Source organism: Thermobia domestica, chromosome 12 (genome assembly GCF_964235325.1).
Source record: "Thermobia domestica chromosome 12, izTheDome1.hap1.1, whole genome shotgun sequence".
Lineage (NCBI taxonomy): Eukaryota > Metazoa > Arthropoda > Insecta > Zygentoma > Lepismatidae > Thermobia > Thermobia domestica.
Window position 1 is genome coordinate 49,363,949 of NC_137465.1, and position 72,089 is coordinate 49,436,037.

Genomic DNA, 72,089 nt, shown 5'->3' on the forward strand with positions numbered 1-72,089 from the left:
TGGGGTAGATTGAAACGTGTATCAACCAACCCTGTGTGGTGATGAAAGATATTTTGAATGTATTTTGTTGTCTTATAGTTAATATTGTTTATTTTCAGGAGTTTTGACATATTTCCATCTTCCAGTTTGGTACTGTAGGCCTATATTTATTGATTGAAGCTTCATTTCACTTCATGTCAACCAGCACTTCCTTACCCTCTTCCTCAACTCACCCCTTTCCAAAAGCTTCCGATTTACCACGTCTCTTTTCTTGTCTAAGCATTATTTTCTCCACTTCATTTCGTTGCCTGAACACGTAATGATAACAAAGGGGGGACTTCCAAGGGGCGTGCGTTGAGACAGAGGACAATGTTTCTTGCATTCCCTAAGCAGCAGAAGATTTTGAAAGAAATAAATGTCAAGCGGAAGGGTATTATTTTTTAAAGGTAAGATGGAGTCTGGAACGGTGAAATGATTTTCTATTGTAATATAGGTACAGTCGGTGAGAACTATCTTGACAGTGACGTCAGCGCTCTCAGTTGCAAGCCTACCAACTTACGCTATTCACAAATAGTGCTTAGATGGCACACTGAACGCTTCATACGTCACCTCGTAACTGCAATTTAAAATAATGCTGGTAGGAAACTGGGGAGAATTTGGATAGCAATGTATTTGTATTTATATAATACTAGTATATGCGTGAATTGGTATGACAAAGAAAGAAAAAATAAGATTACGCTAATAATTATTAGAATATTTTAAAATGTACACAAGAAATTATAATAATAAACGTAGAAATATTTTACTCTTAACTTTAGTCTATGATTCGTGAGCACCCGAGATCGTCTGAATAGTCGCTATAACTTCCAGGTCCGTCTTCCCGATCACTATCTGTTAAAGTACTATCGGGTTCTGAATGGCTTCCAACACTCACAATTAAATTGTCAACCTCTCCGTCCATAAGACAGTCCTTTTCCCAGTAAAACTATTCCCATCTACGCGAGTTTTCAACAGCCTTCCCAGGCTCGTATCCAGGGGGTTCGAGGAGCCACCTCCTAAATTTTTGCTGCCCCCCTAAAATTTTCACGGCAGGCTTGCAAATGAACTATAATATGGTTGGATCGCGCTCCCCCTAACTTCAGCCGGCAGGTCTAGGGGGGTCTAGAATCTATATACATTTGTTTTTATTATTATTTTTTGTATATTTGGTCTTGCTTTACAGGGGGTTACGACGGGTTGTCCTGTATTTAGACTTTTCTTCTTCTCTTTCACAATTCGCCACACGGATCTCTCACTGACACATGTTGCTCGGGAGGTTTTACGAAGATTGTCAGATTTATTATTGTTTGCAGCAAAAAAAGTTGTAAACATTACAAACAATGTCTCTTGAATCACTATGCAACGGCTTGACCTTCTTTATGGTACTATCACCCATTCTTATACACAAAATTTCTTGTTCTTGTGTCCTATCGGTAAATGTTATACTCTTCGAAGCTATTCACTAAGCCCCAACTCTGTTTCCGCGACCACGAAACACCTTCACATATCATCCTCTAGTTCAAGGACCGTGATAGGTAAAGACATGGGAGTTTCTTTAAAATAAACGTTGGACTTCCCTTCCCATTTCGTCCACAGCATGTTTGTGTCTATCTTCAAAAAATGAAAGTTTGTAGCATGTTGAAATCTGAATGTTGTTAGAACAGAATAAAGCGTAAATGGCTATCATTTAAAATTATTTCCCACATAATATAAAATTCAAATATAAAATTACCATATTCTTCATGAAAGTTATATAAATATAATAGCAAAAAATGTAGCATTTGTGTCTCCTCGAACTCCAGTTATCGTTATACAAAGATGACAAGTATATTTGTTAGAAACGAATCTCCCATATTCGGTTCATTTCCTTTCGCTTTCCTGTTGTAGATAACGGAGCTTGCTTTTAAGTTGGTATTTGAGTTCGCGCATTTTCTCTTTCCTGGGATTGGAGGTTGAATTGAACGAAGCGTCTGCTTTAACCAGTGGAATGGCATTTAAGCAATAGCGATGTACACGTCACTGCCAGGATAATTCTCGGGCACTGTAGGAGGAAGACTACTGTTATTTTTGAAAAAATACTCAATGATGAAAGGTGGGAAAGTAAAATGGGAAGTGGATGGGGAGAAATAAACATATCCAAACAAAAATTTATTCTTTAGTTTACGTCATTACGCCTATAATATGCTACCGCAATAAGTGCAGATTGCAATATGTTATCTTTACCTCAAAATTTGTTGTAGTCTATTCTCTGTGCGACTAGTTTGTTGGACTAACATATTCCATTTTAAAAAAGGATTAAAGCACCATTCACAGGGCCTCACCGGAGGAGAGTTTATTAGCAGAAATGTATTATGAAAGGAGCTTAACCACTTAGGCTATAGGCCTCTGGTGTAAACTGCAGTTAAAAATTATGATTAGACTATTAATTTCTAGATGTTTATTTACTAGGTCTAACCTAGCCTATTGTGTACTGATGGACAGACATACGTGAGTCAATATTTCTTATTTTTCAGTAATGGTGCGTACTTACCAAAACAAGAGTAACGAACCAACTACTCCAGCAGATATTATTTGCAATTAGATAGGGCTGCGAAGGATGAGAGGCAAGTCAAAGATTGGAGCAGCCGAAGATTACTCAATACCGATTAATACTTTGGGTAGCCACTGCAAAAAATTGACAGGACATGAGAATGTAAGTATGCCTCCCACAAAGGATGTTTTTTTCTGAATATAGGATATGTAAAAAAAAAAAAAAAAAAACATAGATTGATCTCCCACGCACAAGCGAAGAAACTTGAAATGCACTTGAAATAATAAAACAGTATTTTTGTAGCTTTTGAATTGTTCGACTTTAAATTCAACAAATACTTTATATCTTATGAAATTTTGATATTTTGGTGATAGTCAATCGCAACCCTATTTCTATACAGGTTTCAAAACATTAATTTATTTGATCCTTATTACGGCAACCCAAAAGCATAAAAAGCATAACAGGAATTTACATATATGGTTGGTACCTTGAACATGGTTGTGGTTGTCTAAGGGTCGGGAAGAAACTAATTTTAAAAGTATAATAAAGCATAATTTTAGAAAATAAAGCATAAGACATAATTTAAAATACAGAACACAATTCTTGGAAAATTCTATTAGAACAATTCTTGGAAAATTCTGTTTAAGTGCAAGTTTAGCATACTGTATTCATATTTTTTGAAACCAAGTGTTATTGCACGTAGTTTGTGAACATCTTAAGTGAGTTACGTTCTCCGGTAAAAAATTATGCGTACAGAAATTGTATATATGATGGTTCGAAATGCAGAAAAAGTGCACAAGAACTCAACACTATATTGTTATGTTTAGCTCTTGAACTCAAGCACTTTCTGTACTTTTTGGTGGCAACTTGTACTTTCTGTATATATGCACTCTTATGGCGTACACAAGTGATAAACTGACTCGAGTAAACCATATCTCTTTAGAGTGCATTAAGTAGAAAGTGCATTAAATATGAAAGAAACTGGATATATAAGGTGTTAATAAATAAGTCAGGATATTTAGAATATTTAATGCATAATAAATATTATACATTATACATGGTTAATGTAAAACAATGATTGAAATTAACAATAAAGCATAATTTGGAAAACTTAAAGCATACTTAAATAAACATAAAGCATAATGTGGGTTACTCTACTCATTATCGATGAATTTAAGGTATACATGTCTTCTGAAAGTGTACATATGTGTTGTTTAAGCCAACAAGAGTTTTCTGAACAACTAAATTGTAAATCTTACATTTCTTGCTTAATGCTAGCAGTAAGATGTAGCTTGGAAATACATTATGTCAAGAAAGTACCTGGAATTGGTCATTAAAACACAAAATATAAATTATTCATCCAAATTTACTGTTTGGCAATTTTTCTATTGGTTAATTTCGGAGGTCTACCATCATGCCAAATTTCATCATTCTAATTCTGCCGAAAATGCCTAAACATTTTGAGGTGTATAAGATGTCTCTTATAAATAACATTAGGAAGATTTTTCAGTTCCCCATAAAACCTCTCTATGGTTGAAAACTTTTACTTTTGGTAATTTACTTTGGTAACGCTAAGGGAAACATAGAAGCGTATCGTATTTCAAGTTTTTATTCCAATTACTAGTACCTAAAACATGAGGTCACAAGTCCCCCCCCCCCCAGAAAAAAGCTCATTTAAATAACATGGAGAATTTCTTCATGCCCCTTTAGACCCCCTAAAACTAAAAATATTAACTTTTGGCAGCTTTTCTGTGGGTTATTATTTGAAAGCTACAATCATCCTAAATTTCAATTTTTTACGTCAACCGGAAGTACCCCTTTCCTTTATGTCAATTCATGTAGTTTTATATATAGTTAGGATAGATGTAAAGCAACCTTGTGAACATATTAACTTCCGATTAGATTTCAATGACACTTCTCTGATACATTAAGTGCCTTAATGCCACGGTCCAGTTAGACGATGGATGTCGTGGGTGCAATGGGGAGCCAACCGCCTTACCATACAAACGTGGCAATGATCATGGAGCTAGAAATATGGAACAAACGCCACTCGCAAGCTTTTTCACAACTGAAGACAAACGAAAACTGACCTAATTGATGCACCATGCGTAATATTTGAGGTCTCATATGAACCATATCCAAACATTTAAATTTTGTCGGGCTACGACCATCGTCACGTAGTGCTTTCTTCGCGTTTGTACCATGTCCTCACTTTTTTCTCCGTGTAATGTCAGTTATGATTTTTCTCAATAGTTTATTCACATACAGAATTACTTTGTGGCCTAGGTACCAATTTTTAGCACTTTGCCCTCGTGAGATATTACGTCCCAAAAATTGCATCAAAATCACAAACTTCAACTTTCGGACCCCCATAAATCTACGGTACCAGTAGTATCATAGCTGTGGATATTTCTGCAGACTCTTTACATGAAATAGAATTTAGCACAAAATTTATGAACCCGTCCCCACTTTAATCCATTACAAAATACAAACCTTTAATAGTGTAATTTTCTGTACTTTTTCTGGTGACTTCATGTATTGGTTTGTAACTCTGCATATTTATTTAGAAACAAGAGTGTATGTTCTCCGTCTGCCTCGGTTCCTCCTCTAAAGATTCGTTTTTGTTTGGTGTTCGTCTGATTCGTATGTCCTGAGCAACTGTAGTTTTCGTAAACATTTGCAAATGCAACAATTGTTACTTCACCGACAACAAAGATGGCCGCCATTCAGGAACACTTCTACATATGAATATGTGGGTATCAGGTCAGATGCTCAAGTATGTTTTGCCCAACCATTAAAGTGTGGGACATTTCCTCAAGTATCTTATCTGGCTATTGATCATGAACTGGAAATCCATTACAGGCGCGAAAATCTTGGCTAATGGCCAGAACGGGGGGTTGAGATTTTCATATACGATAAAATATATGCAGGGTTGCCACAAATTAGATATCATATTTTCCATATTACGAAGGCGAAACACTGTATCTGAGCGATTCAAGGTACAAACTGGATTTCTTTCATTGCTTAAAAGACTTAAGAAAAAGAGAATAATTAATTACAGACGATACACAGTATGTACGAATTCTTCAACAAATCACATTAATTCCTCAGGTTATGTACAGTATAATTCAAATGAGCTGTATTGAAGGAAATTATATTAAATATTCCATTGTTTGAAGCAAAATGTTTTATGCGTAGAGTATAACAACGATTAAGAATAGTGTTGGCCAAGAGACGAGATTTAAGGCTGTTTCGTGTTGAAAAGGAGGCTTCAAAGTGTTGTCTTTAAACATGAGTTTTTGGAAGAGTTCGGTGTCATCTCGAAAATTCTCTCTCAACATTATGTAGGGTAACACTAATTCCATAATCTATATAGTACTATTATTATATAAAAGAATGGAAGTGATTCGCTCATCATCGCCTAGATCATACTTCTTTAGGTAAAAATAAACGTGAAATTTTGACAGAATATTCCTCAGGTGTACTCCACTAGTGCACAAAGAAATGAAAGAAAGTGCTTATGGTATCGCGAGCACACAATATTCGATATTGTGTTGTCATGTTTGGATTTGTTTTACAAATCAGGGCTATATAAGAGATTGTTCCTGTTACATAGAGAGGCAAATATCAAGAAATATAACAGCCGTTTATTATAACACGATTAATTGCCACATTTTGATTTATGAAAAATACGGGAAGATGTTTTGTATGAAAAGGTAAACAGCAAGAAGTATAACATATACGTAATATCATTATATAGTAAATTTTATATCCACGATATGTCTTTAATTGACATTTACCCATTTTTAGTTCTCACCTATAAAAAAGAAAAAAAGTGAACATCACCGGCTAGCACCACAGTATAAATGCCCTAAATGTGTAACTTTCGTCAAGGGGAAGATTTAAGTTTGTTTGTGTACCAGTTTTAAACAATTTAAAATAGGATTCTTGAATTTCATTTATGCACAATTATTCTTGCTGTTTACTTTGAAAATGATTACCATATGTTAATAGAGAACAGCAGTTTACTTTTTTTTAAGAATATGCTGACAATATGAAAGTATAAAGACGTGACACGTAACATGTTGACCTCACTAGCGTGCGCAGGACATTGGGAATGTGGGTGCCAGATCTAAAGTACCACCATATGGAATGTCGTCCTCCCCCCTTTCCCCTAAGAAAAGATAGCGTCATTGCACCCGACGTTGCGTCGGCGACGCACGGCACACATGCAGACGGGAAATAATTTAGACGTAATCTCTTCTCAGTTTGTAATAATTCTACATAAACAAGTTTGTCTAATGGGGGTGCCAAGGCACCCATGGCACCCACGTTGCGCACACCTATGGTTGACCTATCTCCAAATTCTGTTTTCTTCTCCAGCGCGAAATAAATTAACTAATCTTGTGCCCAGTGATAATGCAATATTTGTTTCGAGGGCGGAGGAAGGTGATTTTGAAAAAAAAAAATCACTATTACCAAAAACTGTTTTACACAATGGAGTATCATTGTATCATATTTTGTGCACTCGAGGTTTCTCATTTATGTCATGATCGCACAGAGGCCTTTATTTGTGCACTCCCGGCCTACGGCCTATCCCTTTTATTACGGAGGCAAGAGATAAGAAAGGATTTTTGGAGCATGTATTCCAAGGGAAATGAAGAGGTTTTTAAAGTTGTTTTTTTTTTAAGTATCTCACACATTCACGAAATTAGAGAGATGAAACTCAGCATATAAACTCTTTTTTTTATAATAAGTGAATACGTATTTTTTAGCGCTTTCAAAAATGCCGCTTGTAACGGAGACATGTCTATAATATTCAAACTTCTTTTCCTTTCTTCAGAGGCTGTCGAATGTGAAGATTCGCTTAAGTTGGGGATGTGGAATTCAGTACATAGATTTTTAATTAAAAATAAGGGAACACATGTTTCAAGAGCAAAAAGAAGGTCATATTTATTATATTGAAAATTCCTTTTATTTATACATAAAGTGCCGAGTGTGACAATTTAAATTTCCGGTATTATATTTATTACACCTTATCTTCCTGTAAGGAAAATGGAAACTTCTCCCACTGTATGTATAATCAGAATACGATAAAATATGTATTTAATATCTAGCCTTCGGTTGTCTGGGGACTTCGCCCAGAAACTGCCGTGTTTCCTCGGCCTACGGCCTCATATTTCATACACCTGCAAGCATGTCGATTTTCAGTTCAAACATCAAGTTTCATGTTTCTAACTTTCGGGATCCCTAGATATGAATGTATTATTATAATCCGTAAATAGGATTACGTAATATTTTATCATTTAATATTGAATATGGAAGTTGTAGTATGACTCTTTCAATTCCGGTTTGAGTAGAAATATTAGTGTTGAAATGGAATATAGGTTATTCTTGGGACACTTAATTGATTAAAGGAAATTGCTTCTCGCTATCTATTACCATTTTTAATTTATAGTGATCAACATTATAACCGGAAGAAAGTATTTTCTACTTCCGGTTATTCTAGGGTGTTAAGGATGAAGATGAATGTTGTCCTTGAAACGTTTAATCGATTACGAAAACAGGTTTTCGCTATATAGTGATCAACGTTAAAACAAGATGTGCCTAATTTCTACAACTTGCGGTTTCACTAGGATGAAGATGAAAGTTGTCCTTGAAATTTGTAATCGATTTCCGAAAACCGTTTACCTCTATTTCTGTTTTTCCTCTACAATGATAAATGTGGAAACCGGAAATGGCTAATTTCTACTACTTCCGGTAAGCAAATCACCTCCATCAACGAACTCTCTCGAGATAATCACTCTATCTATCTATGGCAAAAAAAAAAACAGAATTTAAAAATTCCCATTCTTCAAAAGTTATCGTGTGGAGTAACGGACGTATGTACTAACATTGTAATCTTATAAGTACCACTACGTGATCCTGATAATTGTAATACTTCGACTAGCTAGGTGTTTCACCCTCAGACTCCTGCATTTGTTCAGCCTACTGTCTCCCACCTCATAAACCTACAAGTTCACCGAATTTCAGTTCAAATACTACCTTTCATTTCTCTAACCGTCCTGAATGCTGAAATACGCTGATTTTAAGTACCAGGGGACTTTGCCCCCAAAACTTGCGTTCAATCGGCCTACGGGTTCACATCCCATGAACCTATATAGTGCCAAATTTTAGTTTAAATACCAAGTTTCATGCCTCTAATCTTCAGGGATCCAAAAATATGAACATCTTTTTGTAATTGTGATTCTCACCTTTTTTCTTTCCTTCTAAGCCAGATGTAAAAAAATACGTATAGAGTGACATCTTATTATAATAATTGCATTCCCAACCTTTCCCCGCACTATTTTTCTTCCTCTTTTTACTAAAATATAAGATGTTTCTAACCTTCAAAGATTCGAAATATCGATATATAATAATTGCAAACCCCCACTTCTTTTTCTCTTTCCATTTCTTTTCTTACCCTTTTAGTAAAATATCAGAAAACGTTGAAAAAAACGTATCACATTATTTTAAATGAGAAATCTCCATACCAAATTTCAAATCTGTAACTTTAAGGAATTCGAAGATATGGCCATCTTATTAAATTAATTTCCATCCCTATTTCTCCCCCTTCCCCGTCGAATTTCAAAAAATTCTTTTTTAGTAGTACCTATGTCACAAATCTTACATACTCTCCAAATTTCAAGTTTATAGTTTCAGCAGTTTGGACCGTGGGTTGATCAGTCAATCACTCAACAAGTGACTTCAACTTTCGCCTATTCAAGATTCGCCTAATAACCTAGGCAATGGAATTTACAGATACTAACTCAAGAGCAAGTGTAGGCGAATCTTGAATTCAAGATTCGCCTTTTAAGATTTGCCTAATGCGAAATTTTGTTTGTAGGACTGACAAGAAATGACATAAAAATTTATAGTTTTTAAATTATATATATATATATATATATATATATATATATATATATATATATATATATATATATATATATATATATATATATATATGAGAAGTTTAATTAAGTGCAAACTTTTTAGTCCAGTATCTAGGGGTCTGAACTCGAAAAAAATTAGTAACTTAATTAAATTTGCAGGGCAGCTTCTTTCCATCAAGTATAGGCATATTCTGGAAGTCCGCTTTAAGCTTCACCAAATATGGCTGCCATACCTAATTTAGCCACCTTCGTCTATAGAAAAATGATGCTTTCCTTGATTTCTTACCTTACGTTCAATTCTACGATTTTGAAAGTTATAACAAAATATTTTGGAAGTAAACTTTCATTTCGTTTGATAAATAATACATCTCTGTAGGTTAGGTAGTTATGAAGTTCCAAATGATAGAGTAGGCTTGTGTCTATTTCTTTCAAGAGTAGTTTTCTGATATTTTAAAATTCTTTCATAAAGAAGGCAGATTGCATCATCCAGTCAAAATGTATAAATACATGAAATTACAGGAGGAAGTATGGGTGATGTGATACTGTTTTCACATTAATTTTCAGGAAGTGACACGACTTTTTCTCTGTTCCAGAAAGGGAAGAAGACTTGTTAGAAATTACTTGGGAAATAGTTAATTGCAATAAGTTGTGAGTATATTCAACAAATGTACTTCGAATCCGAAATAACATTTCAAATTACACTTTTGTGCATCGTATGCTGAAAACGCACTGGCTTTGTATCTATATTTCGTATACAGAAGATTTATTTCACACCAGTCACTCATTCCTCAGCTTTTACCTATAAGAGCAAGTTCGAGCAGACGACACGTATTGAAGGTGTACCATCAGGAGAAAACTTGACTAGAGCAAGATATTCCAGCAATTGATTGTAGATCGAAGGAGTAAATGAAGAATACTACTCAATTACTTGTTTGGACACACCAGCACCAAATATTTTTTTTTCTGAAGCTTGTGTATTGCAAGTGTAATACTCTCATGTACTTAATCCAACTATTATGTTAGTAATCTTCGAGATTGTACATGTCGGCGTTTTATTCAGACATGTTGGCGTTACATTAGTGTTGAACTACCCTCGAATTATACGTTACTTTTATTAATTATCGAAGTTCCTTCTTTCTTTTTCTTTTTAATTTTTCAGTGTGATAGGTAACTTTCCTGTTCTGAAAGAAGCGGAGTTTATTATATGAAACCAAAATTACTAAAATAGAAAAATGGATTGACCCATATTATTAATATCATGGATTGCACTTATAAGAGGATATCACTATCAGTGATATGAAAAACAAACAAAAACTCACAAGATACATGCTTGGTTTGGAATTTTCAACTACATAATTTTCGCGGCAATTCTCTTTCGCCTCAGGCTCTTCTAAACGACGTTAGAGCCCTGTTTTGCAGAAATGTTTAGAAATCGCTCAACTCACTTGACACAATAGTTTGTGAATACTTATACAATCACTATAGTTAAATGAAATCTTTAAGTTTTACGGCCCGCGGTTATGTCGGTTAGGCTAAAGGAGACGGTGATGGTGAGTAATGAATTAAATGGTGGAATGAAGAAAGTGGGAGGAAACGAAAAAAAACGAGAAAACCCACGCACACGGTGTTTGTCCACCACAAAGTTAACTTGTCGGGGGCTTGAATCGAACCCGAGACCCCAAGGTGAGCACTCTACCACTGAGCCACCGCGGCCCCGATCACAATTGTTGTTTTGGATAGAACCCCCTTCATGATCTTGTGGAAAGTATCACGAAACTTGGATTTTTTAATTTCCGTGGAGAATATAATCAATTATAAAAAGTACGTAAATTAGGTATGTATTTCTATGAAAATTTATTTTACGAGTCTTCTGTGGTTCTACCAATTCATTTGTTTTATTATTTTTCAAAATTCTCGTATCACTTAAAAACAAGAGTTATTTTCAAATTTCTCATCAGTACTGTTTATTACTTATAAAACGTTCTTTATTGTAACAGGCTTGGGGAGATATTTCTCATGGCCCACTAGTACTGCGGGTTCAACTCTATTATGAAGTGTTAAATTTAGATGCCCAACTACTCAATAATGAACAACATTGACTACATTATTAAATAGTACTTTGTAACCACAAACAATTCCAAAATTATAAAATTCATTTTAATTTTTTTGCAAAATTTTGAAAAAAAAAATAGAAAGTGCGAACGCAACGAACAAACTTTATTTTTTGGTTTGTCATAGTGTGGAGTTTGTTATTAGTATTTACTGTTTAGAAATAAATATCAAATAGGTATAAATGATTTGTTTACAAAGGAATTATAACAACAAAACTCCTGAGTGCTATACGAACAATTGTTCTCTTTATTTTCAGCTAACTTAAAAAGTTCGTTACTGAATTCTCTGTCTACAAGTGTGTGTGTGTGTGTGTGTGTGTGTGTGTGTGCGTGTGTGTGTGCCTGTGTTATTTTCGATTTTTTTTCAATTTTCAGCCCTCCATTAGATACATCAAAAAGTATCTAAAAGGAGTGATGTTTTTTTTTTTTTGCGTCATTCTTCCCGTTTCCGAGATATTGGCCAAAAAGTAGTTCCAATTTCGGGAGATTTAAGGATCCATATCCCTGGAGCCGTAAGTCATAGAGAGATAAAATTTTGCAATATTTTGCGAGCAATAGAAGGAGGTCCGGATAAGAAGATTTACTTTTACATGTAGGAACAATCACAGTTATCCTTCCCGCTCCATCTCTATTTTTTTAAAATTCATTCTGGTAATGTTCTTGGATCATTCTCAACTTCTTTAACATTGTAATGTAAATATTCTCTAGTCACGTTAATAAATCTAATAATTGTTATGTTTGAACATAATTTGTAGTTGTTTTCTACACTCCCAAAACAGGATTATGTAATTTGTCAATATTCTTTATTTAAGCCCTTACCTCAAGCGCTGCATGTTCAAATAATTCCACGATTTCCAGTTTCGACATTAATCACCATAGAAAAAGAACAATAATAAATAACAACAATAACTCTTTAACAATTGATTCAATATTTCAAGGTAGCATACTACCATCACTCATAACATTATTTCGAAACCAGAAACGGAAGTGGTGAAAAGCTAATAATACTTCCGATTTCAATACTTATTTTCATAGACCAAAGACTGTAAGAGATTTCGGGATTCTTTTTTTTTATGACTCACATTCAGCGCCCTCAAGGATGACTTATGTCTCAATTTTTTTCTGGCTGTTGAAACCAGAACTGGTACAAACCTATGATTTTACTATTATTTATTTATTTATTTATTTATTATTTCTTTTAGTTATAACACTGATCTCCTGTGTGCGAGGGTTTCCTCGGGGTTCTCCCGTTTCCTTCCACTTTCTTCTTTCCAGTATTTCACTCATTTCCCATAATCACCGTCTAATTTAACTTAGCCGGCATAATCGTGGGACGTAAAACTCAAAAATTTCATTTTTTCAACACTGATCCCATAATGGATGAAACTGAAATATGTAGCGATAAGTAATTCCTTGATATGAATTTAGCACTGTAAGAATATGTTTCACCTCTGAGTTTAAATTATTATTGCAAATAAAAGTGATAAACATCATTTAGCACTTCAGGTTTCAATATGAACTCATTGCGTACCAGTGACATTCATGTATTGCTTGAAAATACAGGGTTATTCAAAAACTATATATTTATTTCTTCAAATATTGATTTCAAATATTTATTTCTTCCAAACTATAAAAGATAGAAACATGACTCGAACGTTACTTGATTAAGAAACGTTTACAATTTATTGTTATTAATTATGGTGTGCATTCAATATGAGCACCGTGTGTTACACGACAAATGTCAAAACGGTGGCTCATTTCTTGCCACACACGAATCAGCTGGTCTCTAGTTATTGAATTCACAGCTTCAAGAATTCTATGTCGTAGACCTTCAAGAGTGTCAGCCATAGGAGGGATAAAAACACTGTCTTTTACGTAACCCCATACATAAAAATCACACAGAGTGAGATCTGGAGACCTGGGAGGCCACCCGCGATAAAGTTGATCTTCTGCTCCTCCTCTTTTAATCGAACGTCCTGGAATGGTATCATTCAAGTAACGTTGAACGTGGTTAAAGAAATGAGGCGGGGCACCATCTTGCATGAAGATTAAGTCATCTGAATCATTTTCAAGTTAGGGAAATAACCGATTTTGAAGCATGTCTAGATAGGTTAATCCTGTCACAGTTTTCTCCAAGAAGAAATTCCCATAAACTTTGGTTACAGATATCGCACAAAAAACGTTCATCTTTGGTGAATCTCTTTCATGTTGAATACCTGCCGCAGGATTTTCACTTGCCCAAATTCTAACTTTATGGCGATTAACTTTACGAGAAAGATGAAAAGTGGATTCATTGGAAAAAATTAATCGTTGAGCAAAATTGTCTTCTTCCATATCATCTAACATGCTAATGCAAAATTCGTACCTTTTGTTGTGGTCGACAGAACCAGGTTTCAGGTTTGTGTGGTTTTTTATTAAATTGACGGCGAAATGCTCGCTGAACTGCAACGTATTAATCCTGGAGATGCTGAAAGTGTTAGTGGGTGCAGGGCACGTGTTAGTTCTACTATTTCTCTTTAGGTGACAGCACCTTACTGACAGAAAAGACCGAAACAAATGTGTTGTGTCAGTAGATGGTAGGCCTAAGGGAGCATTCACTTTTAAACACACATATGTTTGTTTTACCTTGATCCAAACTTTCAGGAAATATATACACCACCTCTACTCTGTGGGTTCAGGTTCAAGTAAATCTCGGGTTAGATTAAATCTAATAAATATTTTCCGTCATAAAAATTTTAATAAATATTTCTCGTCATAGAAATTTTAAAATGTTGTGGCCAATCCTAAAATTTCACCATATCTCATTGATTACTAAGAGCCAATCCTAAAATGCCATCATATCTCTCTGATTACTAAAGACTAATCCCATAATGTCCTAACATGTTCGTCGCCTTTTAATCAAGTTTTCTCGGTGTGAACACAGGAAATATTATTAAAGTTTAATTTTATAATGTAATTATAAAATAGCAGAATTTCATTAAGGGCAGCAGAACGTGGCGGAATTTTAACATCACAATAGCGACTTTTCGAGGTGGGGACCTGGCAAAACTGCCACAGCAGTATGAGAACATCCTTGATAAGCATGATATAATTCATTATGTAGGAGTAACAGTACCAGTTAAAGATTGGAAAATAGAAGCAAGAAAGGTACAAAAGAAGCCAGACAACTAGTATTTCAAATTCAACCCATCGAAACGAATCATTTTGAAGCAAAATCAAAAGAAATCTTGTGTTACTACGTAGTCGAAGAAGAAGAAGATGATAATAGCATGAAAGTAGCATATTTTGTTCTGGCTTCGAAGATATATATACAGGGTGCGTCAAAATTCACTATTGTAATAGACAAAATGGCATTTAGATTTCAGAAAAATAAAATAAAATACAACACTTTAACGTAAGTTCTGTTTGATATTGTTTGGGAAAATAATGTAAAAAGCCACTTTTAATAAGGTTTAACATTAGATTCTGAAACTTGAGATAGTTTCAATATTGCAAATGACTGTGTAATTTAATTTTGACAACTCAGTAAAGTATTTTTTCAACTTTACATTTTATTATTGATATCCTATAATGTCATAAATTATTGGTTTTCCCTGTTTTTATTGTTAAATCGTACTTAGTTTAAAAACCGCTTTGAAGCAAAAGTATAAATTTAGTTCTGGTTTTCAATACTAGCCAAGTTCTGTTAATATCAAACCCCGCCACATCCGAATTTCTTACATATATTTTCCTTATATTTTAAATTGTTATTATTGGATTGTGTTCATATTTCGTCACTATGACAAAATACAATTAACAACATGTTTGGTAAATAAAAAATATATTTGTATTTACAAAGGTTTGGTTGTGACAGTTTTTTTTTTTTCACTTTTTCCACAAAAGTGTGTAAGAGGATTTTGCGAGGTTTGATTCTTGGCGCCTCATATATACTTATGCGAATCCATGACCATATAAAAATTCTTAGCAATAAGGTAGCGATGTATGACAAAGATTAATGGAAATGTACATGATTTAATACATAAAACGTGTGCCTAAGTAAAATACAAAATTAGTATTTGATTACCGACTGAATAGCTACTCAATACTAACTTGTTTACTGTTAGGTAAAATATACAAGTGAAAAATCAATTACAGTTTAACATTTCACGAATTTTAGGGTACAGCCATATTTGATCTGTACAGTACTATATAAAAATAATTATATAATTATGTTCAATGTATTACATATAAATTAATTTGCAGGCAAATAATAAAGACAGATATTTTGTGCAAATAACGAAATACTTTTAATTTGCTCTTGTAATAATCCAGTCCATTACAAATACTGGTTGAAGAATTGTATATTTAGTGTAATTTTGCTTTAAAAATCTCATATTGTTTTAAAACGCCTATATTGTCGAATTGACATGATACGTTTATTTTCTGTGTTAAATCTAATTATGTTTATAAAGATTCTATTATGGTTACATATTTAGACAACTTGATATAATAGAATGTGTATTCAATATTTATTAAAAATAGCAACAAGTTCAACTAATTATGGACATTTAGGAGAAAAAGAATTGCTTTTCTATCAGCACATACCCTTTCACAAAACTTTTATCTGTGAAATTTCATCTCTTTCACAATCTTCTTCCGAATTACTTTTCTTACTTCTAATAGTCCTCCTCCATCAGATTTTCCTTGTACCTAAATGTTATTCATAAAGGCTAGTCTGTATTTTATGTAGGTGATTAATGACCATTGAGGTGGATCACCATCCGGAAGTCAGTACATATTTTAGCTCATTCCCTTAATTACTGCGCAATGAAACGTCACATATTATACATATTGTACTATAAGATAGAGTTACGTTTCAGCTACAACACAAGACACTGATTCATTTGGTTATGTCTTCTGATATCGTAAAAGGTAACAAATAAAAGAAAATATTGGATTCGTTTCATAATGAGTACACAAGACGGCACTTGCTGTTAGATCTTACTAGCACTGTTCAGTTCCATTAAATGTTTATTTGTATGTGTAAAGTATTTTAGAGTGAAGATCTTATTACGAAATAGATATATTGTTTGACTGTTTTTCGTGTTATGTTTCTCGTTTTATTTAAATTTTAATTTACATTTAAGGAAATAGATTTTGAAAAGAAACTTGCGCAGAACGCCATAATGCGTTGTTTCCAAATTTGTACGTTTATTATGGTAGTCACAATAAGAAAATTTCTGAATTAAAGCGTAGCAGCTCGAGAAGAGGAACTTAGCTTTGAATTGCTGTAAGGGTCGAAAACTAATTTCTCCAATAAGTATCCAAGCAGAATTCCATCATTACTTCCTTTTTATCTGAAATCAGTAAACATTCAACACTATTTGACAACGCCGCACTATTCTAGCAGCGTTTAGTATAGCACCGAGAACACCCAGTGATCCACCTTAAACACTGCTTTTCAATCTCACTTGTTTCACTAATGTTTTATTTCACTCTACAAATAACATAATTGATCAAAGGTTGTTGACGTACAGTTTCAACTGAGTAACTGTTCATCGACCAATTACATTGTTAGTAACCAATATGATGTAATGAGGCCCGTGCTGGGCCACCAGAATACCGGGATATGTCCCAGTGCGCCCTCTGAAACATCACGTTATAAATAAAGGTACAAGTTTCTTATAATAATTTCTTACAGTTGTTATTGGTAAAGAAAACCGTGATAAGTATAGTGCACTCTTTACATAAGACGCCCTTGCGAAACCATATCAAAGATAAACGGTTTTATTTATTCTTCTGTATAGTACAGTTCTGTACAATAAATACATACTGTTACTGTTGATAAAGAACCCGTGAAGTGTACAGTGCGCCCCGAGAAACATCACATTATAGATTAGTGGTTTTAGTTGTTCTTCTGTATACCAGTTCTACATAGTAAATTCATGTAGTCGATGTTAAGGCATCTGTGAAGGTTACAGTGCGCCCTTATTTATAAGAGGCGGTCTGCTAAATATCACATTATATATTTTTTTAATTCTTGTGTATACGAGTTTTGTATAGTAAATTCATGCAGTGGATGTTGGTAAAGAATATGTGAAGGGTACACTGCGCATTTTAAAACGCGTCCTGAGAAATAGCACATTATAAACATTAAAAATATTCTTCTGAGTACCAGTTTTGTATTAATAATAATAATAATAATAATAATAATAATAATAATAATAATAATAATAATAATAATAATAATAAAGAATTTTATTGTCGTTAAGCTATACATAGCAATAGACAACATCAAAATGTGATACAACATTGGTACGTAAGTATAAATAAATAATGATCTATAACTAAATTAGTGATGAAATGACATTACAGAATAAATTACAATAACAATATGCATTTTAAATATAAGCTCAACACGAGATTATAAAATACGTTACACTTCTATTGAACAATTAAAATACTCCTGTAAAGAATGAAAGGCCGTTGCAACTAACCAATGTATTACTTGCTTTTAAATCAATCTATATGTTCATCTTTTAGTCATGCAGTCAACTTATTATACAGTTTTATTCTAATTGTCTCATAACTATTTAATGATTTGGACAGTCGTTGATTTGGGACATTTAAGAATTTACTGCTTCTAGTATTATACGAGTGGATGTCTTGCCTGAGTTGTAAATTTTGGTGATTACTTTTTATATAGAGGAGTACTGTGTAAATGTATATATTGATTATTGTCATAATTTTAAGATTGATAAACAAAGGTCTGCAATGAGCTAGTTTGTCTAGGTTTGAAATAATTCTGATGGACTTTTTCTGTATTAAAATTATGCTATTTACATGATAATCGTTACTCCAAAATAATATACCATACAAAATTATACTGTAAAAAAAAAAAAGCCAAGTAAGGCGATCTGACATAGTTATCAGGAACACGATGTTTTAGTAGTTTTAGCAGATATATTACTCTTGAGAGTCTCCCAGAAATATAATTAATATGCTGTTCCCACGATAACTTGTTGTCAATATATATACCTAGAAACTTCACACATGTTGAGTTATTCTCAACAGGCACTTCTTTTAGACTAAAAGTCATGTGTTGAGTTTTATTCTCGTTAAGTAAAAAAACATTACCCTTAAACCAAATCACAACCTGATCCCATGTATTTTCAGTTATAGAATTAAGTCTACTAAGATCAGGACTAGTGTTTAGGAAGGTCGTATCGTCAGCATATAGTATAGAGTAAGCTGATAAAAAGTAAGATAGGTCATTTATCATTAGTAAAAATAAAAGTGGCTCAAGTACTGATCCTTGGATTAGTCCGTATTTAACTGATGCAATACCAGATTTATTGTTATTTACAAAGACAATTTGTTTATGGTTTCCTAAGTAAGACTTGAATAATCTAAAACTTAAGTCCTTGATACCGTAGTACGCTAATTTTTTAAGGAGAATTGTGTGTTCAACACAATCAAAGGCTTTGCTTAAATCACAAAATGTTGCCTGAACAAAATCCTTGTTTTCAAAGCCTCTAATAACCTTCTTTACTAACGAATCGATCGCTCCAATAGCAGGTCTACCCTTTACAAAACCAAACTGTGAATCACTAATTACGTTATACTCATCAAGATAATGACACAACTGCATATGTATCACAGTTTCAAAAATTTTTGAGATTGGAACCAGAGAAATTGGTCGATAACTAGATGGACAATTTCCGGCCCCTTTTTTATATACAGGTACAACTCGTGATAACTTTAAAACTTCGGGGAAGATCCCCTGTGTTAGACATTGGTTAATGCAATGGGTAAGCAGCAGAACAATACAATCAATAACTTTTTAAATTAGATTACTCGACAACATAAACATCAACACTGTTTGAACACTTCAAGTTATTTACAAACTTGAGAACTATTTGCGGAGATATATTTCTGAAAACAAAACTATCGTGTATAGGATTTACAAATTGTTCCAATACAGGTTCAGGTTTGTCAATATTATTGTGTACTTCATCTACAGAGTTCACGAAATAATTACTAAAATCTTCTGGATTGGGGTAGACAGTCCCGATTATTCTTAACTATAGAATTAATTACATTCCAAGATTGTTTACACTTATTAACAGATGATTCCATTATTGCCGAAGTATAATGCTTTCTCGCTTCATTAACAGCTTGCTTATATTTATTCCTAGCTTTCAGATAGACTGGCCTAGTTACTTCATTTTTCTCTCCCTTATATTTGTTTAAATGTAACATCACCTCACACTTCATTAAGTAAAGGTGAGAGGTGGAATTATTTTCTTTATATGGCTTTTTAAGTAAACTCTGATTAACTTTACAAATTCTTTGTGGGATGAAGAGGCCAAAGTTATAGAGAAATAAATTCAAGAAGCGTTCAAACAGTGCATTAGAGTCATTGTAATTCGACAGGAATTCAAACCAATTCATGTTGCAGAGTGAATTCTTAAATTCAGATATTTTACCCTCAGTGATTGGCCTAGAGACAACTATTTTACATTCTGTGGACAAGACATCAACCTCATTTCTTAATAGTGCGTTATCCAATTTTATCCACACACAATCATGATCAGAAAAAGGAAATATTGATACATCACAATGAATTTGACATAAGTTGAAATTGATAAATATGTTATCAAGACAAGCTAGACCTCTTGCTGGCTTCATATTTGTAATACTATAATTAAATTGCCTTAACATTTTTTTTAATTCATCTATACTGTTCTTTGTTGCTGTTACTTCAAAATCAGAGGTTAGGTCACCACCTATGACTATCTTAAAATTTCTAAAACTAGGCCTACTCAATAAGTTTAGCAGTTTCTATCTATAAAAGACTATTGAATTACCGTTTGGGGATCAGTATAGTGATACGAAAACCAACTTAAGACAATTAATAACGATACCTGTGGCTTCAAAATCGACTTCAGTACATAAAAAGTCAGGGTCAAATTTCTTACACTTAAGTGAGAGCTTTTCTCTTACAAAAATAGCTACCCCACCGTGAGCACTGTGATTCCTACAGAAACTATTAACAAGTACATAGTCATCTAATTTATTAAACACAATTTGATCCTCTTTGCACCAATGTTCACTTAAACCTAAGACATTTAAATTATTATCATTCCCAAAGTCATTTAAAACTACATGTTTATTGTTGATCCCTTGAACATTTAAGTACCCAACTTTAAAATCAATACCTTTGGTTTATGGCTTTGTTTTACATTAACCTGTTGTGTTATAACCGGTTGCAGATTTTTGGCTAAGTTTGCATCATTAAACTCTTTTAATCTAAAAAAATTAGCATGAGCTAGAGATATTGCATCACCTGAGGCAGTAGACTGTGAGATTATGAGCTGAACAAATTTATTACACATAAGGTGCTTCCCATTGCTGTTTAAATGTAGCCCATGTCTTGTGATATGTGACCTATCTAGGAACTCCAAATCAACGTACTTTACATTTGGGAAAAACTTACATACCTTTGCTATTTTACGATTGGTACAATTCAGTAGTATATTTACACATGAACTCTCTGCCATATCATGTCGGTATCTAATTCCGACTACAAACACATTAGTCTTTTTTAACGTACTCAGCTCTTTGCAAAAGTTTCGCACTGCCTCCTGACTCTCATTCCTTGCCAGGTGATTTCCTCCCGCAATCACAATTAATGTGTCTTTCATGGTCATGTTTTTGGATAGCGATACACAATCATTCAACACTTCGCTGCTCCGGCCCCAGGCTTCGTAATGCAGCTCACATTATAACTTAACTGTAATTTTTCTTGTAGTAGGTTAGCTATATTTCTAGAGCGACTATCTCCAAGAATTAAAAAGCGTCGTTTGTTACTTAATAGCAATTTACTCGGAGTTACTTCTTTTTTTACCTCAGAATTTTGTTCGACTTCTTGGGCGACGTTCTTTTGTTTCTTTTCACTTTTCTTCCCTATGTGCAAACGATGATGCTTTTGAGATGAAAATTTCCCTTGCACATTGACCGTTTTTTTTTTTTTTTTTTTTTGAGTGTGCATGGGCACCGTTCTTCATTGCACTTGAATTTTCTACTACTTCACTGTATAGAAGATCAAACTTATTGTTCACTGGTACATAATATAACGTTGTAGATAAATCTCCTTCATTCAGCGTAGTACCTTTTTCAAATACCATGTTTTCTGCTCCCCTTTTGTTATGTCGTACCTATGTCTTATCGTGCCCAGCAGTATCCTGTACTACAGAATCAATTTGTATACTTACTTCGTTAAGTTTCGTTTTTAACTCCGTGTTTTCAACTTTCAGAGATTTCACATCACACTTTAAAGCACATAGTTCTTCATATAATACACTTAGTATTTCAGGTGTGTTACATTTGCATTCAACACTTTCTAATACACATTGATTGTCATTTGTCACTGTTGAACTGGAATTTAGCATTTTTCTTCATGTTGTTCTTGTGATAATTGTATTTTTGTTTCTAATTTTAATTTCGCATGGTTTACATACCTTTTGAGCACTATTTGCTTCGGTTTTGTCAAAAATTTCACACTTAATTTTATTCTCTACACGGGGAGCATCAAAACTCTTACCTACCAGTGCCGTCATCTTAGTAATAGTATTATACGTTCCCACAGTTGCTACTGAGAAAGAACAGGTAAAGAGTACAATCACTTTTCAAAAAATAAATGTATAAAGCCAGTAAAGCAATTGGCATATAAGTATTTGGAAAAAGTAAAATAGTAGGTTTTCGTGCTGTTACTCATTTATTGCCTTAAAAAAAACTTTCAGAAGCTAACAGCAAACGATATAGCTCAACTTAAACAATTAAATTTTTTTAAAGCTCTTTATTTACACATTTGATTGTTTCTTTGTGCTTTAGAGCAGTCTTCGAATAATCAGTGGCTTTGTATTTCTAAAATATAGCTATATTGATTTATTTATATATATGTAGCTTCATTTTATTTGCCAAAAGAACTTGATTACAAGAACTAAAAAGTGTTTCTGTAGTAAAAAAAGATATCCGAGATTTTGGCAATTTAGCTATTTACGCCACTAAACTAATTTGGTGGTTTTAATACGTAAAATAGCGCCCGTATATATGCAAGGTGTTACTTAATTAACATAACAAACGTCGGGAGATGATGCTGACACCTAGATAAAACGAAAATTATACACCAACCTGGATGTAAAAGTCCCTCCTTTCGGCGCCTTGATCACTCGAAAAGTTGTCGGGAAAATGCAAAAGCAGGTATAACTCAAGAACAAAATGTCGGATCGAAGTTGGGTAACAGTGAATGTCCATTACTTTTAGTCGTAGATTCCATTAACGTTCAATCAAATATAGTGCAGTGGCGGTGAGAAGGTGACTCCCAAGAAAACTGGAGTATCCCTTTAAGGATTTTATCAAACGTCGAATGCGGGAAATTAACAACAATCAAGTACAAGATTTCAACAATTAAAAATAATAGTACATCGTTCAAATTAGAAGAATACTTGGAATACGAAAGAAATAGAGATACACATGTGCGTTTGATCTATTTTGTCTAACTAGTAATTACAGAATAAATTCTCGGAAGAAGAATGTAGATGAAACAAAGTCTTTAACGTATCACAGCTACATCTTCTAGGCTAATGGTGACGGATGGACGGATGATACATTTACGGCTTCCTGTTCAAGTTACGAATGTGTGAAAATAAAAAAAACAAAAATGATCCACATTAGATTTAAAACGACTGTGCATAGGACAGTCAAGCGGAATGTAAAGAAACATAGTATGTAGTATCCAAAAATGTAAAGATCATATGTGATAAACGAACGTACAAGGGATTCTGCACTTGACACAAGGATTCCCAAATATTGCGTGAATACATTGGGCAAAAGTAAGCTGCATTAAAGGTTTTCCTCCTAGTAATATGTGATTCCGTGTAATATGCACAGAAGCAACGGAAATGGAAAAAACACGAGATGTTGTACGCGTTGCATAACGATACACAGATATGCGCTGGGACAATATATTTGATTTCTCCGTTAGGTGAATCCCTTGGCAAATTGCCCCGTACCGCTGAACTACGAAAATCTACATTGCTATTGTGAATATATCAAAATAGTGTCGAAGTGTAGCTCATCTACATTTTGATTTTGTCACTGCTGGAGACATTTTCTTGAAGAATCCTCGTTGGAATTACATCCAAAAAAAGAGGGAAAATGTTTTTTCGACGTTTAATGTTGTTGAGTTGATTTTAGTTTAGCGTCCCTTTCAGCAGCGAGGCTATATAAGACGTGGATGTACTGATTAACGTGGAATCCAAACCACATGAGCTCCCGCTGGAAACCGAACCCGGGTTTCCCACGCCAAAGGCGAGTACGCTAACCGCTTACCCACGAGAAAGCTCTGACGTTCTAATGTACTTCGGAGCTGGATGGAATATCTACACAGAGGAAAGAGAATGTACTACTTTTGCGTACACGTAGCAGCACATATATATCTCATAGTACTTCACTAAGGGCATCATGCTCTTGTCGCATACTACGGAACTATCGTCCCTTGTGAGCCAATTTTGAGTGGCTCGCAGAAGGCTTTCTTGCAGTTCTATTGTGGAATGGCGTCAATTAACGTGACTGTGTTGTAGTAGGCACCTACACGACTTGTGAGTGATGTACATAGTCCGATGCTCTTGAAATTGCTGTATAACAGGATAGGAAGTGTTGCGTTCAACGGTACAAGGTTGTGTCCAGGTATTTACGGTCAAGTAAAAGTGTAGACGTTGGTGTTTAAGTAAAATTGATTGTGTTAATCTGTACGTGCCTTCGTAGTAGCAGATTACCCTGTTGACGAGCTGGCAGATGTACATCTCATTTATAAACTGGCAAGGGGAAATAGCCCAGAGACAATTCGATTATATTGTGACCGTCACCCTCAAAGGAGAGTAACTTTCCCTGTATTTTTACGCCTCCCCATTTGCCTTCGAGAGATAGCGTGAATGGAGGAAATTTACACCATGTAAACAGTTGAATTTGAAAATGGCGTACTGGGAATGATCAGAGACCACCCTGAAACTAGCAGTAGCCATGTGTAGGGCTTAAAAATCCACATGTAACTGTAGTGAACGATCAGCAACAGAGATTTATTGTGAGCGTGCGGTGCGGTATGATGGACAATTTTGTGGTAGAATCTTATTTTTTTAATGGCCCGCCTGTGTGGGTGTACGTTTCTTTTATGTTTACGTAATGTCCCAAAATTGTTAGAACATGTACCCTTGAACATAAGACAACAGATGTGATCCCAGCATGACAGTGAATCTGCACATTTTGACTAAAATATGCAGACCTGCCTAAAAGAAACAGTCCCACATCATTAGATTGAGAGAGAAGGATATGTGTTATGACCATCTGACACCCCTTGATTTCTATTCTTTCGGGTAAGATAAAACACATTTTTATGCAACACCAGCCACTATAGCCGAATAACTTGCTGGTGGGGTTAATATAGCTGCTGCAGTCATCTCAGAAATTTCAGGTGTGTTTCGGACATGATTACCATTAGATTACAAGATATAACTATGATACGTCGAAGATTCCTTTTCATTTAAATTCTTCCAAGAGTTTGGTATGTGATGAGACAAAATAGATCATCAATCACACATGTGAATCTGTCTTTCTTTCGAATTCAAGTGTTCTAATTTGAATAATACTATTACTTTCGATTTTGAAATGTTGTTACACATATACACACACATCCATACACACACACATACACACACACACACACACACACACACATATATATATATATATATATATATATATATATATATATATATATATATATATATATATATGTGTGTGTGTGTGTGTGTGTGTATGGATAGCAATATAGGTTACATATATATATGTACGGTTACATATATATATAGCAATTCATGTTTGCATGGGCGCCCTCTCGGTAGACTTGTCCACCGTCCTTCTTAGTATCCCAGCACGGGATTAGATGTAATTTCACATACGACACTAGAATTTGTGAAATGCCATGTGCTGAGGAAACCTGTAGCTTTTGCCCGAAACGTTCGCAATTAGTTAATTTTCGTTGCTTTTGCGGAAAGTATTCCTCTTTTTTTGTGTGTGAATACGTTTCTCATTTGTTAATTTACATTTATATGAACTTGAGAATATGGCAGATATTACTTTGACTCCACGTTTCTAACGGAATGAGAATGTGGGAGGAAACGGAAGTACTCCAAAAAAATTAATGGGCACCATGTTGTCTACTACAAATTTACTTTGCCGGCCATACAACTAGAGACCCCACGAATCAGAGGTAAGCGTTCTACCGGTCATCGACAGTGTACCAGTTCAATTACATTATTATACAGTTATAACAAGAACCTACGAAACCTATACAAAATCAGGGCAAGAAAAAGTAGTGAGAACGCTATTCTGTCGTCAAAGGGTTTTCCTCAGCGCTACAGAAGTTCCTATCTAATTAAGGAAATGTGAGGCAAGAAAGTGTGACGGGTGATAATGACTGTGTTTTTCAGTCCAAATCATCAATGTCATGAAATAGACGAGAAGAGGGAAAGTGTAACAACAATATGTTTCAGAAAGACAAACAAGTATGAACCAAAATGGAAGTGGCACAGTACGCCACAAAAGCTACAGACTTCATGAAGCGTGTGGGGATTCGGTGTTACTATTATCATAGAGTAGCGCGATGGGTAATATCGTTTCGTGAAGGCAGGAATGTCATTCAAGATCTTTTTCGTTAAAGACGATCCCAACAGACAACAACACAATTCAGCTTCTTGACCCTTTGCTGGACTCGGATGGATTGAGAGTGTTTGTCGCGTAAGCAAGTGTTTGCTAGAAAACAGTATTACATATTCTGCACGACGTTATTGGGTACCGTTATTGGGTACAGTGGAGTGAATACCGCATCAAATCATTGAGGGGTGCAAAAATGGCATCTCTATGTGCTTGTGAAGGAATTCTTCAACCACTGCCAGAGGAAGGATGAACACTGCCTTGAAAGAATCGTAACTATGGACAAATTCTGAGCTCAGTTGTATGAGCCATTGTTGAACCGGCAATCCAATAAGTGTAAACATATTGGTTCTCATTGTCAAAACAAGTCTCCCTCCCCACAGTTTTTATACCACAAATTCTTCTTTGTGCGAGCTGGTGCTGAACCAAGAACTTCACACACCACAAGTGAAAGCTCTATCACTGAGGGTACACGCCCTCAAAATGATCCCGATATAGTCGGAGAGGGAATATTTGATACAAGTAGATTATCCTTACTCAACCGAAAAAAATATCTGAATTTTGAGAGAGTACAAGGTGAATATAAATAAAGTGTATCTGAAGGGAAAGAATGTATTATAGCGGAGTGAAAATACGAATACCATTTTCCCTGTTTGTACGTATGAATCAAACACATTTGATGTATCTGTATACCGTAAGTTGTAGGTTAGTGTGATGTATTTTCTTCCTTCCAATTAAATCCAATTAACATTTTATGCAATATGTCTTGCATATGTTACATACGCTTCTTATGTTTTTTGATTTACTATCTGTTGTTGTTTTTACCATTAGTTGTAATAATATTTACTGAATGTTTAACCTAAATGAAAGCTAAAGAAGTTCATTTTAAAGATTATTGTAAAAGTCTGCTGATCTTGTAGTACGTCTATTATCATATATTCAGCTGTGAAAAAGATAATATTACCTTATAAAACAAGTATAAATAACTGAAACTTTACTTATCCGAATGATTGAGAAAATTACATAGTTATGGTATTTGTGATATCTAAATTGCTTTCGTTATTAGAAGATTAAGATAATGTACCTCGAAAATTATATATTTTAACTTTAATCCTCCCATTACCAACGGGGGAAGATACGTTGTTCACTCACAGTATGTTTCTTATAAGTACTCTTCTAAGTGTTTCTTTAAAATTGAAAAACAAAAAGTATGCTTTTATTCAACATGTTTAGCTAAAGCGTATACCTTACAGTGGTAGAAATTGAAGGCTAGTGTGTCTTATAAATGTGCTATTTTGTGTTGGTGGGTGGGAACAAAGTACTCCTATTTGTAGAAGATGAGACTGACATTTACAAGTGCTACTCGTAGATGACAGTATAATAAATACCTTTTTCCCTTTTTTAAAAAAAAAATGGCGGTAAGTCTTATCCTGTGTAGTGTTCACTTTTGTCACTATAGATTTTTGTGAGTTTCCTGTTAATGTGTCTCTTAAATTTGCTATTTAAAGTTGGTGAACACAAAGTAGAGACTACCCCCTGTTTGTAGGAGATGTGACTAACATTTAGAAATGTTCTCTTAGATTTCAGTAGAATAAATAGTTGTTTCCCGCCTTTTCTGAACTTGGAGGTTAGTTTTATCTCATGTGGTGTTCACTTCAGTCACTTTAGATTTTTTTTTAGAGTTTATAATTTGATTCTTTTGCGAGTTATATTTTATCTTGACAGGTGGGTACAGAACGACTCCTCCTTCGTAGTCCATGTTATAAAAATTACCTAGGTAGTGCGAGAGTTAAAAATTATCTATAAATTTTAGCGTTGGTTTAAATACTTCTTTTGAACAAAATGATATTTTTAGGAATGAATATATTCAGGCCAATTTTTGAATATACTTTCTATGTTCTGATAGTGTAAGATTATTTAGCGATCCTTGTGAGTGGCGTTCGGAGAATTGGAGTTATACCTAGGTACTCTTATGATATATAATTTTTATCTTTCTGAAACAAATTTGGCTAAATGAATTGGCTAACTACAATATAATTATATGAGCACTAAATATAACCGTCTTAATCTATGGAAACACAGAGAGGGTGATGGTATATGGCATACAGTAATTCAAATACTTCTAATATTTTTTTTCTTGTGCAACTCTCTAAATAACAGAGCGAAAAATCTAGAGATTTTTTGGTGGACAAATTTAGAAAGATATAACATATTACCTTGCGTTTCTACTTGATTTTCGGAAGCAAAAGGGTCTTAAGGAATATAGATAGAAATGTCGCTAGGATATTCGTCACCGAATCGTACACTAGGAGTTGTTAACCTAATGTCAGAATTGCTGACTTAATGTCAGTTACTATAGATTTTTGTCATAGTTTCATGTTAATGTGTCTCATAAATGTGCTATTTAAAGTTTGTGGACACAAAGTAGGGTCTACTTCCTGTTTGTAGGAGATATGACTAACATTTAGAAATATTCTCTTAGATTTCAGTATAATAAATAGTTTTTTCCCGCCTTTTCTGAACTTGTCGGTTAGTTTTATCTCATATGGTGTTCACTTCAGTCACTTTAGATTTTTTGAACGTTTCTTCTGCGAGTTATATTTTATCTTAGCAGGTGGGTACAAAACGACTCCTCCTTGGTAGTCCATGTTATAAAAATAACCTAGGTAGTGCGAGTGTTAAAAATTCTCATATAATTTTAGTTTTGTTTAACGTTCCACAATTTCGCTTCGAGATTGAGGAAGACGGTGATAATGAGTAAAATGATGGAATAACGAAAGTGAGATAAATTGGGAGAACCCCGAGAATCCCATGCACACGGTATTTATTTGCTTCTATCGTATAGCAAACTGCGTCATTGAAATATTTGGGGGGGTTAAAATCTATATAAATATGTTTGAAGGGATGTAAAAATTAATCGAAAAGAAGATTTTTTCATGGAAGAACATCTACGGATAGACAATTGCGGGGGGGGGGGTGCGTCATGGACATAAGGGGGGTGGGCACCACTGAGTATAGTGAATAGTGTAGTTATCGATAAATGTAAATTTTGCGTATAAATTCTCTATATAAAATGTGCTATGCTCCTATATAGATGATTTTAATGTGCTTATTCCCGTATGTTAGTCCCCCTTTTCCACCGCCTATTGTGTTATATGTACACAATTCGAACAGTGCACTTTCCACTGCACAAGACTTGTTTACAAGTGTAGAAAACGTGCTTCATTAAACTCTTGTTGGGACGCTTTCCAAAATCCAGAAACTTTGCGTAGCTTGACTGGGTTTCAGAAGTCCAACAGCAGAGTTTTTCATTGGAACTCTTGTCTGCGATGTAAGCAAAGGCAAATTGTACAGGAAATATCTTCGCTAAAATGGGAGAAATTGCAATGGTGAGACAGTGATCTTCACTGGTAACAGTGGTTTATGTCTTTCAGAGAGTAGGGGAGACACGGACAGGTTGACGCAGGGGTAGGTTGACACGCTACGAATTAAATCCAAGTTCTGCAGTTGGTACCCCCGATACGTATGTCACGGAGTGACTACGTACGGTACAATAGCTATTGTAATTTCATAGCTATAGGAGAGGGTTTCAAGAGTTGGGAAGAAAAAAGCTTTTTAGATGAGGTAAGTACATTTTTTATAATTCTAGCTTTTATGCGATTTGAGTTAGTAATTTACTAGTGAAGAAAACAATGAACAACGGATTTCAAAGATTACAATTTCCCCTACAATAAACATTGAGATACACAGTGTATGACTCATAGTCATTGTTTGCCTAAGCTAATTAGCAGACATAGCGCGATGGGGCTGGTCAACACATGGGGTAGATTGAAACGTGTGTCAACCAACTTTGTGTAGTGATGAAAGATATTTTGAATGCATTATGTTGAGTCTTATGGATAATATTGTTTTATTTTCAGGAGTTTTGACATATTTCCACCTTCCAGTTTGGTACTGTAGGCCCATATTTATTGATTGAAACTTCACTTCACTTCATGTCAACCAGCACTTCCTTACCCTCTTCCTTAACTCACCCAGTTCCAAAAGCTTCCGATTTACCAGGTCTCTTTTCTCATCTAAGCATTATTTTCTTCACTTCATTTCGTTGGCTGAGCACATAATGATAACAAAGTGGGGATTTCCAAGGGGTGTTCGTTGCATATTTGTCTTGCATTTCTCACGGAGGACAATGTTTCTTGCATTCCCTAAGCAGCAGAAGATTTTGAAAGAAAGAAATGTCAAGCGAAAGAGTATGATTTTTTAAAGGTAAGATGGAGCCTGGAACGGTGAAATGATTTTTCTATGGTAATATAGGTAGGAGGAAGACTACTGTTATTTTTGAAAAAAAAAAATACTCAATGATGATAGGTGGGAAATTAAAATGGAAAGTGGAGGGAGAGAACTAAACATATTCAAACAAAAACTTATTCTTTAGTTTACGTCATTAGGCCTATAATAGGCTACCGCAATAAGTACAGATTGTAACATGTCCTTATCTTTACCTCAAAATTTGTTGTAGCCTATTCTCTGTGGGAATAGTTTGCTGGACTAAAATATTCCATTAAAAAAATGATTAAAGCACCATTCACAGGGCCTCGTCGGAGGAGAGTTTACTAGCTTAGTTGTCCTTCCCTTTAAAGGTTAAGTTGTCTTTTTTATCGTGTTCCAAAATTCTCCTTGCCTGCTCGTTGTATAGCCTATTAATATAGGTAGTTCACTGTGTTGCCAAATGTATTCAAAGCCCTGTAGATCTATATCCAGTAGCCACAGAAATGTATTATGGAAGGAGCTTAACCACTTAGAATCTGGTGTAAACTGCAGTTAAATATTCTGATTAGACTATTCATTTCTAGATGTTTATTTACTAGGTCTAACCTAGCCTATTGTGTACTGATGGAGAGACATACGTGAGTCAATATTTCTTTCTTTCAGAAATGTTGCGTACTTACCAAAAAAAGACTGCCGAATAAACTGCTCCAGCAGATGTTGTTTGCAATCAGGGTGGACTGCGAAGGATGGAGGCCTGTCAATAATTGGAACAGGCGAAGATTACTCAACACCGATTAATACTTTGGGTAGCCACTGCAAAAATTGACAGGACATGAGAATGTAAGTATGCCTCCCACAAAGGATGTTTCATTCTGAATATAGGATATGTAAAAAAAAAAAAAAAAAAAAAAAAGTAGATTCATCTCCCACCACAAGCGAAGAAACTTGAAATGCAATTGAAATGATAAAGCAATATTTTTGTGGCTTTTGAATTGTTCGACTTTAAATCAACAAATACTTTATCTCTTATGAAATTTTGATATTTTGGTGCTCGTCAATCTCAACCAAATTTCTATACAGGTTTCAAAACATTAATTTCTTTGATCATTATTATGGCAACACAAAAGCATAAAATGCATAACAGCAATTTACACATATGTTTGGTACCTTGAACATGGTTGTGGTTGTCTAAGGGTCCAGAAGAAACTAATTTTAAAAGCATAATAAACCATAATTTTAGAAAATAAAGCATAAGACATAATTTAAAATTCTGAAGACAATCTTGGAAAATTCTATTAGAACAATTCTTGGAAAATTATGTTCAAGTGCAAGTTTAGCATACTATATTCATATTTTTTGTACGTAGTTTGTGAACATCTTAAGTGAGTTACTTTCTCCAGTAAAAAATTATGTGTACAGAAATTGTATATATGATGATTCGAAATGCAGAAAAAGTGCACAAGAACTCAACACTATATTGTTATGTTTAGCTCTTGAACTCGAGCACTTTCAGTACTTTTTGGTGGCAACTTTTACTTTCCATTTCTGTATATATGCACCTCTATGGCGTACATAGATGATAAACTGACTCGAGTAAAGCATATCTCTTTACAGTGCATTAAGTAGGAAGTTCATTAAATATGAAAGATACTGATTGCATAAAGTGTTAATAAATAAATCAAGATATTTAGAATATATAATGCATAGTAAATATTATACATTATACACGGTTAATGTAAAATAATGATTGAAATTAACAATAAAGTATAATAGAGCATAATTTGGAAAAATTAAAACATAATTAAACAAAAATAAACCATAATGTGGGTTTCTCTACTCATTATCGATGAATTTACGGTATACATGTCTTTTGAAAGTGTACATATGTGTTGTTTAAGCCAACAAGAGTTTCTGAACAACAAAATTGTATATCTAATGTTCTTACATTTTTTGTTTAATGCTAGCATTAAGATGGAGGTTGGAAATATGTCAAGAAAGTACCGGGAATTGGTCAATAAAACACAAAATATACATTGTTCATCCAAATTTACTGTATCGCCTTCAAAGTAAGTGCCTTCCGAAATAATACACTTACGCCAAGGAATAATACAATCATCAAAACATTTTTGAAACGCATGTTCCGGAATCGACTTTAGTACTCGCCACGAATTTTCTTTGATGTCTTCTATCGACTCAAAACAGGTACTTGGAAGTTATAATTTGAGTTTTGGAAAAAGACAAACGTCGGCCAAAGCCTTGCCAGGGGAATACGGTGATTGTTCGACAAGATTTATTGGGCTGTCGGCCAGAAATTCATTCACAATGATAGCCTTGTGAGATGGGGTTTCGGCACTAGCCGGGCGGCAACACGTTTCATGCAAAAAAAAATCGTTTAAAATGTACAAAATTGATTCGTGAGACACACATTTTAGCGGCTATGTCTTTCAGACTTAAACGACGATTTTCAGTCGCTATTTCCTTCACATTAGTGATGTTAAATTCAGTTGAAGACTTTGATAGTCGACACAATTTTCAACCACCTCTAGACCGCTTTTGAATGCACTGTATCACTCATATGCACATTTTGTTCAAAAAATCGATTCACTTTAAGCCTTATGCGAGGCTTTCAGCGCTTCAGCTCACGTAATTCCATTTGCAATACAAAATTTTACAGATTCTTTGTTCGATAGTTTTATACATTGTAAAAATCACACTCACACACTTTCGATGAACTGGCAAATGGAACATTGTAAACAAACTAACAGACAGATGGCACTCAAACTCCACGCGAGCATAGAGGGCAGTTGTGCTAATGTAGCGAGAAGAAGAATTTCGACGCCCTATTTCATTGGGCTTCTTAAATATACATTTCTCGGTACTTTCTTGACAGAATCCACAAGCTTTCGAACTCCCTTTGGAGTACTCATGATTTGATATAACTAAACATGTTCGGCTTTTGGGAATTATAGGCTAAAGGAGAAAAACAAAATTGGGTTTCCGAGCCATAAAAATAATTACATAACACATTGCGTAGTTCTCATACATTTTCACTCAATTCAATTCAACCCGCTTCTGATACCTTATAGTTGTATTTGATTACAAAGAATTAATTGCTAAGTATGCAGCCTCTGATTTTAACCTGAATTCTTAAGACCTCAACGCAGGTTCCATCATATAATTAAATAATTCCTGTGGATAATTCAGGCACGTGCTAATTAAAGTCTTTCTAGCATTTCTGTTGTTTATAAATCAGGTTCACTAGAGTTAAAAAAGAATTTTAGGAATGATCCCAAAATAAATCATCTTAAGATTGTGATCTTGGCCAACAATAAGTTTTTGGATCAGAGGCCACAAAATTTTTGAACTGCTCCTACATCGAGTTTTCTTATCTTTTACGGAATAAGCACATCATACTGAGTTAAGTGATAGGTTGGGTTTCGCTACACTAGTTCTCCAGATATAAGGCGTATAAGAAAATCTTTGATTGAAATATATTGATATTTTTTATCCTAAGGAAAATGAATGAAAGAAAGAAAAGGGAAAGAGAAATGAAGCAAAGAGGTCATTTTGCAACAGGAGATTATAGGGGCTCAGGCTTGCTATTATCAATGAGACAGCGTTCGCTAATCTCAATGAGAATCACACTAGTACTCACAGTAATTTGAGCTTGGACTCGCTATTGACAGTTAACTTTTCCCTAGCTCGATCTCGGGTGCATTAATCTCACTAGGCTAGAGCCTACTGACAGCTAGGGGTTGCTATCCTCAATGAGGCTTGCACTTGCTAATTTTCTAGAAATAGTTAGCCCCAGGTCCCGCGCCATACAAGGAAAGACTTAATCTCTTGAGGAAAATAACAATTTTATTATTTCTAATTTATTTTTCGAATTCGAAATATTTAGATATGGTGATTCATCATTCTGCAAGTGATCCTTACGATTACATACGGGTCAATCCATACAAAGTGGTCCAGATCAAGTTCCTACCATCTCCGAAAATTATAAAGATTGGAGTGTGATGAACCTTATGTATGGGAAGGTCAATAACACTATTCACTTTATCGTATGTAGAAGTGTTCCTGAATGGCAGCCATCTTTGTTATCGGTGGAATGCCAATTTTTGCATTTGCAAGCGCTTACGAGAACTACAGTTGCTCAGGACATACGAATCAGACGAACACTAATCAAAAACCAATGTTTAGAGGAAGGACTGAGGTACATGGAGAATATAAATTTTTGCTTCTAAATACATATGCAGGGCTGCAAACCAATACATGAAACCACCAGAAAAAGAGCAGAAAATTATACATGTAAAGGGATTGAATCTTGGAATAGCGTAAAGTTCAGTTTTGGAATGGTTCATAAGTTTGTGCTGAACATTATTGCATGTAAAGAGTCTGCAGAAACATCCACAGCTATGATACTACTGGTTCCATAGATTTATGGGGGTCCGAAAGTTGAAATTTGTGATTTTGATGCAATTTTTGGAGCGTAATATATAAGGAGGGCAAAAGCTAAAAATTACTGCTTTGACCACAAACTAATTCTGTATGTGAATAAACTATTGCAAAGAAAATCATGACTGATATCACATGGAGAAAATGTTATGACATGGTAAAAACGAGTAGAAAGCACTACGTGACAATGGTCGTAGCCCGGAAAGATTTTAATGTTTGAATATGTTTCATAATTGATCTCAAAAACTACGCATGGTGCAGCAATTAGGTCCGCTTTTGTTTGTCTTCAGTTGTACAACAGCTTGCGAGTGGCGTTTGTTCGGTCTACGTCCTCGAAACTCTAAAACCTACAATTCTACCAAATTTCAAGTTTCTTTTCTTATTTCAACTATCTACAAGATAATATTTTGTATCAAAAAGGACACCCTATGTTAATTTAAATAACATGGGAATTACATCATCACTTCATCACATGGGAGATTTTTCACTTCCCCATAAAACCTCTTTACGGTTGAAAACTTTTACTTTTGGTAATTTATTTTGGTAACGCTAAGAGAAACATAGAAGCGTATCGAATTTCAAGTTTTTATTCCAATTACAAATACCTAAAACATGAGGTCATAAGTCCCCCCCCCAAAAAAAGCTCATTTAAATAATATGGAGAATTTCTTCATCCCCCCTTTAAACCCACTAAAACTAAAAATATTAACTTTTGGCAGTTTTTCTGTGGATTATTATTTGAAAGCTACAATCATCCTAAATTTCAACTTTCTACGTCAACCGGAAGTACCCTTTTCCTTTATGTCAGTTCATGTAGTTGTATATATAGTTAGGATATATGTAAAGCAACGTTCTGAACAGGCCAGCCCAAAGATATAGGAGGGAGCGACTGAAGTTAGGTTGGCCCCGATCCAACCAATGATAGTTCATCACCATATTATAGTTCATTTGTAAGCATACCGTGAAAATTTTAGGGGGCCAGCAAAAACTTTAGGGGGGCCCGGCCCCTCTAGACCCCCCTGGATACGGGCCTGCTTGTGAACATATTAACTTCCGCTTGAATTTCAATGACACTTCACTGATACATTAGGTGCCTTAATGCCACGGTCCTGTTAGACGATGCGTGTCGTGGGTGCAAGGGGGAGCTAACCGCCTTACCATACAGACGTTGCAATGATCATGGAGCTAGAATTGTGGACCAAACGCCACTCGCAAGCTTTCGCACAACTGAAGACAAACAAAAACTGACCTAATTGCTGCACCATGCGCAATATTTGAGGTCTCGTATGAACCATATCTAAATATTTAAATTTTTGCGGGCTACGACCACCTTCACGTAGTGCTTTCTTCGCGTTTGTATCATACCATGTCCTCACTTTTTTCTCCATGTAATGTCAGTCATGATTTTTCTCAATAGTTTATTCACATACAGAATTACTTTGTAGCCTAGGTAGCAATTTTTAGCACTTTGCCCTCCTGAAATATTACGTCCCAAAAATTGCATCAAAATCACAAACTTCTATTTTCGGACCCCATAAACCTACGGTACCAGTAGTATCATAGCTGTGGATATTTCTGCAGACTCTTCACATGAAATAGTATTCAGCACAGAACTTATGAACCCCTCCCCACTTTATGCCATTCCAAAATACAACCCTTTAATAGTGTAATTTTCTGTACTTTTTCTGGTGACTTCATGTATTGGTTTGCAACCCTGCATATTTATTTAGAAGCAAGAGTGTATGTTCTCCGTGCACCTAAGTTCCTCCTCTAAACATTCGTTTTGTTTGCTGTTCGTCTGATCCGTATGTCCTGAGCAACTGTAGTTTTCGTAAACACTTGTAACTATTGTCACGTCACCGACAACAAAGATGGCCGCCATTCAGGAACACTTCTACATACGAAAACGTGAATGATGTTATTGACCTTCTGATACACACGGTTCGTGAACCTCAAATTTTTATGATTATTAGAGATGGTCGAGCAACCATTTACACCATCTTTGGACCATTTTAGATGGATTGACCCATACTATTAATATCATGGATTGCACTTACAAGAGGATATCACTATCATTAATATGAAATACAAAGAAAAAATCACAAGATACATGCTGGGTTTGGAATTCTCATCTACATAATTTTCGCGGCAATTTTCTTTCGCCTCAAGCTCTTCTAAACGACGTTAGAGCCCCGTTTTGCAGAAATGTTTAGAAATCGCTCAACTCACTTGACACAATAGTTTGTGAATACTTATACGATCAGTATAGTTAAATGAAATCTTTAAGTGTTAGGGCCCACGGTAATGCCGGTTAGGCTAAAGAAGACGGTGATGGTGGGTAATGAATTAAATGGTGGAATGAAGAAAGTGGGAGGAAACGGGAGAACCCCGAGAAAACCCACGCGCACGATGTTTGTCCACCACAAAGTTCACTTGGGGGGCTGGGATCGATCCCGAGACCCCAAGGTCAGCGCTCTACCACTGAACCACCGCGGCCCCGAACACAATTGTTGTTTTGGATAGAACCCTCTTCATTATCTTCTGAAAAGTATCACGAAACTTGGATTTTTTAATTTTCGTGGAGAACATAATCAATTATAAAATGTACGTAAATTAGGCATATATTTATATGAAAATCTATTTTGATGGTCTTCTGTGGTTCTACCAATTCATTTGTTTTATTATTTTTCAAAATTCTCGTATCGCTTAAAAGCAAGAGTTATTTTAAAATTTCTCATCACTACAGTTTTGTATTTATAAAATGTTCTTTATTCTAACAGGCTTGGGGAGATATTTCTCATGGCCCACTAGTACTGCGGGTTCAACTCTATTATGAAGTGTTAAGTTTAGATGTCCAACTACTTAATAATGAACAACATTGACTACATTATTAAATAGTACTTTGTAACCACAAACAATTCCAGAAATTATAAAATTGTTTTAATTTTTGGCAAAATTTTGAGAAAAAAAAATGAAAAAGTGCAAAAGCAATGAACACACTTTATATTTTGATTTGTTATAGTGTGCAGTTTGTCATTAGGATTTACTGTTTAGAAATAAATATCAAATAGCTGTAACTGATTTGTTTACAAAGGAATTATAACAAGAAAACTCCTGGGTGCTATACAAACAATTGTTCTCTTTATTTTCAGCTAACTTAAAATGTTCTCTCTCTCTCTCTTTCTCTCTATCTATCTATCTATCTATCTATCTATCTATCTATCTATCTATCTATCTATCTATCTATCTATCTATCTATCTATCTATCTATCTATCTTTCTCTCTCTCTCTTTCTTTCTCTTTCTCTCTCTCTCTTTCTCTCTCTCTCTCTCTCTCACTCTCTGTGTGTGTGTGCCTGTGTTATTTGCGATTTTGTTTTCAATTTTGAGCCCACCATTCGATAGAACAGCAAAAAGTATCTAAAAGAAGTGATGGGTTTTTTTTACGTCACTCTTCCCGTTTCCGAGATATAGGCCAACAAGTAGTTCCGATTTCGGGAGATTTAAGGAGCCATATCCCTGGAGCCGTAAGTCATAGAGAGATGATATTTTGCAATATTTTGTGAGCAATAGAAGAAGGTCCGGATAAGAAGATTTACTTTTACATGTAGGAACAATCACAATTATCCTTCCCTTTCCATCTCTATTTTGAAAATTTCATTCTGGTTATGCTCTTAGATCATTCTCAACTTCTTTAACATTGTAATGTAAATATTCTCTAGTCACGGTAATAAATCTAATAATTCTTATGTTTGAACATAAGTTGTAGTTGTTTTCTACACTCCTAAAACATGATTATGTAATTTGTCAGTATTCTTTATTTAAGAAATTAGTTTAGACCCTTACCTCAAGTGCTGCACCAAAAAATTCAATAATTTCCAGTTTAGACATTAATCGCCATAGAAAAAGAACAATAATGAATAGCAACAATAACTCTTTAACAATTGATTCAGTACTACCATCACTCGTAACGTCTTTCAAAACCAGAAACGGAAGTGGTGGAAAGCTATTAATACTTCCGATTTCAATACTTATTTTCTTAGACCAAAGACTGTAAGAGATTTCGGGATTATTTTTTTATGACTCACATTCAGCCTCCTCAAAGATGACTTCTGTCTCATTTTTTTTCTGGCTGTTGAAACCGGAACTGGTACAAACCTATGATTTTACTATTATAAATTTATTTATAATTTCTTTTTCTTACAACACTGATCTCCCGTGTGCGTCGGTTTCCTCGGGGTTCTCCCGCTTCCTCCCACATTTTTTCTTTTCACCATTTCACTATATTTCCCATAATCACCGTCTCCTTTAACTTAGCCGGCATAATCGTGGGACGTAAAACTAAAAAATTTCATTTTTTCAACACTGATCCCATAATGGATGAAACTAAAATATCTAGAGATAAGCAATTTCTTGATATGGATTTAGCACTGTAAGAATATGTTTCACCTCTGAGTTTAAATTATTATTGCAACTAAAAGAGATAAACATCACTTAGCACTTCAGGTTTCTATATTAACTCATTGCGTACCAGTGACATTCATGTATGCCATGAAAATATATCCCTTATTAAGTGTCGTATTAATTAGGGATGGCTAGAACCGGTTCCTGCACTACACTTCCTGTTCTAGAAGATCTGGTTCCGGAACCGGTTTTCCGGATCTAGGTCTGGAACCGGTTCTTCGGATCCAGGTCTGTAATCGGTTCTCAAGATCCGGTTCTGGAACCGGGTTTTCGGATCCAGGTCTGGAACCGAAACTTTGTAACGATCCTACGCTAAACCCGAGCTGCTGGAAGGCTGTGAACAGTGTGCTAGATGAAATGGTGGAAGCGACAGGCAGGCGCCCAGGCGGCGGCCGCTTGTCTCATTTGGCTAAATAAACTGGGTAACTGGCAAACTCAATGGTTAAACAGGCAAACTGGCCAACTCATTTGGCTAAACACCCACTGGTGGACCAAAATAAAAACAAAAAACAAAAAAACACTGGTGGCCCAAAATTTTTTCTGGAGGCACAAGCGAGTGTGGGCAGGGAGGGCACAAGCGCATGGTCCTCTTTGCAGTGTTTTGAAGGTAAAATTTGTGCCTCCCTTACGGGTCTTTGGGGCTTTCGGATCCAGGTTCGGAACCGGTTCTGAAATCCGGATCTCCGAGAACCGGTTCCGCCGGGACCGGAACTTTGTGGCCATCCCTAGTATTAATCCTGGCGATGCTGAAATTTGTTAGTGGATGCAGGGCAAGTGTTAGTTCTAATATTTCTCTTTAGGTGACCTTAGTGACAGAAAAGACCAAAACAAATGTGTTGTGTCAGTAGATGGTAGGCCTAAGGAAGCATTCACTTTTAAACACACTTGTGTTTGTTTTACCTTGATCCAAGCTTTCAGAAAATATATACACCATCTCCACTTTGTGGGTATAGGTTCAAGTAAATCCCGGGTTAGATTAAATCTAATAAATATTTTCCGTCATAAAAATTTTAATAAATATTTCTCGTCATAGAAATTTTAAAATGTTGTGGCCAGTCCTAAAATTTCACCATATCTCATTGATTACTAAGAGCCAATCCTAAAATGCCATCATATCTCTCTGATTACTAAAGACTAATCTCATAATGTCCTAACATGTTCGTCGCCTTTTACTCAAGGGTTCTCGGTGCGAACACAGGAAATATTAATAAAGTTTAATTTTATAATGTAGCGGAAAATAGCGGAATTTCATTAAGGGCAGCAGAACGTGACGGAATTTTAACATCACAGTAGCGACTTTTCGAGCTGGGGACCTGGCAAAACTGCCACAGCAGCATGAGAACATCCTTGATAAGCATGATATAATTCATAATGTAGGGATAACAGTACCAGTTAAAGATTGGAAAATAGAAGCAAGAAAGGTACAAAAGAAGCCAGACAACTGGTATTTCAAAATCAACCCATCCAAACGAATTATTTTGAAGCAAAATCAAAAGAAATCTTGTGTTACTACGTAGTCGAGGAGGAAGAAGATGATAATAGCATGAAAGTAGCATATTTTGTTCTGGCTTCGAAGAAATATATACAGTGCGGCAAAATTCACTATTATAATAGACAAAATGGCATTTAGATTTCAGAAAAATAAAATAAAATACGACAGTTTAACGTAAGTTCTGTTTGATATTGTTTATGAAAATAATGTAAAAAACCACTTTTAATAATGTTTAATATTAGGTTCTCAAACTTGAGAAAGTTTTAATATTGCAAATAACTGTGTAATCTAATATTGGCAACCAGGCGCGGATCGTTCCCCCCCGCAGAAGAGAAAATATTATTTTATATATATAAATAAAACTCATCCCAAAGTTTGGAGCCCTTAAAAATGGCAGTATGACAACCCACCGCCCCTCCACCAGAAGTCGGTCTTGAATCCGCCCCTGTTGACAACTCAGTAAAGTATTTTTCAACTTTACATTTTATTATTGACATTCTATAATGTCATAAATTATTGGTTTTCCCTGTTTTTATTGTTAAATCGTACTTAGTTTTAAAACTCCTTTGAAGCAAAAGCATAAATCTAGTTCTGGTTTTCAATACTAGCCAAGTTCAGTCAGTACCGGTATCAAACCCCGCCAAATCCATCATTCAGCATCAAAACCCGCCACATCCGAATTTCTTACATATATTTTCCTTATGTTTTAAATTGTTATTATTGCATTGTGTTCATATTTTTTCACTATGACACAATACAATTAACAACATGTTTGGTAAATAAAAAATATGTTTGTATTTACAAAAGGTTTGTTGTGATATTTTTTTTTACTTTTTCCGCAAAAGTGTGTAAGAGGATTTGGCGAGGTTTGATTCTTGGCGTCTCATATATACTTATGCGAATCCATGATCATATAAAAATTCTTAGCAATAAGGTAGCGATGTATAACAAAGATTAATGGAAATGTACATGATTTAAAACTTGAGCCTAAGTAAAATACAAAATTAGTATTTGATTACCGACTGAATAGCTACTCAGTACTAACTTGTTTACTGTTAGATAAAATATACAACTGAAAAATACAATTACAGTTTAACATTTCACGAATTTTACGGTACAGCCATATTTGATCTGTGCAGTACTATATAAAAATAATTTCAATGTGTTACATATAAATTAATTTGCAGTCAAATAATAAAGACAGACATTTTGTGCAAATAAAGAAATACTTTTAATTTACTCTTGTAATAATCCTGTACATTACAAATACTGTTTGAAGAATTGTATGTTTCCTGTAATTTTGTTTTAAAATTTTTATCTTGTTTTAAATAGCCTATATTGTCGAATTGACATGATACGTTTATTTTATGTGTTAAATCTATTTATGTTTATAAAGATTTTGTTATAGTTACTTATTTAGATTACTTGATATAATAGAATGTGTATTCAATATTTATTAAAAATAGCAAGACATTCAACTAATTATGAACATTAAGGAGAAAAAGTGTTGCTTTTTATCAGCACATACCCTTTCACAAAACTTTTACCTATGAAATTTCATCTCTTTCATTATCTTCTTCCGAATTACTTTTGAGTTCCGCGGTGATCCTGACAGTGTAAACATCTCGGATAGTGAGCTGCTGAAGAGGAAGTGGTTAAAGTGGAAAACTTCATTATTCATCATTTACACTCATCACATTAGAACATGAAATCAATTACACACAAATACAATTAATATACACGTACTCATTTCATTTATTTTTCACTTTATCCAACATTTTCACCCCGATCATCTGGGTAACTGGCCCTCTTCTTCCCGTTGGAACTCCGTCCCGATTTTGGACATTCTCTTACCTGGCTATGACATTACAATTATCTCTCGAATTTGACTGTTTCTTTATATTCCTTATCTTAACTAACGAATAACTTAACTAACAAACAATTTATACTTAAAATACACTTAATAATATTTATTACAGGTAATACGACTAGTAAGTCGACCAAAAAATGCAAATGGCGGCTTCTGCCATTTGCACGATTAGTTACTAAAATAATACAAACTTTTCAAAGAAGAAGTTTTTTTCAACTCACAAACACATTTTATTCAGCATTTATGGCACAAGCTGGTTATTTCTCGGTGCCCTTTTTCAAACTCTCTTAAGAGTGAAGAAGACAAGACTAGAATTACTTTTTTTTTTTTACTTCTAATAGTACTCCATCAAATTTTCCTTGTATTTAAATGCTTTTCATAAGTACTAGTCTGTATTTTATGTAGGTGATTAATGACTATTGAAATGGATCATCATCCGGAAGTCAGTACATTTTTTATCTCATTCCCTTAATTACTGCGCAATGAAACGTTACATATTATAAATATTGTACTATAAGATAGAGTTACATTTCAGCTACAACACAAGACACTAATTCATTTGGTTATGGGTAATAGTATACATGAAAACCCCCTGATCTCCGTTTCTTCTGTGTTCTATTACCACTTCTACATGAAATACCAAAACTTTTCTACGTAGTGCAATAGTAAGAAGTATCCATGTGCACAAGACATGCGATATGCGTTAAATTCCCCCCCACACACATACACATAGTCATAGATAAAGTACAACGGCACTACAAATGCAGATATAAAGTACAGGTACGTTCTTTTTTATTTTCGTATCAGTCGATAAGTAAATAAAAGTCGCTTTGTTATCCCCTTTGTAAGTTCGTACATACTCAATGAATAATCCCTAAAAGTTCCTACTCCTTCGGGAAATAATGCAGTTTCATGTATACTATATCCTAGTTATGTCTTCTGATATCGTAAAAGGTAACAAATAAAAGAAAATATTTGATTCGTTTCATAATGGGTACACAAGATGGCACTTGCTGTTAGATCTTACTAGAACTGCTCACATCCATTAAATGTTTATTTGTATGTGTAAAGTATTTTAGAGTAAAGATCTTATTACGAAATTGATAAATTGTTTGATTGTTTTTCGTGCTATGTTTCACATTTTATTTAAATTTTAATTTACATGTGAGAAAATAGATTTTGAAAAGAAACTTGCGCGGAACGATATAATGCGTTGTTGCCAAATTTGTACGTTCACTATGGTAGTTACAATAAGAAAATTCCTGGATTCAAGCTTTGCAGTTCCAGAAGCGGAACTTAGCTATGAATTGCTGTAAGAATCGAAAACTAATTTCTCCAATAAGTATCCAAGCAGAATTCCATCATTACTTTCTTTATTATCTGACATCAGTAAACATTCAACACTATCTCGCAACGCCGCACTATTTAAGCAGCGTTTAGCATAGCACCGAGAACACCTAGTGATCCACCTTAAACACTGCTTTTCAATCTCACTTGTTTCACTAATGTTTTATTTCACTCTATTAATAACATAATTGATCAAAGGTTGTTGACGTACAGTTTCAATTGAGTAACTGTGCATCGACCAATTACATTATTAGTAACCAATATGATGTAATCAGGCCCGTGCTGGTCCACCAGGACACCGGAATATGTCGCAGTGCGCCCTCTGAAACATCACGTTATAAATAAAGGTACAAGTTTCTTATAATAAATTCTTACAGTTGTTATAGGTAAAGAAAACCGTGATACGTACAGTGCACTCTTTACATAAGACGCCCTGGGGAAACCATAACAAGATAAACGGTTATATTTATTCATCTGCAAAGTTCAGTTCTGTACAATAAATGTATACTGTTACTGTTGATGAAGAACTCGTGAAGTGTACAGTAGGGTGGAGTGAAAAGAGGCCAAAAAATGTTTTTTCGAAATTCCATTTTGGATAGGAGGCAAAAGTTGCATCAAAATATAGTACTTTACCATGGAAAATTTCAATTCTCTAAAATAAATTTTAGCCGGGGCGCAATGGCCCTTAAGTTTGATAGATTATGCAAATAAGTGAAAAGAGGCCAATTTTTGAAAAAAATCTAAATTCGAATTTGGATATGGGGCAAAAGTTGCATCATATCGTAGTACTTTGCCATGGAAATTTTAATACTCTAAAACATTCTTAGCCGGGGGTCAATGGGCCTTAAGTTTCGTAGATTTTGTAAACAAATACACGTTTGTTGCGTATTTGTGTAATTATTAGACAGCTTTTCGCTTGAAGTAGACTGTAATTTGGGAGTGTTTAGATTCGTTGTCGTGACGAGTTCAATTTTTAAAGCTCCCGAAGTTCATATTCTGTGTTACAGGCTACATCAAGAAGGAATTCACCACTAAGAGGTGGCTGCCGTCGAGTTCAAGCCCACACACCCGCAAACATTAGATTAAATGTTTCATAAGTTTCGTTCACGTCTTCCTGCAGAATATTGCGACTTTGTCTCAAAAGTAGGCATGTATTTTCTCGAGTCAATTTTGGAACGAATAAAGAAATCGCTCTCTCCTGCCGCACATACTGAAAGAAGTTTCACTAATTATTTCCACTAATCTTTCCACTACTTACGTATGATATTTCAACTCAGGGATATCAATACATGTATTTTCTGAAGCGCGAATTTCTTGCAATTTTTCATGTCTCATAAGTCAGTATTAGCGTCCTGTTATGTTACACTCATTCCAGTTTATCATTTCTGTGTAATTATTAGTCTCGAAGTTTAATACTGGCACTTCGAAGGAACGATTTCAGAAGGTTTACCCTGCTTTCTGGATTGAAATATTTTATCAGCAGCAAGGATTCGTGTAGTTGATCTGTCGACATCAATCATGGCAATAAGAATGTTTTGAGGATTCGCACAGAATGCATTTCTGGAAATTACTTTATTGACTGGAGTCTTGTATAGTTCTTGCAAACATCGCGGAAGTTTTATGGTCAGGAACAAATGTTTAGCTCCGTATTTGACGAGAGGTTTCAGTTTGATGTTGAACCACACTGGTGCATATACTTTTCCCACGAACTTTGATAGTTTTGAGCTCCTCTGAAGAATTTGGCATTGATATATACACCTATAGACGCAAAAGTCTGTAAGCCACAGTTAACCAGCAAATATGCCGAAGTTTCCCAGGTTTCTTAATCTGCTAGGCTTTTATCTCAGTCATCTTATTCCAGATTGGAGTATTTTACACAAGTGCCTCTGATCATAACTGAGATCAGGCACGTTTAGGAGTGTAGGAGGTTCTGAAGAATTTTTTTTCGAAGCCGTACACTGAATTTGTTTCACATTTCACAAATGATCTACCAATAAAGCCAAAGAAAGTGTAAGGGCCAGTATTTACACCATCGTCACTTCGTCACTTTTAGTAAATGACGAAGTGGTAGTTCAGTGAACTGCAATAAGCACATACACGACTGCAAGGGCCTCCGTAAATGGTTTCCGAGCACTCTAATCACTCCTCCTTTTGACCCAACATTAATATTAGTGCCATCGCAGCCGCTAGCTACCACATCTGATAGGTCCACATTATTTTCTTGTAATTCGCGGCAGATGAAACTAGCAATATTCTTTGCTGATGCTGATCCCGTCAAAGCATTTCCGGCATAACCGACAATTTGTTTCCCGGTTCTACACGGATAGAACAATGTTCTTCTATCTTCATATCTCTGACTTCCGGACATCGTGAGCGTTTGGTCTTTCTTCCAATCAAAATAGATGGCACGAGGTTTCACTTTGTTAACAGTCTCTTTAGTTCTTACACTTATATCATTTTTCACAACCTCTTTGAATTTTACTTCTGTCAAGTATGTTTTGGGACTGCTCTAGACTCACATATTAAAAATCTTCCAAAACCGCAGTAGCAATTGCTGCAATTTTTCTTCTAGTCACGCCGGTTTTCTCCTTCACTTTTGCTAATGTTGGGACAAATTTTCTCATTTGCGTGCATCCAATCTGTGCTTGCTCCCTTGTCTTCTTCAAAGGATTTTCCAACTAAAATTGATCTCCTCCAGCTTCAGTGTGTTCTTTATTGCCTTCCTATCTTGTTTCCGAAGATGACAAGTAGTCTGAAGATTCGATAATGTAACTATAGTAGAGTATAGTAGGCTTTAGTTGAAAGCTTCACCATAAGATCGCTTTTTAGCTTTCCTTCCCTCTCTTTTCTTGAATTTCTTTATCCAAGTAATATCAATAATAACGAATATCATTTTTTATTCACCATCCAGAAACACAACTAGGCTAGTTATCGCCCGGGGCAAGAACTCGCCTTAGCACCTCCCGACCAACCAAACCAAAAGGCTCCCCAATTATACCTGATATTGGCATCAGACAGTAGTTCTCCTATTCCATTCTTTCTTCAAGTGGTAAAGCTTGATTTCAAAATTGCAGTACATATTTTAATTTTTAGTACAAGATAAAACATTAAACTACTTTGTAACTGATTAACAAATAATCTGATTAACAAATAATGAGGCATGCTTGGCACATTCTTACAGTCTTAACGAAATAACTGCAAACCGCAATGTTTTTGGAATTATATCAGGATGTGGATATGTGTAGAGTGAATCAACAGTCTGTTGATTTAGAATAGAATATTTAATTATGAAACACAATCAAGCTGTTGTTTTGAGTGTACTCGAACATTTTACAAATCTCTTAAATCGTTGTAAGTTAAATGAAAACACAAAATGGAACTAAAATTTAAAATTGCGGGCTCTTTTGGATGCAGAGGTTTTTATAACGTCCTCAAAACATAGCTTCGAAGTTAACTTATGATCTATGGATATGATCCTAAGGGTGGTGATTGATTGTTGCCCTCTTAAGTTTCTGAGGTAATTTTTTTATGATATTTAGTTTATTAAACTCCTTTCCTTGCTTTATAGTGACAATAATTATTTGCCCAGTTTTGCGCTCCCCAATTTGGCGCCCGGGGCACAAGCCCCGTTTCCCCCCTAGTTACATCATTGTCACCACCAACCAAACTATTATACTATTAACAATACTGCCAAAAGTTCATTGTAGGATATCAGAACACATTAAATATTAGTCTTATGGTTAATATTGTTTTATTTTCAAGAGTTTTGACATATTTCCACCTTCCAGTTTGGTACTGTAGGCCCATATTTATTGATTGAAACTTCACTTCACTTCATGTCAACCAGCACTTCCTTACCCTCTTCCTTAACTCACCCAGTTCCAAAAGCTTCCGATTTACCAGGTCTCTTTTCTTATCTAAGCATTATTTTTCTTCACTTTATTTCATTGGCTGAGCACATAATGATAACAAAGTGGGGATTTCCAAGGGGTGTTCGTTGCATATTTGTCTTGCATTTCTCACGGAGGACAATGTTTCTTGCATTCCCTAAGTAGCAGAAGATTTTGAAAGAAATAGATGTCAAGCGGAAGAGTATGATTTTTTAAAGGTAAGATGGAGCCTGGAACGGTGAAATGATTTTTCTATGGTAATATAGGTAGGAGGAAGACTACTGTTATTTTTGAAAAAAATACTCAATGATGATAGGTGGGAAATTAAAATGGAAGGGGGAGAGAACTAAACATATCCAAACAAAAACTTATTCTTTAGTTTACGTCATTGGGACTATAATATGCTACGGCAATAAGTACAGATTGTAACATGTCCTTATCTTTACCTCAAAATTTGTTGTAGCCTATTCTCTGTGGGACTAGTTTGCTGGACTAAAATATTCCATTTTAAAAAAAATGATTAAAGCACCATTCACAGGGCCTCGTCGGAGGAGGGTTTACTACCTTAGTCCTCCTTTCCTTTAAAATTTAAGTTGCCTTTTTTTATCGTGTTCCAAAATTCTCCTTGCCTGCTCGTTGTATAGCCTATTAATATAGGTAGTTCACTGTGTTGCCAAATGTATTCAAAGCCCTGTAGATCTATATCCAGTAGCCACAGAAATGTATTATGGAAGGAGCTTAACCACTTAGCCTCTGGTGTAAACTGCAGTTAAACATTCTGATTAGACTATTCATTTCTAGATGTTTATTTACTAGGTCTAACCTAGCCTATTGTGTACTGATGGAGAGACATACGTGAGTCAATATTTCTTTCTTTCAGAAATGGTGCGTACTTACCAAAAAAAGACTGCCGAATAAACTGCTCCAGCAGATGTTGTTTGCAATCAGGGTGGACTGCGAAGGATGGAGGCCTGTCAATAATTGGAAAAGGCGAAGATTACTCAACACCGATTAATACTTTGGGTAGCCACTGCAAAAATTGACAGGACATGAGAATGTAAGTATGCCTCCCACAAAGGATGTTTCATTCTGAATATAGGATACGTAAAAAAAAAAAAAAAAAAAAAAAAAAAAAAAGTAGATTCATCTCCCACGCACAAGCGAAGAAACTTGAAATGCAATTGAAATGATAAAGCAATATTTTTGTGGCTTTTGAATTGTTCGACTTTAAATCAACAAATACTTTATCTCTTATGAAATTTTGATATTTTGGTGCTCGTCAATCTCAACCAAATTTCTATACAGGTTTCAAAACATTAATTTCTTTGATCATTATTATGGCAACACAAAAGCATAAAATGCATAACAGCAATTTACACATATGTTTGGTACCTTGAACATGGTTGTGGTTGTCTAAGGGTCCAGAAGAAACTAATTTTAAAAGCATAATAAACCATAATTTTAGAAAATAAAGCATAAGACATAATTTAAAATTCAGAAGACAATCTTGGAAAATTCTATTAGAACAATTCTTGGAAAATTATGTTCAAGTGCAAGTTTAGCATACGTAGCTTGTGAACATCTTAAGTGAGTTACTTTCTCCAGTAAAAAATTATGTGTGCAGAAATTGTATATATGATGATTCGAAATGCAGAAAAAGTGCACAAGAACTCAACACTATATTGTTATGTTTAGCTCTTGAACTCGAGCACTTTCAATACACTTTGGTGGCAACTTTTACTTTCCCTTTCTGTATATATGCACCTCTATGGCGTACATAAGTGATAAACTGACTCGAGTAAAGCATATCTCTTTACAGTGCATTAAGTAGGAAGTTCATTAAATATGAAAGAAACTGATTGCATAAAGTGTTAATAAATAAATCAAGATATTTAGAATTTATAATGCATAGTAAATATTATACATTATACACGGTTAATGTAAAACAATGATTGAAATTAACAATAAAGCATAATAAAGCATAATTTGGAAAAATTAAACAAAAATAAATCATAATGTGGGTTTCTCTCATCATTATCGATGAATTTAAGGTATAATTGTCTTCTGAAATTGTACATATGTGTTGCTTAAGCCAACAAGAGTTTTCTGAACAACAAAATTGTAAATCTAATGTTCTTACATTTCTTGCTTAATGCTAGCATTAAGATGGAGGTTGGAAATATGTCAAGAAAGTACCGGGAATTGGTCAATAAAACACGAAATATACATTGTTCATACAAATTTATTGTATCGCCTTCAAAGTAAGTGCCTTCCGAAATAATACACTTACGCCAAGGAATAATACAATCATCAAAACCTTTTTGAAACGTATGTTCCGGAATCGACTTTAGTACTCCCTACGATATCTCTTTGATGTTTTCTATCGACTGAAAACGGGTACCTCGAAGTGATAATTTGAGTTTTGGAAATACAAAAGACGGCCAAAGCCATATCAGGGGAATACGGTGGTTGTTCGACAAGTTTTTTTTTTTAGCTTTCGGCCAAAAATTCATTTACAATGATAGCCTTGTGAGTTGGGGTTTCGGCACTAGTCGGGCGGCAACACGTTTCATGCACAAACAATCGTTTAAAATGTACAAAATTGATTCGTGAGACACCAATTTTAGCGGCTATCTCTTTCAGACTTAAACGACGATTTTCAGTCGCTATTTCCTTCACTTTAGTTATGTTAAATTCAGTTGAAGACGTTGATAGTCGACACAATTTTCAACCACCTCTAGACCAATTTTGAATGCACTGTAGCACTCATACGCACGTGTTCTTCAAAGAGATCGAGAACTCTTTCAGCGCTTCAGCTCACGTAATTCCATTTGCAATGCAATTTTTTACAGAATTTTTGTTCGATAGTTTTATGCATTGTAAAAATCGCGCGCACACACTTGCGATGAACTGACAAATGGAGCACTATAAACAAACTAACAGACAGATAGCGCTCAAACTCCGCGCGAGCATAGAGGGCAGTTGTGCTAACGTAGCAGCAAGAAGAAGAATTTCAACGCTCAATTTCATTGGGCTTCTTAAATGTACAATTCCCGGTACTTTCTTGACAGAATGCACAAGCTTTCGAATTTTCTTTGGAGTACTCATGATTTGATATAACTAAACATGTTCGCCTTTTGGGATTTATAGGCTAAAGGAGAAAAACAAAATTGGGTTTCCGAGCCATAATAGACCTAATAATTACGTAACACATTGTTCTAATACATTTTCACTCAATTCAATTCAACCCGTTTCTGATACCTTATAGTTGTATTTGATTACGAAGAATTAATTGCTAAGTATGCAGACTCTGATTTTAACCTGAATTCTTAAGACCCCAACGATATCTAAACATAGCAGTTTCTTACGGTATCTTCCATCATATACCGGTATCTAAACAATTCCTGTGGATAATTCAGGCACATGCTAATTAAAGTCTTTCTAGCATTTCTGTTGTTTATAAATCTGGTTCACTTGAGATAAACAAGAATTTTAGGAATGATTCCAAAAACAAAAAATCATTTAAAGATTGCGATCTTGGCCAACAATAAGTTTTTGGATCAGAGGCCACAAAATTTTTGAACGACCCCTAAATCGAGTTTTCTTATCTTTTACGGAATAAGCACATCATCCTGAGTTACCTGATAGTTTGGGTTTGGCTACACTATAGGTAGTTCTCCAGATATAAGATATACAAGAAAATTTTTGATTGAAATATATTGGATCTTTTGATCCTAAGTAAAATGAATGAAAGAAAGAAAAGGGAAAGAAAAATGGAGCAAAGAGGGTCATTTTGCAACAGGAGATTATAGGGGCTCAGGCTTGCTATTATCAATGAGGCAGCGTTCGCTAATCTCAATGAGAATCACACTAGTACTCGCAGTAATTTGAGCTTGGACTCGCTATTGACAGTTAACTTTTCCCTAGTACATTAATCTCACTAGGCCAGAGCCTACTGACAGCTCGGGCTTGCTATCCTCTATGAGGCTCGCACTTGCTAATTTTCTAGAAATAGTTAGCCCCAGGTCCCGCGCCATAGAATAAAAGGCTTAATCTCTTTAGGACAATAACAATTTTATTATTTCTAATTTATTCTTCAAATTCGAAATATTTAGATATGGTGATTTCTTATTCTGCAAGTGATCCTTACGATTACATACGGGTCAATCAATACGAAGTGGTCCAGAGCAGGTTGCTAGACCATCTCCGAAAATTATAGAGATTACAGTGTGATGAACCTTATGTATGGGAAGATCAATGGCACTATTCACTTTATCGTATGTAGAAGTGTTCCTGAATGGCAGCCATCTCTGTTGTCGGTGGAATGCCAATTTTTGCATTTGCAAGCGCTTACGGAAACTACAGTTGCTCAGGACATACGAATCAGATGAACACTAAACAAAAACGAATATTTACAGGAAAGACTGAGGTATACGGAGAATATAGTTTTTTGCTTCTAAATAAATATGCAGGGCTACAAACGAATACATGAAGTCACCAGAAAAAGAACAGAAAATTATACATTTAAAGGGGTTGTATTTTGGAATGTTTCATAACTTTTGTGCTGAATATTATTGCATGTAAAGAGTCTGCAGAAACGTCCACAGCTATGATACTACTGGCTCCGTTGATTTATGGGGTTCCGAAAGTTGAAGTTTGTCATTCTGATGTAATTTTTGAGGCGTAATATCTCAGGAGGGCAAAGAGCTAAAAATTACTGCTTATGCCACAAACTAATTCTGTATATGAATAAACTATTGCAAAAAATCATGACTGATATCACATGGAGAAAAAAGTTATGACATGGTAAAAACGCGAAGAAAGCACGTTCGTGGCAACGGTCTTAGCCCGGAAAGATTTTAATGATTCCATATGTTTCATGCTTGGTCTAAAAAACCACGCATGGTGCACCAAATACGTTCGCTTTTGTTTGTCTTCAATTGTGCAAAAGCATGCGACTGGCGTTTGTTCCATCTTTCTAGCTTCATGATCACTGCCATGTCTATATGGTAAGGCGGTTAGCTCCCCCTTGCACCCACGACACCCATCGTCGAACTGGACCGCGGCATTAAGTCGCTTAATGTATGAGGAAGGTATCATTGAAATGCAATGGCAGTTATGGAAGTTAATATGTTCACAATGTTGCGTTATATAGGATAGACTAGCCTTTGGTTGGCTGCTGCTCCGCCCTCAGATCTCCGCGTTTTTTTCGGTCTACGGCCTCGAAAATCTAAATTCTACAATTCTACCAAATTGCAAGTTTCTTTTCGTATTTCAGCTATTTAGAAATAAAATTTTGTATAAAGAAAACACCCATTTAAATAACATAGGAATTTATCCCCCCTAAAGCACCGAAAAACTAAAGATATTCACGAAAGTCTACAATCATGCCATATTTCATCATTCTAATCCTGCCGAAAACGCCTAAACATTTTGAGGTGTATAAGATGTCTCTTATAAATAACATTGGGGAGATTTTTCAGTTCCTCATAAAACATCTCTACAGTTGAAACTTTTTATTTTTGGTAATTTACTTTGGTACCGCTAAGGGAAACGTAGATGCGAATCGAAATTCAAGTTTTTTATTCCAATTACAAGTACCTAAAACATGAGATCATAAGTCCCCCCCCCAGAAAAAAGCTCATTTAAATAATATGGAGAATTTTTTCATCCCCCCTTTAGACACCCTAAAATTAAAAATATTAACTTTTGGCAGTTTTTCTGTGTGCTATTATTTGAAAGCTACAATCATCCTAAATTTCAACTTTCCACGTCAACCTGAAGTACCCCTTTCCTTTATGTCAGATCATGTAGTTTTATATATATTTAGGATAGATGTAAAGCAACCTTGTGAACATATTAACTTGCGATTGGATTTCAGAGACACTTTCCTAATACATTGAGTGCCTTAATGCCACGGTCCAGTAAGACGATGGGTGTCGTAGGTGCAGGGGGGAACTAACCGCATTACTATAAAGACGTGGCAATGATCATGGAGCTAGAAATATGGAACAAACGCCACTCGCAAGCTTTTTCACAACTGAAGAAAAAACAAAAACGGACTTAGTTGCTGCACCATGCGTGATTTTTGAGGTCTAGCGTGAAATATATCCAAACATTTAAATTTTTCCGGGCTACCACCATCGTCAAGTACGTGCTTTCTTCGTGTTTTAACCATGTTATAACATTTTTCCCCATGTAATGTCAGTCATGATCTTTTCTCAATAGTTTATTCATATACAGAATTACTTTGTGGCCTAGGGAGCAATTTTTAGAACTTTACCCTCCTGAGATATTACGCCCCAAAAATGGCATCAAAATAACAAACTTCAACTTACGGAGCCCCATAAATTTACGGTACCAGTAGTATCATAGCTGTGGATATTTCTGTAGACTCTTTACATGAAATAGTATTCAGCACAAAACTTATGAACCCCTTCCCACCAGAGATGGATTGGGTCAGTGGGTCGGTGGGTCAGTGGGTCATGGGTCAACAGCATGTGACCTACCACCCACCGTGACCCACTGCGACCCACCACCCACCGTGACCCACTGCGACCCACCGACTCTGCTCACTGCATTGTAGACAGTATCTTCTTAAGACTGGTAAATTTGTCTTCGTTTTACTTTCAAAACCTTCATTTCCCTTCCTTTTCCATTTGTTTCTGTCTACTTACCTGAGGTGAGTATATCTAACTATACCCTAAGTGAAAAATGAACTTCAGGCACTTTTGGATATTGATATTTTTAATTGTAATAATAGCAATAGGACTTATACTACTACTTGGCTTTCGAGACCTGTGAGTTTTTAGAGGAGCTAACTACTGGAAAAATACATTTTTGGATCACTGTAATATATAAATTATTATATAAAAAATTGAATGTAAGTATGTGTGCCTGATCATCACGGTCAAATTGCAAAGTCAAATGAAATTACTTTTGGTATATAGTTAGGCCTTAATCCAAACTGGGATGTTATATTGTTTTCATTATAATGCATAATATCCTAAGGAGGTAGTGAGGATCCGAATTTTTGAGAAAAAAATTGAGTATCTCGCAAACCGTTAAATTTACGGAGCTGAAATTCAGTGTATTAGCTCTTTATTGAAAATAAATAGAATGTGTCCTAGCATTTTTTTAAATTCTCCTTTATGTGGGAGGGGGTGGACTTTCTATATGTGGAAAATTGATAGTGAGTTGGTTTGTAAAAAAGATCGAAAACGATCGATGTTATTTAAGAAAAAAATAAACAAAAAATACAATGCTTGGCTTCATATATCAATTGCTTTCTCCTATAATAATTGCTGAAGCTTATGTTTATTATGTGGAGCGTTTACACCACAGAGCAATCAACCCATAAAGTTGTGAGAAAAATAGGCATACAATTTGTACCGTAAGCTTAATTACACGGAAATCTTAAGTTTGGATTGTACGCATAATTATATGAAAAGTTTTACACTTTTCCCCCCTTTACGTTGGTCTACTTACCTTGATTTGGAACTTTCAAATTTCATCCTTTCCACTGAAAAGTATCGATAATTCAACATTATGATAATTTAATTGAAATTCATCGTAATTTGGCCCATGGAAAACAGCAGTGTGGTAATTGAAGGGGAAGAAGGAGGGAAATTCCCATTCACCTCTGAACACTTTGCAGGAACCGCGTTCCCTTTCGCTTTCTAGACGGGGTAGGGAACTTGGTAATGGCATCAAACATTCATGTGTAATTACAAAAATTAAATTTCTAAACAAATAAGAAATCATCAATTTATCAGGCTTTAATTGATAATTTATTCAAAGATTCCCTATCGAAGGCGTGGTAGATGAAGTTTCTGTTCTCCATGAATCGACATTGCCAACTGACGTGATCGATATGGAAAAGATGTATGGTGATAGAGAGAGATACTTCTTGCTGAGTATTTCAAAACTTACCAAGAAAAATCGTTATCAGCTTTAAGTCTAACAAGCAGATTGTCGATGAGGAGTTGCAGAAATCGGGTAGAAGTATTATCAATTTCCACGACAGAGTGCGAACGGAAATTTCCCCTTATTAATTTACAGATGACTCATATTAGAAATAGAATAAGTGTTTAAACATTGTCTAACTTGTTGTTCATCAATGGCCCACCGCTAGACAAGCTCGAAATAGACGAGCTAGTTATTTCTTGTCTGAAGGATGGATATCATTCCGCTGCGGATGATTTACTACGAAAAAGTTACCAAAAGGAAATAAACCCAATTTCAGATTTGTTTTAAGGTGGAAAATTACGAATTATGGAAAATGTATACTTGTATTACTAATGGCTTATTTGTATTTTCAACTTTGTACCTAATTTTTAGTAAGTCTCTTCTTTGATTTACGTAAACTACTTTGAATAAATATTCATAATAATTGCAATTATGCATATTTGTAACTTAAATTTAACGTAGTGTTTTAGTGATTACACAAATTACAATTATGAGCATACTTTATGGAGATGCTCTCACATAGGCTACCCGAGCACCTTTATACACTATGAAAAACTGATTTTTCAAGTCTTTTCTGAGAAAAATACTGTAAATTGAGAAACCATAACCTTTTCCATATTTTATAGGGGTATTTTCCTGCGAATAGAAGTTTCTTTTGGAATGCGTTCAGAAATTAACACTCGCAAGAATACTCTCTTAGTACAAGTATATTTTAGGCACACACTAATTCCCCCCCCCCACCTCGAACTGTTTTAATTTCCTCACTGAAAAACACTTTACTATTTTATATCGTAAAGGTCAGATCCACCGTTATTGTAACAGAGTAGTGCTTGAGCGATTGACTAGAAATTCAAACTCCGATTAGTGACAATGTCAGTTTTGTTTTATTACAAATGTAAACAATTTAGTCAGTACAGAAGAGGCCGTGGATCGTGTTGAGAGTTGATGACGATGGATTTTGGTGAGTCAGAGTAGGTCACAGTGGATGAGAGTGGTTCATGGTGGGTGGTGGGTCACGGTGGATCAGAGTGGGTGGTGGGCCAGAGTGGGTCGTGGGTCAGAGTGGGTCACGGTAGGTGGTGGGTCAGTGGGTCGTGGGTCAAGTTTTCATTGACCCACGCCAACTCTGCTCCCCACTTTATGCCATTCCAAAATACAACCATTTAATAGTGTAATTTTCTGTACTTTTTCTGGTGACTTCAAGTATTGGTTTGCAACCCTGCATATTTATTTAGAAACAAGAGTGTATGTTTCCCGTTTACCTCGGTTCCTCCTCTAAACGTTCGTTTTTCTTTGGTGTACGTTACTTCAACGACAACAAAGATGGCCGGTATTCAGGAACACTTCTACATACGAAAACGTGAATGATGTTATTGACCTTCTGATACACACGGTTCGTCACACTCAATTTTTTTTTTAATTTACGGAGATGGTCGATCAATTATTTTCACCATCTTTGGACCACTTCAGACCCATACTATTAATATCATAGACTGCGCTCACAAGAGGAGATCAAAATATTTATTTATGCTGGGTATGGAATTCTCATGTACATATTTTTCCGGCAATTCTCTTTCTTCTCAAGCTCTTCTAAACGACGTTAAAGCCCTGTTTTGCAGAAATGTTTAGAAATCGTTCAACTCATTTAACACAATATTTTGTGAGTTCTTATATGACCACAATACTTGTTTTGAAGAGAACCACCTTCATGATCTTGTGAAAAGTATCACGAAACTTAGATTTTTTTAATTTTCGTCGAGAACATAATCAATTATAAAATGTACGTAAATTAGGTATGTATTTATATGAAAATTTATTTTAATGGTCCTCTGTGGTTCATTTCTTTTCATTTCCAATTCATTTCTTTTATTATTTTTCAAAATTCTCGTAAATCGCTTAAAATCAAGAATTATTTTAAAATTTCTCATCAGTACTGTTTAGTACTTATAAAATGTTCTTTATTCTAACAGGCTTTGGGAGATATTTCTCATGGCCCACTAGTACAGCGGGTTCAACTCTATTATGAAGTGTTTTAGATGCCCAACTACTCAGTAATGACCAATATTGACTACATTATTAAATGGTAGTTTGTAACCACAAACAATTCCAGAAATTATAAAATTCATTTTAATTTTTTTTTTCAAAATTTTGAAAAAAATGAAAAAGTTCGAACACAAGAAACACACTTAATTTTTTGGTTTGTCATTGTGTGGAGTTTGTCATTAAGATTTACTCTTTAGAAATAAATATCAAATATCGGTAGCTGTAACTGATTTATTTACAAAGAAATTATAACAAGATAACTCCTCAGTGCTATACAAACAATTGTTCTCTTTATCTTCAGCTAACTTAAAAAGTTCGTTACTGAATTCTGTGTATGTATGTGTGTGTGTGTGTGTGTGTTTGTGTCTGTGTTATTTGCGATTTTTTTTCAATTTTCAGCCCTCCATTCGATAGAACATCAAAAAACATCTCAAATAAGTGAAGGATTTTTTGGCGTCACTCTTCCCGTTCCCGAGATTTAAGGAGCCATATCCCTGGAACCGTAAGTCATAGAGAGATGATATTTTGCAAATTTTTGCGAGCAATAGAAGAAGGTGCATACAAGGAGATTTACTCTCACATGTAGGAACAATTACAGTTATTTTTCCTGCTTCATCTCTCTATTTTTTTAAAGTTCATTCTGGAAATGCTGTTGGAACATTCTCAAATTCTTTAACACTGTAATGTAAATATTCTGTAGCCACGTAAATAAATATAATAATTATTATGTTTGAACATAATTTGTAGTTGTCTTTTACACTCCTAAAACAGGATTATGTAATTTTTCAGTATTATTTATTTAAGAAATTACTTTAGACTCTTACCTCAAGTGATGCCCGTTCAAAAAATTAAACAATTTCCAGTTTCGGCTTTTATCGCCATAGAAAAAGAATAGCAATAAATAGCAACAATAACTCTTTAACAATTGATTAAGCATTTCAAGGTAGCATACTAACATTAGTCATAATATTCTTTTAAAACCAGAAACGAAAGTGGTGGAAAGCTATTAATACTTCCGATTTCAATCCTTATTTTCATAGACCATAAAAAGTAAGAGATTTCGGGATTCTCTTTTTTATGAGCGCGGTGGCTCAGTGGTAGAGCGTTCACCTCTGGTGCTTGGGGTCCCGGGTTCGATCCCAGCCCCCGCCAAGTGAACTTTGTGGTGGACAAACATCGTGCTCGTGGGTTTTCTCGGGGTTCTCCCGTTTCCTCCCACTTTCTTCATTCCACCATTTCACTCATCTCTCATCATCACCGTCTCCTTTAGCCTAACCGGCATAACCGTGGGACGAAAAACTCAAAGATTTCATTTCATTTCATTTTCTCTTTTTTATGACTCACATTCAGCATCGCCAAGGATGACTTCCGTCTCAAATTTTTTCTGGCTGTTGAAACCGGAACTGGTGTAAATCTATGATTTTCCTGTTATTTATTTATTTATTTTTTTTTTAGTTATAACACTGGTCCCTCGTGTGAGTTGATTTCCTCGGGGTTCTCCCGTTCCTTATCACTTTTTCTTTCTTCTTCTTTCACCACCATTTCACTCATTCCTCATAACCAGCGCCTCCTTTAGCCTAGCCGGCAAAATCATAGGACATAAAACTCAAAAATGTCATTTATTTCAACACTGATCCCATATAACAATAATGCTATTTAAAAGGCGTTACTCATATCATCAACAGTGACGTGATATTATGAGTGTGTCATCTATAGGATGGCCCAAAAGTAGGTATACAGTACCGTACTGATACGTTCATTGAATTTTATACCATTTCTTATTGTTATCCATCAGGAACACTTAGTTTTTTTTATTATTTGTTCTTAATGTGTTTACTTATATCGTAAGCTCGGAAGAGCCGAAGCAAATAAACCCACGAACAAGAATGTTATACTTGTTCAATGCAGGGATGTATAGCTACTTTTGGGCTACCCTGTATATTATTAATCATAATAATAAAAAACATTGTGTTGGCGGTATACATATATCATCCTACGTCAGCCAAATTTAGAAAATCGGGATATTCTAACTGTTGAAACAGGTATTTTTGTGGTAAGTATCATTAAGGAGTTTGTTTTACCAAAAAATCTTAGAGACCAAAACTCTCCAGAACTACTCAATGGGCACCATCAATTTTGGCTAGAAGGTCGAGGGGTCAAATGTCACGAATCGAGCTTGTGACATCTAAATCCAAAGTAGTAGAAATCGATAATTTTTGGTTTTAACTTTTATCACTATAGACCAAAAAAAAAAAAAATCATAGATAATGTGAAACGATTTCCAGCAGTCGATGAAACGTTCGAAAATACATTTCATTATTTCATATCCATCCTTTACTCTGTGCTGAAACCAGAAATGATAGCAAACCGCTACAACCTCCGGTTTAAATATTGACCAATAGAACAAAATCTATAAATCAGAGCGAAAAGCGATTTTGTGTGTATGTGTGTGTGTGTGTGTGAATCGATTTATGGTTGTAAGAATAGATGCCATTTTCTCTCTTAATCTTCTATTCAAAAAGAAAGCAATAGAGATAAAACGGCAATATTTAGCGAGAAGCTGTTTCCAGCAATCAATTAACCGCCCAAAAAATATAATCGACCTCCACTCCATCTTTCTACTACAGCCGATTTCTACCACCATTTCTAGCTTTAATATTAATTAGAGAAAATGTCACACTATATAAACCAAAATCCTTCACGTGGTGTACATGTACACGTGACACAGCTACTTGTTTTTAAGGTTAATAGTGAATAGTGAACTTAAGATAGGGCTGTGAAAAATATGGGATGGAAATAAACGTTAGGAAGACAAAAGCCATAGTGATTGAAACTTAGCGGTGAGAATCAAATGTGAAAGAATGAGGGGAGAAAATAGAACAGGTGAGTAGTTTCCGTTACCTGGGTAGTATAGTAATAATATGAAATGTGAACGTGAAACAAAAGGAAAAGTAGGAAAGCCTATTTTGTTAGACCTTGAATAAAGAGTTGAGAAGAAGATTCATACAGTACTTCGTTTGGAGTATTATATTGTATGGGTCACAAACATGGACATTACGCAAAAGCGATGGACAACGACTGGGAGCTTTTGAAATGTAGGTGTGGAGAAGAACGGAAAGAATTAGCTGGATCAACCTGGAAAAGAATGAGAGACTGTTAGAAATGGTGAGGGAGAAAAGAACAATCTTATTAAGAAGAGGAAGAGAAACTAGTGGGGACATTGGCTAAAAACGAACTGTATCATGAGGGACGTTTTAGAGGGTATGATGACAGGAAATAGAGGGAGTGGGCAAAGGAGACTACAATTAATGTACAATATCAAAATAGTGAAATCGTACGTGAAGACGAAGTGGTTAGCAAAATACAGTAGAGCATTGAAACTTCTACCATTATTAACTTGCTGCAACTAAGAATACCTATGATAATTAGTAAACAACTAATGCGTATCTGACATAGAATTGAGAAAATAAACTTGGTTGAACGGAAGGCCAAAAAGTGCTCAGCAGAGAGGGAAAGGCAAAAGTCTATTGAATTCCTGAAACGAAATGGTTAAACTAATTAGGACATTGACTGAGAAGGAACATTACTCTGAAAGATAAGATGAAGGGTTCAGTGGTACGAGAAAGAAGAAAAAGGACGAAAGAGTATACAGTTGATAGACGAGATGAAGAGAGATAATTGCTACGTTAAGTTGAAGAAGTTCGATGAGAACCACAAGTTATAGTATGTCTTATAGTTAATTTTGGAACTTCGTTTATATGGAACTTCTTAGTTTTCCACAGATGACCTCGCAATAATCACGGAATACATATGAGTATAGCCTTGATGATCTAAGCTGCTTTTGAGCAACTGCATCTGACAAATTTAGATGTAGGAAGTATTTGTGTAAAAGAAGCAGTTTTCTTCGATCAAACCATATCTAGAAAGAAATCAAACGCCGACTGAAAGCAGGGAATTCGTGTCATTATCAGTCCAAATACTTTTGTCTTCGCGAATTCTGTCAAACAATTCGAAATTTAAAATGTGGTAAACGATATGCTTTTCGAGTTGTGGGATTACAAAATATTTCTGCTTACTTCGAGGGAATACCGCAGACTGAAAGTATTTGAAACTAAAATCCTGAGGCGAATAGTCATATCCAAGAAGAATGAAAATGGGGAATGGTGCTAAGTTCATAACAAACAACTCCATAATTTAGAGTATTTACCCAATATTGTTAGGATGATTAAATCTAGGAGACTGCAGGCTGGCAGATATTTAGCCAGGCAGTAGGAAATCTTTCAAAATTTAACCTGGTCATTCACTCGGTAAAAGACCTAGCCGGAGATGGGAGAACAACATTAAGATGGATTTCTTAGAAATATGAATACAAATTAGAAACTGGATTCAATTGGCTAAGAAATATTATGAAAGAAGAATTGGACTCTCGTGTTCTATATGCCATATTTAGATAGTGTTGAATATACGTATTAGTGTGTTACGTACAAGCTTAGTTTTTGACAATTACGGGCACTGCCGTACATAAAGTTTAAGTGTATTAAACACAAACACAGATAAAATAATTCTGGACATAGTGTTTTTGGTTGTACTCTGAAGATTCTTTCCGTACATTTTGTGTCAGTAAAATTATGTTGGCACTAGTTGCGATGGTAAAACAGTTTGAGAATATGTTTCACAGCTTGTTCAAGTTATGTAAACAAGTATATTGTAGTGTGAACAATTGAGAATTCCAATATTTTTCTTCTCTTAGATACTAGAAGAACGAAGTGGTAAAAAGAGAATGGAATAGATGAACAAAAATACACACATTCAGCAAGAGAGACGGTATCCATAGCAACAGCACAGCTAACTCCCAAACACACAACAGTAATTTCAATGTTTCCCGGACAGATTTGCTGGAAATCCTACTTTTCCTTACGGTTCATTCCAGATTTGCGGTTGAGGACGGTTTTGGTTAGACCTTGTACTCTGTTGCCTTTCTCAGACTATAAATCACAAGTCGATAGTAATGCCAGAGAACGAAGGAGCGAGAGCTGAGTAGTCTGTTGGATGGTAGTAGTGGTAGTTCTCAATGGAAGAGGCAAGTCTTGGAGGAAGGGAGAACTCCTCTTCCCCTTACCACTGAGCAAGAATAGAGTGAGTGTTTGTGAGTTTCGGTTTTAAATCACTTCTTCTGGAGGAAAACTCTTATCATTGTGCCTGACACGCTTAAGATGAAGGTTTCTAATAGAATATTCTTGCCTTCCCTTTCGCGTTAAAAAATCTTTGCTGCCTGCTTTTTTTTCATACGATATCTTTTAGCCTAAAGGGTTCAAGGATTGGGAAATGCTGAGGGGGTGTATAGTGGGGGGGATTTTCCATAACATGTCCAAGGCTCAAAAAGTAGTGAGAGAGAACGCGAAATGAAAAATGTGTTCAGTCTGACAGTTCATCCCTGTGAACGGTAACCTATTTGTAAAAACGAACGAAAGTGGCATCTTTGTATATATCTCGCTTCTTTCTCTTCTTTCAATTTATCACTTCTTCTTCTTCTTCTTGCTTGAATCCATCACTTATTTTTCCCTAAGACTTTCAATTTTCCTTCCTTCATTTTTTCCCCTAATCATTCTATCAGAGATGAAGCAAAATTTATTTTTTTGCTATTTCCCTGTCTCGAAATGCATATTTCTACTTTGAGAATTCCCAAGCTTTCATCGTTTCAGCAATAACTCTTGGGTATTTAGAAATATTTCAACGGCAGGATAGCTTATTAGTATGAGACGTGGTGCAGTGCTTATAATTTATGTTCGCTCTTCTGTATAAACTAAATGGTCTAGACGAGATGGAATCGCAAAAGCAATAGAAATTGATTTTCTTTCTAATAGCGCGCTACTCATAAACCATAATATTAATTAAAAATCATTAATATGCATTGTTTGTTTCACATAAAATTGCAAGTGGTTCTCGCTATACTAATATATAAATTATAATACATATTCGTAATTCTCCTATTAGCATGCAATATGCATTCCGGAATCAGCACTTTGTTTAGTATTTGTCTGTATGTATCTTGATAATAGGCCTATAGCTCTCAGTGGCGTATACTTCTTTGATGGCTTGGGCTACCACTAACCTTTATAGCACCTGTACATTATTATTATTATTATTATTATTATTATTATTATTATTATTATTATTGTTATTTTCCTTTTATCAAGTAAATAAGTATGATTTTCCCTTTACCAACATGACATATTATCTTATTAGTACTAGAGAAAAATGATCGTACATTTATATCTTCATTTGTTCCATGAAGAATCCCCACATTTTGCTTTGGATAGATGGTAACTCTACTCATCAGAGTAAATGATAGCTGTCCGAGTAATAAAGAACACTGAAATAGGTGATTAGCCTACGAAAGAGTCTCAGTCTGTAAGAGCCTTGGCAACGAAACGCAAATAATGAAACAAGTATTTATAACAGCTATACCAAGTATCGCAAAATATTATAAAACACAAAATTTTCGTTTTGTTGACGCAAAACGAGGAGCGCAACGAGGCTCAAGGTGTCCGAGACAATTCTCAGAGACCCCCAAAATGCCTTGTCATCACTCGTATAATTTCCCTTTACTTTTCGCTCAGGCCCAAGAAACCGATTTCTCTAGAGACAACTGGTGTTACGTGGCAGGCCGTTCGTAAGCTGTGGATGGAGATAGAGTAAACGGGAATATGGTGATGCGATTCTTGCTGTAATAGCTAGAGAGTGGTTTCTGCTGCGTTGTCATACCGAAATCCTCTGAAGTTGTCATACCGATACGGAGCGCCTGCAAAGAGATCAGTGGATCTTGCTAAATATATACAGTCCTCAGAAACTTGAATGATTGAAAGAAGATAGTAAAGTATGAAATTATCAATATAATTTAGTTTACATTATAATAACTTTACTTTGTAATATTCGAAGGCTACCGGTAGCCCATAAAATACGCCACTGGTAGCTCTAGCAAATAGACACTATTTTGCAGGATAAAGAATACCTGACACAAGGTGTAAGATTTTAGTACTATATTCGCTGTAAGTTTAAAAAAATCTTCAGAATGATTAAGAGTTTTATTAAATTATTCTATTTTGAACTTAAAATTGTATTTTTTTTAAAACTTTTTGAACCAGCACATAGCAGTATATTGGTGTTTATGAAGGATAGAGGGCATGCAAGTTTTTGGAAATGTCTTTCATAGCCCTAACTTTACAGAAACACTACTGATACATCTTGTAATCCTCAGCTCTCTTAAGGGCGAGGTACTTTGTTGAAAAATGGCCTATCCTACGAGAATTAATATATCATGATCGTGGCCTGTGCATCTGCAAACTTCTAAGGACTCAAGCCTCGCACATGAGTCAGAGCCCACAATGATAATAAATCCCGTCCTTTATAACCTTGCAATTGCGGAAGAACTACACAGTGCAAAGACTCCAACTTAAAACTGAAAATTATATTTTAGTAAAAAGAAAAAAAACTAGCTTAACGTTTTTGACAAGGTGAGATACAGAGCTGTATATTTATCAGTTTTATTGGTGGTTATTGACAGTGTTAATAAACATTGTGGCACGATTGAGGGATATGTAAGATTTACATAGGCCTGTGTGGGTCTTCAATATACCGGTACCGTATATTTAACTATTGGAAGACAACATCAATACTTACACTTAATTACTTTCATTGAGCCACTCTTAAGTGTCCTTCACATTCACATCAAAGGTGAGATACAATAACATTTTCTTCTTTTCCTTCAAATGATTCTACACATTCTTGATCCCATTCTTCTTATTATAATCCTTCGCTGAATCAAAGTTCTACTCATCCTTAAACTCATCACTTCTTTACCACGTTTAGCGATTTTTCGCTGACCAATAAACTACCTTATTTCAATTTTCCGCTTACGTCTACATCAGCGCTTAGCTAACTTTTATTCACTCCTAAAAAATTGTACTTACTCTCATACCAATGGCTTACTGCATTATATGTACTACGCTTTACACTTTTGGATAAGTCGGATATTTCCTACAATGTTTTGTCTGGCAAATGACGACGAGCTGGCAGTAATTTTTCTGCTAAGAGGAAGGAGCTGTGGGGAGTATTTTCTATACTTGACTTTATGCACAGGATTTAATGCGTCAGCTAAAACTGAAATATTGTCCTCTTTAATTTTCTTCCTACCGGAATGCTTCACTTCACCCTCTCTTTTCTTCTTTCTATCCATGTGTTTTACTGTAGAACATATCTCAGTATATCGTTCAAACTGAAAAGATATCCTTATCATTTTATATTTTTGTACTAATTCGTTCAGATATGTACGATTTAGAAAAAAAATATATCAAGCCGCTGGGTCACATGTAGATGTAAAGAATTTGATTGCTACGATGATACTTTTTTTTTCAATTAATACTGAAACCGCAAGTGCTAATCGATTTCAACTGCAGGGAAGCAAACTGGACCCAAACTGATTTTCATATGTTTTGAAAATTAGACCACGACGAGCACGAGTCTGAATTAATTTTAACGATCTGACTTTCGGAACTCGAGATATCCGAACATAAAGTGACCAGGGCAGTAAACTGATCTGAGTTTCATATATTTTGTAAATTAGACCACGAGGAACAAGAATATGAAGGAATTTTGACATTCCGACTACCATTAGAGATCATAGAACTTAAAGTTCTAAATAGACCTGCGTATCCATACAAAAAAAAGCATAATATTCTCTATGGGAAACACATTATGTTCTGTGGGATATATTTTAAGACAAAATGTAAACACTCTTAGCCAGCTTGAACAGTTTCCACTCTTCGGGACGAGAACCCAGTGCTTGTTTAAGAGCACACACACACACACACACACACACACACACACACACATGATAAATTTCTTCTCGACTCTTAATTGGGTTGATGAAGTTTTCCAATTTATCAGCATAAAGATCAGGTGTATCTCTGACAAATTCCACAAGATCATCCTCAAGAGACAAACATCATATGCTTCGACACCTTCAATTGGCTTTGTTGTCCACTGATTTCACGGTTCCAGACATAAGTTGACTTGGCAATTGTATGTTTAATGCTGTTAACTTTGTTCTCTTCAGTCAAGAGTTGTAAGCTGTTATGCTCGGCACCGCTCTATATTTTGACATATCTGACTTTTATTTTATATAGACCAAGGAGTTTAGCCCTAAAACTGAGTCGCCACCACGTTTATGCAAAACGTGGAAAATCGGATTTAGATCCAGATTCTTGATTTCGGAAGTAAGTGAAACCATGAAGATTTCTTTGATCACATTGCACGGTGCGAGATGAAAAAGAAACCGTGACTCACTGAGTGAATGTATGAAAATCTCTTCAAGTAAATTTCGGATTCCAATAACATAATTGAAATAGATAACAACTGATTTGAAGACAAACAAATAATACTGTTTTGAAGTATCTTGTTTATAGCATATCTTCATAAGGAACATATTATAAATAGGAGTTCAAGTAGTTAACATTGGGCATGCTACTCATGACATCTTTCTTCGTCACGACCACCTTAAAATGGGTTGGTTCCGGTCACTGAAATTAATTAGTTACAGAATCTTCGCGTAAGCATTACCCATGGTCAGAGTTTATCTTATTACAACACTGAAGTTATTCTTTATACAGTCAGCATTATCCAGAGCTCATAAATTCAACAAAGGCAAACATACATTAAATATAAATTCTACCATATATTAAACACATTATTTAGAACTTCCGTGAATACATTTATCTTCTTTAATATTCCTTTATAATTATATCTTTTATCTCTTTAAATATAGCCTTTGTATATACCATAATCGTTTTGGCATTGCTGTAAGTATACGATGTCTAACTTCATGTTTCAATGACTAGCTTTATTGAATAACTCTGGTTTTATCCCATGGCATAGACTACGTTTAATGCTGCGCTGATTCATATTACAGGTATCAGTTATATAACTAAAGGGTCAGTAACATAGTAGACGTTATGTTTACTATAAAATCATGCCAAGGCAATAACTAATTTCAAATGATATTTGTTCCCGAAGATATTCCATTTTACAGAAAATTACTAGAATTTTGATTGTATACTTGCCGATCACACAGTAATTTCCATCAGAATATGTTTTTAAGGTGAAGTGGCGGTATGGAAGAATAAGTGCCTAAGCCCCAGAAGAAAGTATTTAATTATTCATATTTATTAATTTACTGCCACCGTTAGAAATATCCACAACACGTTCAAAACTTATATAATTACGGATTAATATATAACTTTTACCAGATAACGATTCAAACACATTAATAAGTTCTAAAATTATTATTTTCGTTAAATTTGCAGTTAAAAGAATTAACTGATTCACAATTACAATTCTTCTTTTTTAAAAAATCTTTCTTTTTCCTCTGATATTTAATAAATTAAATTTAGTTTTCAAAGATTAATTTCGGAACCGACCAAGAAGTAGGTTGACATATAACAAGACATATAACAAATAAAATCTACATAATAGACAAACACGAATAGAAACAAGAAAAGCAAGAGATACAAATAAACAAACAACATGAAAAGCAAAAGATATAAACAAGAATAATTGTGGGGCATAACAAAGCTTACTTTTTACTACTCTATACTTTCAAATACACGTGGGAACATCGAGACTGGATACTCACTCCTCAAGAAGATCCTTAACACGAAGCTCAAAGTATCCAACTCTTTATCGACAGCGAAGATGGTTTTCTAAATCACATATAATTCTGATATCGTCTCTGAATACAATGTAAGTGAAGGTGGAATAGCCGAAGGAGGTTTGGGAACAAATATCATCATGAGTATTCTGGGAACAGGAACAGGATTAGCAGCGATTGAACACAGTCAGACCATTCTGGACAAATGGCCACCGATTCACCATTCTGGAATTCTGGAGAAATGGCCACCGATACACAATTGATGTTGACCAACAGCATGATCTCTTGCTGTATTATTGAGTTAATTATATATATATATATATATCACATATATATATATCACATATATATATATATATATATGTGTGTGTGTGTGTGTGTGCTCTGCAACAAGCACGGGGTTCTCATACCGAAGAGTGGAAACGGCTCAAGCCGGCCAAGAGTGTTTACGTTTTATCTTACAATATATCCCACAGAACATAATGTCTTTCCCATAGAGAATATTGAGCTTTTTTTCTATAGATACACAGGTCTTTATAAAACTTTAAGTTCTAAGATCTCGAACGGAAATCAAAATGTCAAAATTTCTTCATATTCTTGTTCCTCGTGGTATAATTTACAAAATATATGGAAGTCAGTTTGGGTCCAGTTTGCTTCCCTGCAGCCTACATTTCTAACTTTTCCACTTTCAGTTGATAGATTAGAGTGGAAAGAAATACATGCTTGGAACGCTTAGTTGTTAGCAGGTAAATCTCTTATTGTTATTACCTTTCTTACTCTATAGTGATCAATGTTTAAATAGAAAGTGATTGATTTCTGCCACGTGCAGTTTTAATAGAGGCTTATCCGTTCTTGGGATGCTAAATTGACTCCAAAGAAACTACTTCTCTATACCTCGTATTGTTTTTGCTCTATGTTGATCAATATACGTATATAAACTTCCCCCTAAAAACCTACGCCCGTTTTGAGAATCCATTTATCACCCGGATCCAAGCGTCTTCCATAAGAACGCAAGCGAAATTCACGCAACTACCAAACCAACAGCTCATTATTGAACTGTAAAGCCAGCGAAATAAAAAAATAAATGTTCTTTAGGCTAAAGGCGAAGGATGGTGAATGATTGTGAAATTAAACCTTCGTGTTCTCCCACCTTGATTCTAACCCACGACAACGTGAGCTGGCGACTCTAGCAACGAGGAGGACCAATAAGGCCAGTGCTTTGTTAGAAATATTTTTCCAGATAGCATTACGGTTTGTACCTCTACCAATCCTGAACATGGAATCCATGGTGCAAATACTTAATATTTCTTTCTTTTGTCGCATGTGCCAAGTGTTAATGATTGAGGCAAGGAACTTCTAGTCTAATACCATAACAACAAGTTATACACACTGGAGAAAAGAATTAATTTGTTATCTTACTTCATCTGGCTTGTTATGGCGATATCTGCAGTCAGCAGCGTAAATAATCTATCCGCATGTTTTGGAAGACATACAGACCAACATTCTATGAACAATGGACAACATTTAATGTGCAAGAAAGTGTTCAAGAATATTATCACAAGGGAGCACACGCCTGAAGCAGCAAATTGCAGCCATTTGAAACATCTTTTGCAGTAACTTTACGAGTTGCATAACTTTTTGATCACACTGTGTTACGTTTGAACTTCATGCAGTATTATAAGCTGAAAAAAATATAACATAACTTTCATTGTCAAAATGTTGTCATATTATTATTATTATTATTATTATTATTATTATTATTATTATTATTATTATTATTATTATTATTATTATTATTATTATTTATGTGGGATACAAACATTTATCGTAAAAATAAAATGCTAGTGTTTTTAAACTCTGGTAGGGAAAGTAAACAGGATCACGCGTTTCCATGTACAGGATAGAGCCAATTTTCTACATATCCTTTTAATGTATGTTAGGAAGAATCCTTTGCTGCTGTACAGGCTGCATAAGAGCTAGGGAATGTCATAGATTTTAAATGGGAATGGATATACACCGTTACCTCTGAAGATGTTAATGAATTGACGCCATTAACGAACGGATGAAATAATCGCTCTAGCTGTTTGTTACATTTTTTTTAAAGCAGAATTCAAAAATCGCTTCTCCTCAAAACCTAAAAGACCTATTATACGATTATAAGCGTCTTTTAAGAATTTTAGCTCCCAAAGAAGAGCGATTATATTGCTTTACGATCAACGCAAAACGGGACGTACGCGAGAAGTAGTGCTCTCAACGGGTCGGGTCGGGTCGGGTTGAAGACCGACCCGACCCGACCCGACTGACCCGAACCGTGATCCGACCTCATTGACCTGACCCGACAACCCGACCCGAGCTGACCCGATTGACCCGACCCGAGCTGACCCGATTGACCCTACCCGACAACCCGACCCGAGCTAACCCGACTGACCCGACCCGATAACCCGACCCGAATAGCCTGACCCGACAACCCGACCCGAGTTGACCCGACTGACCCGACCCGACAACCCGACCCGAGTTGACCCGACCCGACCCTACCCGTAACCCAACCCGAGCTGACCCGATCCGAGTCGGGTCGGGTCGGGTCGGGTCAACCCGATCCGTTTGAGAGCACTATGGTCACGACACTGGGTGAACGCCAAAATGCACATCCATTGGGAATGAAACCCGGACCACGTGTACCGAAGTCTTACACGTTAACCACTAGCTAGATCAAGCGGTGGATTTGTATATGCATCTTAATCAATATTTGGCACTTTTGAGGTTTGGTTATTTCTTTTTATAACTGATACCAATGTCCGACGTGGGAGAAGTTTATTTTTTTTCTTGCTTTAGTTCTATGTGACGAAATTTTTATTCAAGGTCAGTGTTCTCACCTGCTTGGACGGCAGGGGGTCTTCTCGGAAGGCAATAGCAAGAGCCTCTTGGAGGAGACAAAAGGAAATCGTTTAACTACAATGATAAGGATTGAGGAAACAGGAGAACACCTGTGATTTTTTCCAAGCCTTCAACTTTCATTCCAAAATAAGTTCTTATGATTCCGGGACCCGTGCCACTTTGATTTTTCTTTCTTTGTAATTAAAACGTATTTTACAGTATATACAGCACGTAAGAAGATACATAATATGAATTTTGTAATTTAAAATTTAAAAATACAGTATGATATTTAATTACAAAGTACTAATTTTATTTCATCACTTTCAGCCCAACAAATGAAATTCAAACAATTCGCTCCCTGGGTCTTG

The 72,089-nt window shown here is 35.1% G+C and overlaps 1 long non-coding RNA gene across 1 annotated transcript; it reads left to right on the forward strand.

Annotated features, from left to right (window-relative positions):
* The first annotated feature begins 2,554 nt into the window (after positions 1 to 2,554).
* LOC145665706 (uncharacterized) lies at positions 2,555 to 49,174 on the forward strand. Its single transcript, XR_014127610.1, has 3 exons — positions 2,555 to 2,710; positions 31,278 to 31,454; positions 49,012 to 49,174. It is a non-coding gene; the product is annotated as an uncharacterized LOC145665706 (long non-coding RNA).
* Positions 49,175 to 72,089: the final 22,915 nt, after the last annotated feature.